General features: G+C 41.3%; 1 protein-coding gene and 1 pseudogene across 1 annotated transcript; one reads left to right on the forward strand and one right to left on the reverse strand.

Moving 5' to 3' along the window:
• Positions 1-7076: 7076 nt before the first annotated feature.
• On the reverse strand, positions 7077-11106 carry SLC25A4 (solute carrier family 25 member 4). Its single transcript, XM_032413647.1, has 4 exons — positions 10832-11106; positions 9034-9520; positions 8394-8534; positions 7077-7519 (listed from the first exon to the last, which is right to left on the reverse strand). The coding sequence occupies exons 1-4, from the start codon at positions 10940-10942 to the stop codon at positions 7362-7364; spliced, it is 897 nt and encodes a 298-aa protein (XP_032269538.1). The 5' UTR covers positions 10943-11106; the 3' UTR covers positions 7077-7361.
• Positions 11107-43379: 32273 nt separating this feature from the next.
• LOC116637949 lies at positions 43380-44034 on the forward strand (annotated as a pseudogene).
• Positions 44035-72089: the final 28055 nt, after the last annotated feature.

Below are 72089 nucleotides of genomic sequence, written 5' to 3' on the forward strand. Positions count from 1 at the left end.
AGAAAAACAACCAGAATCCATGAAAATAGAATCAGAGAAATAAGTGACACCATGAAGCGTTCCAATGTCAGAATAATTGGAATCCCGGAGGGAGTGGAGAGAGAGAGAGAGAGGACTAGAAGATGTATTTGAGCAAATCATAGCTGAGAACTTCCCTAATCTGGGGAATGAAACAAACATTCGAGTCCTAGAGGCAGAGAGGGCCCCTCCTAAGATCAAGGAAAACAGGCCAACACCCTGGCATGTAGTAGTAAAACTTGCAAATCTTAGAACCAAGGAAACCATCTTTTTTTTTTTAAAGATTTTATTTATTTTTTTGACAGAGAGAGACATAGCGAGAGCAGGAACACAAGCAGGGGGAGTGGGAGAGGGAGAAGCAGGCTTCTGCAGAGCAGGGAGCCCGATGCGGGACTCGATCCCAGGACCCTGGGATCATGACCCGAGCCGAAGGCAGACGCTTAACGACTAAGCCACCCAGGCGCCCCCAAGGAAACCATCTTAAGGGCAGTTAGGGGGAAGAGATTCCTTACATACAGAGGGAGGAACATCAGAATAACGTCAGAACTATCCACAGAGACCTGGCAAGCCAGGAAGGCCTGGCAAGACATATTCAGGGTACTAAATGAGAACATGCAGCCAAGAATACTTTATCTGGCAAGGCTTTCATTTAGAATGGATGGAGAGATGCAGAGCTTCCACGACCGGCAGAAACTGAAAGAATATGTGACCACTAAGCCGGCCCTGCAAGAAATATTAAGGGGAGTTCTATAAAAGGAGAAAGACCCCAAGAGTGATATACAACAGAAATTTACAGGGACAATCTATAAAAACAATGTCTTCACAGGCAACATGATGACAATTCATATCTTTCAATAATCACTCTCAATGTGAATGGCCTAAACGCTCCCATAAAACGGCACAGGGTTGCAGATTGGATAAAAAGACAGGACCCATCCATATGCTGTCTACAAGAGACTCATTTTGAACCTAAAGGTACATCCAGAGTGAAAGTGAAGGGATGGAGATCCATTTTCCATGCCAGCGGACCTCAAAAGAAAGCTGGGGTAGCAATTCTTATATCAGACAAATTAGATTTTAAACTGAAGTCTGTAATAAGAGACACAGAAGGACACTATATCATTCTTAAAGGGTCTATCCAACAAGAAGATCTAACAATTGTAAATATCTATGCCCCCAACATGGGAGCAGCCATCTACATAAGCCAACTGTTAACCAAAATAAAGAGTCATATTGATAACAGTACCTTAATTGTAGGAGACCTCAATACTCCACTCTCAGCAATGGACAGATCATCTAAGCAAAAAATCAACAAGGAAACAAGAGCTTTGAGTGATACATTGGACCAGATGGACCTCATAGATATTGACAGAACATTCCACCCTAAAACAACAGAATACTCATTCTTCTCGAGCGCACATGGAACTTTCTCCAGAATAGACCATATACTGGGTCACAAATCAGGTCTCAACCGATACCAAAAGATTGAGATTATTCCTTGCATATTCTCAGACCACAGTGCTCTAAAACTGGAACTCAATCACAAGAAAAAATTTGGCAGAAATTCAAACACGTGGAAGCTAAAGACCACTCTGCTCAAGAATGTTTGGGTCAACCAAGAAATCAAAGAAGAACTTAAACAATTCATGGAAATCAATGAGAATGAAAACACATCGGTCCAAAACCTATGGGATACTGCAAAGGCGGTCCTAAGGGGGAAATACATAGCCATCCAAGCCTCACTCAAAAAAATAGAAAAATCCCGAGTTCACCAACTAACTCTACACCTTAAAGAACTAGAGAAAAAGCAACAAACGATGCCTAAGCCACGCATTAGAAGAGAAATAATTAAAATTAGAGCAGAAATCAATGAATTAGAAACCAGAAACACAGTAGATCAGATCAATGAAACTAGAAGTTGGTTCTTTGAAAGAATTAATAAGATTGATAAACCACTGGCCAGACTTATCCAAAAGAAAAGAGAAAGGACCCAAATTAATAAAATTATGAATGAAAGGTGAGAGATCACGACTAACACCAAGGAAATAGAAACAATTATTAGAAATTATTATCAACAACTATATGCCAATAAACTGAGCAATCTGGATGAAATGGAGGCCTTCCTGGAAACCTATAAGCTGCCAAGACTGAAACAGGAAGAAATTGACAACCTGAATAGGCCAATAACCAGTAACGAGATTGAAGCAGTGATCAAAAACCTCCCCCAAAACAAGAGTCCAGGGCCTGACGGATTCCCTGGGGAATTCTACCAAACATTCAAAGAAGAAATAATACCTATTCTACTGAAGCTGTTTCAAAAAATAGAAACAGAAGGAAAACTTCCAAACTCATTCTATGAGGCCAGCATTACCTTAATCCCCAAACCAGGCAAAGACCCCATCAAAAAGGAGAATTTCAGACCGATATCCCTGATGAATATGGATTCCAAAATCCTCAACAAAATCCTAGCTAATAGGATCCAACAATACATTAAAAGGATCATCCACCATGACCAAGTGGGATTTATCCCCGGGATGCAAGGTGGTTCAACATTCGCAAATCAATCAATGTGATAGAACACATTAATAAGAGGAGGGAGAAGAACCATATGGTCCTCTCAATTGATGCAGAAAAAGCATTTGACAAAATACAACATCCTTTCCTGATTAAAACTCTCCAGAGTATAGGGATAGAGGGAACATTCCTCAAGTTCATAAAATCCATCTATGAAAAACCCACAGCGAATATCATCCTCAATGGGGAAAAGCTGAGAGCCTTTCCCTTAAGATCAGGAACCCGTCAAGGATGCCCACTCTCGCCACTATTGTTCAACATAGTACTAGAAGTCCTAGCAACAGCAATCAGACAACAGAAAGAAAAGGTATTCAAATTGGCAAAGAAGAAGTCAAACTCTCTTTTCGCAGACGACATGATACTTTATGTGGAAAACCCAAAAGACTCCACCCCCAAATTACTAGAACTCATACAGCAATTCAGTAATGTGGCAGGATACAAAATCAATGCACAGAAATCAGTTTGCTTTCTTATACACTAACAATGCAACTGTAGAAAGAGAAATTAGAGAATCGATTCCATTTACAATAGCACCAAAAACCATAAGATACCTCGGAATAAACCTAACCAAAGAGGTGAAGGATCTATACTCTAGGAACTACAAAACACTCATGAAAGAAATTGAAGAAGACACAAAAAGATGGAAAAATATTCCATGCTCATGGATCGGAAGAATAAACATTGTTAAAATGTCTATGCTACCCAGAGCAATCTATACCTTCAATGCCATCCCGATCAAAATTCCAATGACATTTTTCAAAGTGCTGGAACAAACAATCCTAAAATTTATATGGAATCAGAAAAGACCCCGAATCACCAAGAAAATGTTGAAAAAGAAAAACAAAGCTGGGGGCATCACGTTGCCTGATTTCAAGCTATATTACAAAGCTGTGGTCACCAAGACAGCATGGTCCTGGCACAAAAACAGACATATAGACCAATGGAATAGAATAGAGAACCCAGATATGGACCCTCAACTCTATGGTCAAATAATCTTTGACAAAGCAGGAAAAAACATGCAATGGAAAAAAGACAGTCTCTTCAATAAATGGTGCTGGGAAAATTGGTCAGCCACATGCAGAAGAATGAAACTCGACCATTCTCTAACACCATTCACAAAGATAAACTCAAAGTGGATGAAAGACCTCAATGTGAGACAGGAATCCATCAAAATCCTAGAGGAGAACATAGGCAGTAACCTCTTTGACATCGGCCACAGCAACTTCTTTCAAGATACATCTCCAAAAGCTAGTGAAACAAAAGCAAAAATGAACTTTTGGGACTTCATCAAGATAAAAAGCTTCTGCACAGCAAAGGAAACAGTCAAAACAAAGAGGCAACCCACAGAATGGGAGAAGATATTTGCAAATGACACTACAGATAAAGGGCTGGTATCCAAAATCTATAAAGAACTTCTCAAACTCAACACCCAAAAAACAAATAATCAAGTCAAAAAGTGGACAGAAGATACAAAAAGACACTTCTCTGAAGAAGACATACAAATGGCTAACAGACACATGAAAAAATGTTCATCATCATTAGCCATCAGGGAAATCCAAATCAAAACCACACTGAGATACCACCTTACACCAGTTAGAATGACAAAAATGGACAGGGAAAGAAACAACAAATGTTGGAGAGGTTGTGGAGAAAGGGGAACCCTCTTACACTGTTGGTGGGAATGCAAGTTGGTACAGCCACTTTGGAAAACAGTGTGGAGGTTCCTCAAAAATTTAAAAATAGAGCTACCCTATGACCCAGCAATTGCACTGCTGGGTATTTACCCCAAAGACACAGATGTAGTGAAAAGAAGGGCCATATGCCCCCCACTGTTCATAGCAGCAATGTCCGCAATAGCCAAACTGTGGAAAGAGCCGAGATGCCCTTCAACAGATGAATAGATAAAGAAGATGTGGTCCATATATACAATGGAATATTACTCAGCCTTCAGAAAAGATGAATACCCAACTTTTACGTCAACACGGATGGGACTGGCGGAGATTATGCTAAGTGAAATAAGTCAAGCAGAGAAAGTGAATTATCATATGGTTTCACTTATTTGTGGAACATAAGGAATAACATGGAGGACATTAGGAGAAGGAAGGGAAAAAGGGGGGGGGGAATTGGAGGGAGAGATGAACCATGAGAGACTATGGATTCTGAGAAACAAACAGGGTTTTTGGGGGGGGGGAATTGGTTAGCCTGGTGATGGGTATTAAGGAGGGCACGTACTGCATGGAGCACTGGGTGTTATATGAAAACAATGGATCGTGGATCACCATATCAAAAACTAATGATGTATTGTATGGTGACTAACATAACATAATAAAATTAAAAAAAAAAAAAAAGTAAGAACCACTGCCCTTGCAGAGAGTTTCCATTCCCTCACAGCCTTGCACGTTGTAGATGTTTGTCAATTTTGTCTCCACACAAGCTATGCTGTATGTATTTTACACAAAGTAAAATAGAAAGGAAATAGTTGAGATTTAAACAGTTGAGGCAAGTTGTAATGTTCAGTTACCATTATGGGCAAACCTCTTATCCTTCATGGTTTTCCTCATAGATTCAAAATATAAAATAAGGTAGCTAAAAAGATGCCTCTAGGTAAGGCTTGAAGGGAGAAAATACATAAAAAATGAAAAGGACTTTCTTGGGGGGGTGGTGCGTGGTAAAAGCAGGGCTGCATTTAGGGAGAGAGCTTTGTAGGAAAGGGGACTAATCTGAGGGCAGAAGGCTCAAGTCTGAGTTGTTAGTTTAAACCCTTTGCATCTTCCCAGAACTTCCAAGTGTGACAGCTTGGCAGAGTGATGGTCCTGTGAGGGGATTTGTAAAGGTAGGATGTCCCTGGCCAGACGACAGCATCCTGACAGAGGCTTCGTTCTAGGAGTCTTTAGGCAAATTTGCACTCCCCAAGTACAATCCAGGTAACCCCAGCAGAGCGGGGAGGCTGACCTCCGGATCACACGCACAAGGCAGATAAATGTGTACTTTGTAATAAATGTAACTTCTCTCCGTTTCCTGTTCTCCGTTTCCTGTTCCGTGCCAGGGAGGACCCAGTTAAAAGACTAGAAAACAATTTTGGTTCTTGGTTGGGCTGGGAGAACCTACTGTTTCATTCATTGCTTTCCGTTCCCAGTTGCTTTTCATAGCTCCTCCCTCACCTAACTCTTAGGTTTCAAAATACTGAAAGAGCTGCTGGCCTTACTTTAAGATAAGCTCCACAAAAGTATCTGCCCTACTAGCCTGCCCTGCTTTTCTTTCCTCTTCATCAGCAACAGAATTTGGACCATTCATCCCATCCACGGGATGAAAAGCACCATGAGGATATAATGTACCCAGAAGGTTTATGACCTGGCCTTGAGACAGGATTGAGAAACTTTTTCGTGCCTTCGCCTGTTCCATCGGCATAGACATGCACTACAGTAGGACAGATGTAACCTTGGATATTGTGGTAAAACAAAGCAGCTGATTTTTTTCTGGGGAGGTAGGAGTGAGTAGGTGGAAGAGCTTGGGAAGGAGGGTGAAGAACAGGAGGTCCAGAGTCACTGCACCCCTCAAACCATCCATCAGGGAAAACATAAAACACATGGGCCTGCCTTTCAAGCTTTGCCTAGGGTATAGGAACTGGTTTCCAGCAAATCACTAACAGGCTCATGCTCTATGAACTGTTTGTGGTCTTCTGGACCAGAAGTAATTTCCAACTAGAAACTGTAATTTTTTTCTCTTGCTCACTAGTTTTTGAGAATCAAATCCAAAACTGACTTTGCCTCTAGATCTTGATAAATTGTTACCGTAAAGAAGTGCTGGCAGATACTTTCTATACTCGAGTATCTAACTCTGCTATTTTCTTTCAGGTCCACCTCCTGTCACTCCCCACATTTCATGTTCCCCCTTCTAGTCCTACTCAGCCAAGATTATATTAGACATTGCATTATATAATGACGGCCATTTCATTCCTCTCTCCTAACCCCATGGAAGTTTCTTCCAGAGTGGGTTCCTGTCTTTTTGTATCTTCCACAGAGCCTAACAGGTACTAAATACTAGCCTGCTAGCTGATTGTCAATGAATACTGCCCACCTGTCATAAAATTCTGGGTATCACAGTTCTCTTCTCTACAGGCCCTAAAACAGGACATTTCCTAATCTCACAGAATTCCTGAAACTGTTTAGTGTAATCTCAGAGTTCCTGAAGATTGCATGAAAGTGCATAAAATCAGGTGGGATTATGAAAGCCAGGATCCATGCCACCACCTTGGAGCCCCCAGCACCACAGCATGAGGTAAGATAAAAAGAAAGTGGGTAAAAGCTGCCAAAGTTTGAAAACCAGAACTTTTAAGCATTGTAGGTACTCATATGATACATAGTAGAACATCTGACATTCAGAAGCCGGGCCACTGAGTTACATAAGTGAGTCATGCTAGAGAACATGCATTTATGGTCTTATGTTTAAATCCACGTAGCAGTTAATAAGAAGTCAAAAAAACATGGGGCATTAAGTGGTCTTTATTGAGATTTCACATTTGGTTATCTTCATTATCAGTTCTTCAGTTAATTGTACAAGTATGATAAGTTATTTTCTATCTGACGGAATTTAAATGTAAAATAAATACAAAATACATTTGTGGTTTAATGAACACTCAGTGAGGCTTTTTTTTCTGAGGTATTCCTTTCAGTCTGGTTTTATCCCAGATCTTTCTTTTACTTCCCATAGGAAAAGTCTATTAAACCACACAATGGATCTGGAACCAATGACCTTGAGTTTTAACTATATTAGACGTATTTTTTGATCTCATCATACAACACCAATACAAAAGCTCCGCCCATGCCTCTCAACACATTGGACCAGGCACCTTTGAAGAAAGCCTTGGCTCCTTCATCTTTTGCAATCTTCCTCCAGCAGTCCACCGTCCCACTGTACATAATATCCGCTGTGGAAACAAATGTTGGTAAGGGCTCTGTAATTCTGGAGGAAAGAGGCTTTTCCTTTGAAAGACATCTACACACAGTGTTAGAAAAGTCAGTCACTTGAGCTCTAAGCCCCAACTCTATGCGGTGTCCAGCCAGACACCCCCTTCCTTGCGTAACCGTCAGGCAGCATTTCTTGTCAATCCTACTCCTTCCACCCAAAATCAGGTAAAGAACTAGGGCAATTAACTAGCTACTCAAACATGGTCAAACTGTAAAATGGGAGGGGCTGGGGTGGAGTGGAAGTATTAAGCTGGGTGGTCCCCCTTTTTAGGGATGAGAAAAGAAAATTTTATGGGCAGAGTCTCAGATTATATTGCCCAAGGTGGCACAGTTAAAAGAGATACAACTGTTCGGTTGAAGCAAATGGAACTAATATTTGACTTTTCGACGCTAAAATTGGCAGTTTCATGTTTCAACCTCTGGAAGCCAAAACGGCTTCAGGCCATGTCACCCAGCAAAAGCACCCTCTCCCACTAAAACTTGTAACAGCTAGATAACAAAAGCAAGAATTATTTTTAAATAAACTAATTAATTAGTTTCCTTTATTTCTGTACCCAGGCTCTAAGGGAAAAGGGCCTACAGCCTCTATAATATTAGATACTTAGTTAAGTTCACCTCTAAATATCTCATTTTTAATGTTCTTATTTCTTTGATAGGAAGACATTCTTTTCTCTAAAGGAACAGTTGACAGTGTTAAGGGGGACTGACTATAAAGCTTCTTTCCTAAGTTCTTACCACGTAATTTTAACAACCAGAATAGTGAAGACTGGAAAGAGCACTGGACTGCCCCTTGGGCAGAGAAATAAGAGTTAGACCAGTAGGTGTCAGGCTTACCCCCTTTCCGGCCAGACTGCATCATCATCCTACGGCGGACAGTGTCAAAGGGGTAGGACACCAGCCCTGCGACCGCTGTCACACTCTGGGCAATCATCCAGCTCACAATAATGTGCACATTCTTGGGGTCAGGCAACATCCCTGTGAGCAGAGGCAAGAAGCCAAATGGCTGTGAAGTGATTTCTCTCAGCAGCTCAGCCAAAAGCAAGTCGGGATGGAGAAGAGGCTACCATACCTCCAACTCCATGCCCTACCCTTCTGGAAGAACCTGCCCATTACGGGTGCCTTACAACCAGGCAGCCAACCAAAGCCGGGGACTGCCCTCTGGATCCAGGGAAGCCAGAGTTGTGCCCAGTGTACAGGGCAAGTTCAACTTGGTCACTGACAGAGCTGTGGCAAGGGGGAAGCAGGCTCCCCTTCTTCCTCTCTGAATAATTCAAGGCCAGAGTTTATTTCAGAAGGGGACAAGGAGAGTCCTTTAGCTATTCATCCACACCATACCACCTCCTCATTCAGAAGCATCGTTTAGCCCAGGGACTAGAACAAAACCAAGATTAATAAATATCCGGTCCTTCATGAGTTACAGACCCCTGGGGACCTTCTTCCTCCCCACTCGCACCCCCTGAGGCCCCTCTCTCACCCTTGGCAGTATCATAGACTCCAAAGTAGGCCGCTCTGTAGATAATGATGCCCTGGACAGAGACGTTGAAACCCTGGTAGAGACCCCTCAGGCCATCGGACTTGAAGATCTTGGTGAGACAGTCACCCAGACCACTGAACTCGCGCTGGGCAGCACCCTTGCCCACATCGGCAGCCAACCTGGTCCTAGCAAAGTCCAGCGGGTAGACAAAGCAGAGGGAGGTGGCCCCAGCTGCCCCACCGGAAGCCAGGTTACCGGCAAAGTAGCGCCAGAATTGCTTATGCCGGTCCACACCCCCCAGGAAGATCTGCTTGTACTTGTCCTTGAAAGCGAAGTTGAGAGCTTGGGTGGGGAAGTAACGGATCACGTTGGCCAGGTTACCCCTCCAGAAGGAGAGAAAGCCCTGCTCCTTGGGGATTCTCACCACACAATCAATGATCCCTTTGTACTGCTTCTCGGCACTGATCTGTTGGCTGGCATGCTGGACCTGTGGGGGGAGGAGAGGGAGGGGAGGAATTGGGTAAGGATGGCCAGAGCAGAGGGAGAAGGAAAGTGGACAGGAGCAAATGAACGTGTACAACTCTTTGATTTTCTTTCTTAAAAAATATATGGGGAAATCAAGCAGATATTAACTAAATCTAAGTAAGTACGTTGGCTACTTGGATAACAAGCCAAAAAAATCCACTTTGCCTCAATTATCAGGGCACTTGAGAGAAAAGGTTCTTCCCCAAATAAACCGAAAAGATTCCATTGTAGAGTCATTTATGCACTGCCAGAACTACACTAGGGGCTTATCGGGAGATTGAAATGATTAAGGATCCCTGCCCTAAAGGGTACCTGCTCTGATATAACAAACATGATGGACAGGCAGGAGATAATGATTCCTCAGTCTCACTGAATCTCCCTGGAGACCAGGATCTCTGAGGAGTAGATGCTCTCACAGAAGTAGAATAATTCCACTAGGTATTACAGCCTGAAAATTTTCAAGCAGATTATCCAAGTAATTGATTATTGAGGGGTTTGTTGCTGTGAGTGAGCAGTTGGGTTTTTTCTTTATGATAATTTTGACTCCCAAATTGAGGAGGCTGAGTTTCTCATTGAGGGGCCCTTGCCTTTTGGGCAAGTAGAGACAAACACGATAGACAGGATGAGAATGAGGATGAGAAGACTGATAAACCAGAGACCAGACTGCAGAGGAAAAGATTTGGGGACGGGGTAAGTAAGACAATATGAGTCTCCTCTGAAAACTGTTTCTTAATCTCTCAAAACCTCTTTCTTCAGCTGTAAAATAGGGGGAATAGTATCTATCTAACAGAGGTTATACAAAGATAAACGAAATATATGTCAGCCTACAGCATGGTGCATGGGACACACTACGCGAGTTTTTGAGTAATAATTATTCTGAGGTTTGTATTGTAGAAGGTGGATGCAGGAAAAAGGGTGCAAGGGACACTGAAAATCTAAAGGTGAGGCCGACCTAGGAGGCCTAAGTGGAGGGTCAGTGCTGTCCCAGGAGCAGGATCTGGCTGGCTGTAACCTACCCCGGGTGGGTTTCCATATATAGACACCCGAACGCTGGGCGCCACCCGACACCAGGAATCTGCTACTGACGCTGGACCTGTCTACGCAGAGGGCACCTTCCCCTTCGCGTAGGCCGGGCGCCGGGGCCTGTGGCCTAGCACAGATTGGCTGCGGCTGGCCCGCCCCGCTGCCCCTCGCCGCTGCAGCTCGCCCGCGTCCCGCGCGCCCTGCCCGGCCCGCACCCGGCTCGCTGCGCCCGCGCCCGCGCCGTCCCCACCTGCAGCAGCAGTTTGACCCTCTCGATGGGGGCGACCGCGGTCTTGGACACGGCAGCGGCGACGCCGCCGGCCAGGAAATCCTTCAGGAAGCTCAACGCGTGATCACTCATGGTGACAGCCGGGCGCACACAGCCTCCGGGAGCCGCGCTCGCGCTCGCGCTCTCGCCTCCGCCCGGCCAGGCACGGCCACCCGCTCTCCGTCCCTGCGCGACGCGAAGGGGCCGCTCGCCTCGCCCCGCAGCCCTCCTTATATCCCCCGCGCAGTCTCTCGCGAGAGGAGGAGGCACCCCGGGGCCGCGCGCGCACTGCGCATTGGCTGGGCAGGTGCCTGGACACCCCCTCGCCGTGCCCCTCCTCGGCAGAGGGCAACCGGGGCGAAGGCGCTTCCGGGAGGCAGGGGTGGGCCGGGGGCTGAGCCTTCAGCTTGGGACGTTTAAAGGGCAAATTCATGTTATCTGTCCCGGCGAGCAGAGGGAACACCGTGTCTCTGCAGCATGTGGGCCGCTGTATTTATAGCACAAGAAGGCTTAGGCTGGGGCCGACCCGGGGACAGACACGGGACCGATGCCTCAAGCGGGGCTTTCTTTAACCTCGGGCCTGCACGGGACCCGCTGCTGGCCAAGGGAGTTCAGGCTGGGTTCTTTTCCTCTTCCCGTAACGGTGTCCCTCACCACGCTCACTGCTTGGATTTGGGCCTCTGAATTCAGAGCTGTGTGCTCCGCAAATTAATAAGATCGTCCAAGATAAATGCTAACGTCACTTGATGCTGTGATGACCTCATCATCTGGCAACCTGCCGAATCCCCTCTTCCCGCCATTCAATCGTTCAATCATTCATTCTACCATGAAATACTTATGGGCCTGGCATCCAGCGCCCGCAGGAAAGGGGAAAGCCCGAGTGCAGGGGGGACTGGACACTTCTGTAAATCCCGCAAGGGCTTCGTGTGCTACTCCGCTGTCAACAGAATCTCGGGACATACTCTGGGCAGAATGTTCTGGGGCAGCTGGAGGCTTCTTGAGGCCAGTGCTGTTAGCCTTCCCGTCGGAGTACCTGGGTGACTGGGACGTCAAGTAAGAAAAGGTCGAATCCCTGTCTGTATTTGCCTTTATGCTAGGCACGGAGGAGTGGGGACACTCACTCAAGTTTCTTCCCAGTTTTGTACATTTGACAAAGTTTATGCATTTTTTTCCCCACAAGCTTGCGGATGAATGCAGACTTCACGTTAGCTGTTAATTGAACTGCAGCTGTCTGACTCCCCGGGTATGGAGCCCTCAGTAGGGCAGAGGTCACCAGTTAGGTGCCAGGACCACAGAGGGTATGCATTGATCTGAGGCTGGGCAGGCTAGAGTCCAGAAATCTAGGCGAGCCGTGTGAAAGCTAGCAAATGCAAGCTTACCAAGGTCAGAGCGGGCAGAAGGTCAAGAATTCAGCATTAATAGAAAAGCCATTCAAGCATTCATTCAACATGCGCTGGAGCATTTATCCTGTACCAGGAACAAAGTTTGACCCTGCGGATTCAGTATGAGTAAGAGATGATTCAGTCTCCCAAGAAGCTTACAGTTTAGCAGTGGACATATTTGTCACTTAGCTTTATTTCTTACAGCCTCATGTATAGATTTTTATGGATCAACCTAATCCACATAATAGTGCACTATATTCCATTCTCTTAATATTAAGCAGTTGCCTAAACCATTTCACTTTGAGCATTAGAGATGTTTCTTGTTTTTACTATGAAAAATAATGCTGCTATGTACTTTGCACAAATTTCATTTTTCCCTTTATGATTTTTCCTTCTCTTTTCTCTTATGTAAAATGGAATGGGTAGATTAAATGTTTTAAAAGATTTTTAGCTCTTGCTACACACTGAGAGGTTGCTCTTCAGAAATAATGCAGCCCACCAGCAAAATGTCAAATGGTTACAGATCCTCCTCCAACACTGCCTTTAAAAAAAGCATCTTTTAGTTATTTGTGCCATTTTATGAGTTCTAATTTGCACCTCTTTAATTGCTATGAAACTGCACATATCCCATGTGATTTGCTTTAGTTTGTCAGGGTTTTGCTTTGGTATACATTTTTAATCTTCCTTGACTGCCTATGGCGTGAAAGCAGAGTATTTATATTTAAAATTCTTTATATATTTAGAGCAGTATGTTAGGCACTTTGCATTCTGTTGTTTTTCTTTTGATATTTTTTCTTACATTGTTCTAACATTGTTATTTATTTAAATATGAACAGATCCATATGATGATATACTTCATGTTCTGATGTAAATGTATCTCTTCTGTAGATATAGTAGTCTATTTGCCCTACTAGCCTATTTCCTTCTACTTCTTTTTTTTTTTAAGATTTTATTTATTTATTTGAGAGAGAGCACAAGCAGGGTGAGGAGCAGAGGGAGAGGGAGAAGCAGACTCCCTGCTGAGCAGGGAGCCCCACACAGGGCTCAATCCCAGGACCCCCAAATCATGACCTGAGCAGAAGGCAGAAGCTTAACTGACTGAGCCACCCAGGAGCCCCTCCTACTTCTTTGGTCTAATTTCATACCATATCATTCTCAGGTATCCCAACACTAATTCTTTTTTTTTTTTTTTTTTAAGATTTTATTTATTTATTTGAGAGAGAGAGCATGCACACACAGGAGCAAGTGGGGGGAGGAGCAGAATGGGAAGAGAGAGAACCTGAAACAGGCTCGGTGCTGAGCAGAGTCCAACGCAGGACTCAATCTCATGACCCCAAGTTCATGACCTGAGCCGAAACCAAGAATTGGATGCTTAACCGACTGAGCCACCCAGATGTCCCCCTGCCCCAACTCTAGTTCTTAAGTAGATATTTTCTTTTCTCCATTATTTCCCTTGGATTACTAATTCTAGTTTGTCATATATTATGTTCTTATAATAGCTTTAATTAGTGAAATCACCATACCATGACTCATTTATTTGATCATTGATCTTTAAAAAAGAGCAACTTATATGTGATTCTATAACCACTTAAAAAAAAAAAGGTTTCTCGGCTTCTATGTCTGGAATTGTTTTTTTATTAAGTTGTTCAATTAGTTAAATATCACTAGAAGATTTTTAACAGATATTAAAATTAAATTAAATATTAACATATTAATTCAGGAAGTATTATCATCTTTGTTGCACTTGACTTTACTAATCACAATTTATTATATTTTCTAAATGGAAGATATCATATTTCTTCTTGGCTTCTGTCCAATTATCCTGTCATGTAGGGCAAGCTGTAGCTGGAATCCTTGACAAGAGGTTTTCCACGAAAATCTATACACTGTCCTCTCCCTTCATGGACTTTCTCAGAAAAGAGAGACCTCAGATGCCCTCAGGAGCATGAGCTGCCTGTGATCACAAGATCCAGGTATCACTTACACAGGCAGGGGAGAGAATGGTGCTCAGCAGAACATGTGTCTACCCACCGATCCCAGCACTCAGTGGTTTTCTGCCAGCATGAGAATGGACAAGGCATCTGGGACATCAGAGAGAAAACTCTGCTTTCAAATGTGGCATGGTGTCCTAGAGGCTGGGTAGTGGGGCGGGGTGGGGGGGACAGGGCTGTATAGAAATGAGAGTAGGGTATTGAGCTAGTCTTTTTTATTTTTAGTAGAAACTTTTAAAGAGTCTTAAATATTTTACCAAACTGGGAATAGAGAATGGGATCTGCTAAAGAGTAAAAGGCACAAGAAATAAAGAAAAAACATTTAAGGATTTGTTGATAGTGCTGACAATGTGTGTAGGTATAGATCTAAAACTGTTAGTAATTAGAACATACCTTACTATTTGTTCACATGGTAAATTTCAGCATTAAGCAGAGAGGAATGAATTCTGAAAATTTATTTTTTTTGATCATGTAAGACCACACATGAATTTCTGAATTTCATTCAAAAGTATTTAATAGACACATTCACATTGATGCATTGCTTTCAAAAAGGCAAAACAAAACAATGCAATATTTCTCTGCAATTCTTGCTCAGGGTAGCTAATAAGAACAATATCTTAATTGACAAGTTCTTTATAATCAGGTGCCATTAAAGTGAACATGCACACCACATACCTTCAGAAGTTATGAGGATTCCTTCAACATGCTTCAACTACCGGTTCCTATTGTAACTAATGCCAAGCAAAACTATGAATGAAACTACAAAATGTGTCTTTTTTTTTAACCCATTGTTCATTCTAGAACCTTCTTACCTTTAGTGGTCAGCTCCCTTGGGTATGCATTTTCCTCCTACTTTTCCACATCAACATAGAGATTATCTGAACCACTAACACCGAATTTATTTATTCAATCATTCACTTTTTTCTTTTTCAAAATCTTTCAACAAGCATTATTGCATCCTCACTTTAGACACTGAAAACTTTGGAGGGTCCTGGTGATAGGAAAATCAGAAAGGTAAGATTGTTGTCCTAGAGAGAGGTGCTGACGTGGCAGGAACACACATACTTCTAATGTCTACATGGCGATTCCCGTGCAGTGGCGACAGGGTCCATCTGGGGCTTTGGTTGTACTCCCGGCTGAATGACTGTCAATGGGGTACTTCAGTCAAAGTTTGTCTTATTAACATTTTATGCATGCTTATGAAACAAAAAGTTTGGTTAGAAAGATTTTAGTCAGTATTATTTAAAGGATGTGATTTCTGGTGGCAGAGGAGTCCCTGAATCATAAAAAATAAAAAGGTGTTCAGAGAGAGGGACTTCTTCTGGAAGGCCCTGATCCCTGGAGAAAGTAGCTCAGTGGTTGCTGGAGGCAGGGGAGCTGGGGCACTCTCCATCCCCAACTAACACAGGTAGACCCCCTTGCTAAAGAGAGTTCCATAACTTCTCTGCCATTCATAATCTTAGCATCTCCTCCTTACTTTATCCAAGACTCCAACAAGCATATTCAGTATTTTATTGCACAATTAAGCTTAATTTTAATAATGCCTCCGACTATAACTATCTACCTTCCACATTGACACTTCTGGTTTCTGACTTGCATTCTCTGTGAATAAAGCCATTACTTACTTGGAGTTGACGTGATTGATTTTTAAGTACCTTTTGAACTGGCTTCCCCAGTATTTAGTGTTTCATACAACTTACCAATAATTTTTTTAAAGTTTTATTTAAGTAACCTCTACACCCAACGTGGGGCTTGAACTCACGACCCAAGATCAAGAGTCGCCTGCTCTTCCAACTGAGCCAGCCAGGTGCCCCCTGCCCATCATTTTTTTTTTTTTAAGATTTTATTTATTTATTTGACAGAGAAAGAGAGCACAAGTAGGCAGAGCGGTAGACAGAGGGAGAAGCAGACTCCCCACTGGGCAAGGAGCCCAACGCGGGGCTCAATCCCAGGACCCCTGGATCATGACCTGAGCCGAAGGCAGACGCTCAACTGACTGAGCCACCCAGGCACCCCCCCACCCATCATTTTTAAAAGCATTTCAATGAATTCTGTAAGTCTGTCTCTGTCCTGCATACTAAAACACCACACCACCTTTTTTATGATTCAGGGGCACCTCTGCTTTCACTTCATCAACAGGATAATCCCTGTTACCATTAAAATCAATGTTTAATAAATGTTATCAGTGAGACCGTTTTTGCTCCTCTGTACTGTTGAATAACAATATTTTGCTATTTTAACGCATGAGGGTTTTTTTCCTATATGCTTGTTTGTATCCCATGACCCTTTTCTCATACAGATAGATAGACATTCTGTGTCATGGCCTCAGGGGAAAAGAAAAACATTCAGAAAGCAGAGAAAATGAAAACTATTCTTAGCATTAGAATTAGAATTTCCAAAAGAAGAGAAGGATTTCAAGAATAAAAAGTAGATTTGGTAGAATACCTGAAGAAAAGCAAATTTTCCTGCCCACCCCATCCTTCCAAAGATTACATCAAGTTTCCCCAAACCTGGGGAGAAAGGAAGCGTATTAGGGAGAAAGCAAGGAGTGAGATGTCAGTGTGGGTCCTTGAGAAATAGGGGTGCGGTACTCTCCTCCAGCTCAGAGAGGCAGCAAGAAGCCAGGAGATAAATGACTGGGTGATGTGTTAGTACACAGATCAGAGACAGCCTTACAGAGCTCCTCGAGGATAATAAGGGAGCAGGAGAACACATTCCAGTACCTGAAGGGTAGCCTGCTGGTTCAAAGGACCTTTGAGAGCCCCCATTAGTTTCTCCCGCCACAGTGTGGCCTGGGAGAAGCAGAACAGCATTTTGTATCCAAGGACAACCAAGTTAGCTGAAAACAAGCCAGACCTGGAGAGTGTCATGATTGGAAATGAGGCAAATTGTCAAGAATGACCTTGATCGAGTGGTGACCGAAGCCCAGAAGGGGATAAGGACCTGGCAGCTGATGCCCGCATGGATAGGTGAAGATCCAGACCATATGCCCCTCCCTTCCCGTCTTTAGTACTATAGAAATCCCTGGGATTTATATGTAAATCATTGCCAAAGGGGAAGAGAAAAAGGGACCCAAATTGTTTTCACCACGTGACAGAATGGAGTCTCTTAATAGAAATTAGGTTGCCTTGCACAGTTGAGTTTCTGAGCCAATATTTGTACTTGCTATAGTATTTTCTTAGTTTTAAAAGAAAATATACCAAAGACATATCATAATTTTCGAAATTCTTTACTGTTGCTTGTTCCATCAAGCACATTTATTTATTTAAGAAGGAGACACAGACTTAATTGACAGAGAGAGAGAGATGGGGGAGGGAGGAACTTCAGGGCTATAACTATAGTTAGAGAAAGCTATAGTTTTCCCTACAATGCTCTATGAAACTCCAGCTTATGCATTTTTTTTTTTTTTTTTTTTTAGAGAGCGAGGGAGAAAAAAAAAAAACGGGGGTGGGGGGGGGGGGCACTGGGAAGAGGCAGACCAAAGGGAAACAGAGAATCCTAAGGAGGTTCCACCATCAGCACAGAGCTCCATCTCCCTGAGATCATGACCCGAGCCACAATCAAGAGTCAAACGCTTAACCGACTGAGCCACCCAGACCCCCCCAGCTAACACATTTTTAAATGGCTAAACAAAATAAGTACAACAGCTTACTCTTTTAGCATATAGAAGATACCATGATACCTTAAACATAATAGTTGTTCAATCAATAGGAAATAATGTGCTTCAATTTCTAGTGCAACAGTTCTCAACTTTTTCCATAGTTTTTGTGGAGCAGTATGAAATATAGGTATACAGAATTTCATCATATAAAGTAGTAGTAATTATACTAGCAGAAATATGATTGTAACGATTGTCTGCCATATAAAATCATCGCCACGTTAATGGTTGGCTTATCAATCGCTCCTTGTAGCTCTGTCAAATTTTCCTTTACATATTTTAGGGTTTTAATTTTAAAGGAATACAAGATTTGAATTGTTATTCCTTCCTAGTAAATTTAACTTTTAATCCTTAAGTTGTGATCCTCTTTATCTGCATTAATGCTTTCACCTTAAAGTCTTTTCCCCCTAAAGGAACAAAGCAATACCTGGTGTCATTTGGTCTGTATTCTCTTAGTTAATCTTTTTCTAGCCCTTTACTTTTCTCCATTCTGTATGTTTTATGTACGTTCTCTGTAAACGTCCATATTTTATTTTTTTCCTTTTTTTTAAGAAAAATGTTGATTCTTTTGGCTAGAGAGTTTGGATCCATGTCCATTTATCATGACCACTGATATGTTAAATTTTGTTGAAATAATTATAGATTCAAAGGAAGCTGCAAAGGAATGACTACACATATTTAAAATGTTTATTTCTGTCACTTTATTTTAGGCTTTCTATTTGTCTTCTGAATGTTTTTGAAAGTCATCATTTTCATTCCTTATTTTCCATGACTATCCTACGTCAACCATTATATATTTTCTGAATTACTTATTAAGGTATTAATAACACCATAATGGTTAATTATTTTGGGTGGCTACTATACTGTCAGGTTTCAAGATTGCCGAGTTTCCCTTCTTGGACTATTTAAACACTGGGCATCTCTTGGGACCATGAGGGGTTTATTCACTGCTGTGGGAAACACTAAAGTCATATTAATAAGAGGTTGACACAACTGTTTAATAGGCATAGCTTGCTAAGGAGAGGTTGTGCTCTGAAACAACGGTTTGAATTTCATAACATTATTCAATGTGGCCACTAGAGGGAGATCGTATGTAGGCATTCCAGGTCTCTGATTTTTACTAAAAACTTGTCAATAGTACATGAAACTACGGGGGGAAAAAAACCTCCCTACTTTTAAAAAGACATACAAATGAAGCCTCAAAATAGTAAACAAAAATAATAAAGTCAAAGCAGTGACTGTCATATGGGAAAAGAAAGCAAGACCCAAGTACCTGCCTGCCACAAGAAATGCACTTTAAACGTAAGACACAAATAGGCTAAAAGTAAAAAGGTAGAAAAAGCTGTAACAGAAAGGATGTCATCAGGGGTGAAGAAGGTCATTTCATAAGGAGAAAGGTGTTGGTTTCTCAAGAGGACACAACAATCCTATATGTTTATTCATCTAAAAACAGAGCTTTAAGATACATGAAACAAAAATTGATGTAATTACAAGGAGAAATAGACAAATCCACAATTACAGTTGAGGATTGCAATATCTTTGTATTCATTTCCTAGGGCTGCTGTAACAAATTTCCACAAATTGGGTGCTTCAACACAGCAAAACTTTATTTTCTCACAGTTCTGGGAGCTAGAAATCCAGTATCAAGATTTAGTAGAATAAGAGATCAATGTACAAAAATCAATTGTATTTCTATATACTAGCATTAAACACTTGGAAATTCAATTAAGAAGTAACTTTTACAGGGCACCTGGGTGGCTCAGTGGTTAAGCCACCGCCTCTTGATTCCGCTCAGGTCAGGATGTCCTGGGCCTGAGATCCAGCCCCAGGTCGGGCTCCCTGCTCAGCGGGGAGCCTATTTGGGATTCTTTCCCTCTCCCTTTGCCCTTCCCCCTGCTCGCTCGCTCGCGCGCGCTCTCTCTCTAAATTAAATAAATAAAATATTTTTTAAAATAACATTTACAATAGCATAAAAAATATGAAATATTTAGGAATAAATTTGACAAAACAGATCCAATGCAACCCTGATCAAAATCCCTGCAAGCTCTTTTGGGGGTAGAAGTTGACAAACTGATTCTAAAATTGACGTGGAAATGCAAAGAACATGGAATGCTAATAGAACGTCCTGGTAAGGAGAAGATCTGTTTAATTATTCTAACCTTCCCGGAGAAGCTGTGTAGAGAGGTACACAGCTAGTAGTAGTTGTTTTGAGAAAACAGAGAGCTAGGGAGGCGGTAGAAAGGGTTTCTGAAGTAGGACCTGCTGCCTAACTCGGTAAATCTTGGCTGTTTTCTGATTTATCCAGAGGTGAGCGGGATGCTTTGCTTAATATAGAAAGAACAAAGAATGGAGCTATTTTCAGATTAACCCCTTTCTTGCAGTTACCTTCTCGTGCCCGGCCCATGCCTGGGGTTCAGAGGACCCCAACACCCGTGCCCCCACCCGGGCCACCGACCTCGCGGCGCGACCAGATCCCTGCGCCGGGAGGGCCAGGCAGGCGCCCGCACTCCGCCCCCGGGCGCCTCCGGGGGGCAGCTCGGGCCCGGGGGCGGCAGACACCCCCCGGGGTGCGGCTGGGGTCGGGTCCGCGCTCTAGGCTCTTCCCTCGGCTTCCGGAGAAGCGCCGTGCGGAAGGCGTGCTGCGCTCTGGGGCCGCGGCCGGTGCCAACCTCCAGCCGGCCCTGCGCCTCGCGCCTCCTCCGGGACAGAAACCGGGGACTCCGGGGACGGCCGCCGAGGCTGCGCGACGAGGGGCGTGATCTCAGGGCGGCGGCGGCCGTGGAGGGGAGGCCGGAAGGGAGCTGGCGCGCATCGGAGCACTCTGCATTCTTGGTGCCCCCTTCTCAGCCCGCGGCTCCCCAAACCGCCGCAGCAGAAACCCCGAAAGCAGGGCGCGGCCTTCCGCGCGCCCCTCCCGACCCCCCGCGGCGGCCGGAGCGCCTACGAGCGCGCGGCGCGGTCCCGGGGCGGCGGACACCCGGGCTCCGGCCCCGCGCCGCGCCCGTCGGGGGAGACGGTGCCGCGGGGGAGCCCCGCAGGGCTCGGGCCCGGCCCAAGCGGAGCCCGCAGGAGCCGGCCCGCAGGTGAGTGGGCGCGCGGGGGGGGGGGGGCCCGCCCCGGCCCCGGGGGGGGGGGGGGGGGGGGGCTTGTCCTGCTCGCGTGCGACGCGGGAACACGAGCCTCCCCTCCTCGCTAAGCCCAGCGTCCTCCGGGCCTTCACCGGCCCCAGAGCTTCCTTCACTGTGCCTACCACCCTGCAGGACACTGATCTCCCCCAAACTTAATTCAGTGACCGCTTTGTGCGGCTCCCTGGACTAAGCCCTTCACGTCCGTGGTCACGGTTAGTTCTTCCTGCGGAACTGAGGTAGGCGCTACGACCTCTATTTTGAGAGCAACTTTCTCCAGGTTGGTGGGAGGCTCTTGCCCGACCTCTCCAAGCTGGGGCTGGACCCTGAGACACTCGCCCTGTGGGGCCCGGGCTCAGCCTGCACCCCAGTGCATTCATACCTCTGCCTGAATTTGATTCATTCAGCAAATGTTCTTCCTCTCTCCCTCCCTCCTTCCTGTCTCTTTCTTTCTTTTTTTTTTTTTTTTTAAAGATTTTATTTATTTGACAGAGAGAGAGAGATAGCGAGAGCAGGAACACAAGCAGGAGGAGTGGGAGAGGGAGAAGCAGGCTTCCCGCCGAGCAGGGAGCCCGATGTGGGACTCGATCCCGGGACTCCGGGATCATGACCTGAGCCGAAGGCAGACGCTTAACGACTGAGCCACCCAGGCGCCCTGTCTCTTTCTTTTTTAATCACCAGGCATTGTGCTTGACAGCAAGGAAACAAACGTGACTAAGACCCTGACCCTGCCTTCAAGGAACTTACGGTTCAGGTCAAGTTGTCTCCTCTGAGGGATGTCTGCCTTTCAGGGCTCCTGCGTCACTGGGAAGCGAAAGGTTCCTTAATCTCCCCACCTACCCTCAAATGAGAGACCTGACCTCCATCTTGGTTTGCGTTACGTGCCTGCTTGGAGGCCTTTAGGATGTCTCCCTGCTTCCTACAGAATAAAGTCCTAATGCCTCAGTTCCTCGCTGGCCTTCAAAGCCCTCTCAGCACCACCACCCCCCAATCTCCAGGCATATTCCCCCTTTAGCTGGCAGGTGAGCGGCCACCTAGCCTCCTGGTTTCTTGTATCAAACAATCCATCTACTTGAATTCCTTCCCTTCCTAGCCACCCACTTTGACTTAATTCCTCCTTCTCAACAAAGCTTCCTGATAAACGGTTTCTGCTAGAATTGCTCTCTCCCTCCTCCCTTTCCCTACAGCTTTTTTAGTCTTCTCTGCTGGCTACCACAGCCTGGTTATGTCACCTGTCTGGCCCCCAGGCTCAGGTGGGAGGCCCTGGAGGGCAGTGGCCAGGTCTTTGTCTTGGCGCCGGGCACAAGCAGATCTTCTAAGAATGCTCGCTGACTACTTGCTGAGGTGACGTTGCCTGAATGCACTGAATATGCAAATAGGTAAAATCTAGGAAGCCAGGTGGTCTTCAACCGTCTCTCCACACAACTGGAATCATAAAATGGGCACTTCGTAATTGCCCAGTCGATCTGATCCCCTTGTGAAGCCTATTTACATCCGTTAAGCCCACAGAGTAATCTTATAGGGCCCCGACAGATGGGTCTGTCTACACTGAACACATTCACTGGTCAACAAGAGCACAGACACGTTGTCTTTGGTGTTGCGTTGGGATCAAGCGAAGCCTGTCTTTGTAGATGGCTCTCTCCTTACCCTGCAAGAGGTAACTGAAAACAATCAAAGCTTCTTTCAAACCAGAGATATAATGCTCAGTGATCCACAGCATTGCTCTTTATTAACATACAATAACCAGCTCTTGTAATTTTATAACAACTTCATAATTATAAAGGTCTCCCACTTTATAACGTTTCATGTCATACTCACAAATTACTCCACGAGGCAAGTTATTATCTTTATTTTATATAGATGTAAACTGAAGTCCAGAAAGGTGAGTGGCTTTGCTCAAGCTTTGCACACAACTAGTGGGCAGCAGAGCTTCTAGTCCCTTATTTAATACCCCCTCCCATAGCTGGAGTAATGTAGATATTCCTATACAGTATTATGCATTTAGCCACCAAATTATATGCAAAGCTACTCTACCTATTCTATGTGTGATTTTTCAGGTGAAGAAATGAAAGAAGCACGGGACTTGGAAGACAGATTCAGTTGTAATTAAGTTATTTTTCTTTTACGTGGTTTGAAATATCTGTCAAAATATTTCCGAGTTCCATTTTAAAAGTGATGAATAGAACTTAAAGGCAATAGCTCACCAAAACCCTAACTACCAAGCGGCACTTTTGAAGTCAGTTCCCAGAAACAACTCTCTCTAGACTTAGGGAACAATGTCACATATATAGGTGGAAACATGAAAATGATGATATTTGACTGATTTGGGCCTACAAAACTGCAATTTCATGTAGTTTTACCTGATAGAAATATTTGTTTTTTAGTTTACACTCTTGGCCAATTTTTTGCCTGCATCTTTATTCCTTTTGGGGGTAGCATGGGGGTATCACTCTGACTGGTCCTAAGAATATTTCTGTGAAAGGAGCTCTCAGGAATAGAAGAAGCCTTTTCCTTCTGTGCCTCTCCTTTCTGAACTGTCTTCCAATTTATATATTTTATAATGTGAAAACAAATGAAACTAAGGGATCGTGAAATCGCTTTCACTCTTCCTTCTCCTCACCACACACACATCAGTTTCCCCTAGTGTCACTGATGTACTGTAGTTATCAATGCGGCTTCCTTTAAAGGGGTCCTTTGAGCGGAACTAAGAAAATAAATTTCCCAGATGAATTTACCTTGTGCTTTTCTCTCTAAGCAATAACGTGCAAGTTAGTAAAACAATGAATTGTTCAACTCCACGATAGTGTTAGTAATGACTAAGCCAATATAACAGAAGCGTGCCCTTCTGCATTTCAGGATACGGTTTAGTGTTGTGTCTTGGCAACTTGAGAAAGTTGCTTAACCTTGCTGGATTTCAGTTTCCCTGTCTGTTAAATCTGAGTACCTGTGAAGCACCTCTCATGATTGTGTGTGTGTGTGTGTGTGTGTTTGTGTGTGTGATTAATATTCATAAAATACAAACTTTGGATAAAGGTTAGTTTCTTCTTTCCTCTTCCTTTTGTGTCTCTCTGACTTGTGTGGCTAATCCTATCTGTATCTCGTTCAGTGTGTGGGTCGTTGGTCTGTGAGTAAAAAGCTCCATAGTTAGCAAGAAATGCTCATTCCACAAAAAGGACAGGTATTATCCTTATTTTTTCTGATGGGGAAGCTGAGACCAGAGCTGGTAAATAATTTGCATAAGGATAAAATAGAAAAATATATAAAACACTAGCTCTGTTCAGAAATGCAGTAACAGTAACAAATGTACCAAGTATTTATTAGCAATTCAATTACGTAGTATCAAGAAGGTTCTATAAGCCAAATACAAACAGTGTGCCCTTATTATCGAGAAGGTTCTATAAGCCAAATACAAACAGTGTGCCCTTATTGTGCAGTTATCTACTTCACATGCCTTGTGGTTAAGATGTTGCAACCATGATCTAAATGCCTGACTAATAGGAAATGGAACAAACCTGAAGGTCATTTCATTTTTACCCAACAATGGAAAAAGGAATAGCAGAAGGGAAGAAGGAACCAATATTTAGGTTGAACACTTACTGCGCACCAGACCTTGTGCCCAATTACATGCTACATCTTTTAAATTTCATGATTCTGTGAGGTAGGCATCTCCGTTTTACAGATAACGAAGCTTAGACTCAGAGAGGTTAAACAACTTGCCCCAAATAATTCAGTCAATAAGCAATGGAATTAGCTTCGGGGCACCTGGGTGGCTCAGTCAGTTAAGCATCTGCCTTTGGCTCAGGTCATGATCTCAGGCTCCTGGGATCAAGCCCCACATCAGGCTCCTTGCTCAGTGGGGAGCCTGCTTCTCCCTCTCCCTCTGTTCCTCCCCCTGCTTGGGCTCTCTCTCTCTCTCTCTCTCTCTCTGTCAAATAAATAAATAAAATCTTAAAAAAAAAAGAAGTAGAATTGGCTTCAAACTCATATCTTCACGCTTTTATCCATTGATGGAGAGAGTACCCATTTGTAGACTTGATGGAGGTAATTGTATTAAGAAGGTTAAATATTTATTTTCTTTGACTCAGTTATTCTAATGGAAAGTTACTTCAAGAAAATCATTGAAAATGCAGAGCAAAGCTGGTTGCATAAAAATCTTCATTAGAGAGTTATTTATAATAGAACTTGGAATGAATCTAATAACCACCATTAGGGAAATGGCTAAGTAAACATCACACACACGATGGAATATCACACAGCCAGTAAAATAACCCTTCCCCAAAAGTTTGTAATAACATGAGTAATGTTCATATAATAAGGTGAGGTGAAAAGAACAAGGTATTAGGATCTATCTGTCTGTATAAAACTATATAATAATAATCTCATCTATGTTAATAATACACACAGAAAAAGAACACGAATGTCGAACAGCAAAATGTTAGGAGCGATTGTCTTTGGGCAGCGTAATGATATTAATTACTTTTTTCTTTTAATTAAATTGGTTTTTATTTTTTAAATGTTACCATTTTTCCATAAGGATTACCTATGGTGTCTGGGCCTGGCTAGGAGAAATCACTTCCAAAATCATATATAGCATAAAGGGCTGGGGCCTATCTCTGTAGTGTCCCAGGAAGTACTCAGCATTAAAGACTCAGAGTAGGTCCTCCTGGCTCTTAGGCCAGGAAAGATGACTAGCCTCCTGAGGTGAGTAGAGGGGCTGGAGTGGAAACCTGGAGAGGATTTAATGTTGATCATTTAAAAAAAAATTAAAAAAACAAACCAACAAAAACAGGAGTTGAAGTCACACTCAAGAATTTAGGGTACATTGCCCCACTCTGTTTGCAGAGTGTATTTCTCAGACTCTAAAAGGGCCAGGGTTCCTTGACTGCGCTGGAGGTAGCTGGGCTCCATGAAGGAGGGTGGAGAGAAATTCTTAAATATGTTTACTTAGCCCTGCTTACGCCCATCCCCTCCTTTCTACACTACCACTCGTCAGGCTGTCACCTGGGTTCCATCAGTAACTCTCAACTCTTTACCCTGCCTCTGGTCTGGCCCTTTGCTAGGCCAGTGACTTCATTGCGGCCAAAGCAATCATTCCATAACATCCATCTGATTTTTCTCCTCCTCTGCTTACTGTCCTCCCATGGTACTCTACAGCTTTCGGGGTAGAAAGCAGTTCCTTACCTGTTCCTGTTCCTGCCGCTGCTACTTGAGGTCTCTTGCAACCTGACCCCACATACCTCTCTGGCCTCCTCTCTTTCCAGTCTCTCTCCACGCCTCCACACCTCTGCGCATCTGCCACCCCAGCCCTATGATCCACCTGCAATACTCCGCACACATCTAGCTTTCTCTCACCTTCTTCTTCAGCTGTTTCCTTATATGGCTTCTGTCCAATTCCTCACCCCCTGCTCACTCTCATTCACACACACACACACACACACACACACTTTTTGCCCACTCAGTGGTTGCTCATCCTTCAAAATTCACCCCAAGCCTTGTCTTTTCTAGGTAACCTTCCCTGATACACATTCTTCATCCTGTGTCTCAGCCTTCATTCTGCTTCAAGTGGCTGTATTAGGGTCCTTCTAGCTTCTGTACTCTGCACTAATCATGATATACTTGGCTGTCCCCAACTAGACCAGCATTTGTGGTAGCAGAGACCATGTCTTCATGACCTTTGGATCCCAGTGTTTGGTTAAGTGTTCAGTTCTCAATAACTTTTTATTGAATTTGTGAATTAATTAAACAGGATCCGGAAGGAGAAGAGGGAGGAAAGATGACCAAGGTTGAAGGTCATACCATTTCTAGGATAGAAACAACCCCTAGTACCATCAATGACCAATAGGGCCAACCTTTCTTCTTTTCTTATCACTGTATCTTGTTTTTGTTCCTGTGGATCCTTGAATTCTCATAGAGATGGGCTTCTCATGGTGTTGTCTAAATTTCTGAGAAGATATATCAGTCCCAAGCAGCATCAACAACCCCTGCACAGGTATGTCACCTGGCACGGGGCCTTTCGACTAGCGTAAGTCACTCAGTCCACACGAAGTAGGAGCACAGGAAGGGCGGACTGAGGGCTGAGGGCTGTGGAGTTGGGGGGTGGTTCAGCCGGCAGGTCAGGCATCAGAGGAATTAAGAATGTTTCCCTGCTGTCAGTCTTTCCTTCTGTCTTCTACAATCCGACTTCTACCACAGTACAACACAAAACCCAACCCTGCCGTATAGGCAAGCAGGATTACAATCGGTCCTCTCTCTCTCTCTCTCTCTGTCTTCTTTTCCTCCCTCGCACACACACATATACACACAACGTATATTTATGAAGACTTGCTTTATGACTGGTAACCCTTGTTTCAAAGTCTGCTGTCTTCCTTTTAATTTAGATTACTAATTCTGTTCCACATCCCCTTGAATAAACTTGTAAAATTCAAGACAGCATCTTTTTTTTTTTTTTTAAGATTTTATTTATTTATTTGACAGAGAGAGAGACAGTGAGAGAGGGAACACAAGCAGGGGGAGTGGGAGAGGGAGAAGCAGGCTTCCCGCGGGGCAGGGAGCCCGATGCGGGGCTCGATCCCAGGACCTCGGGATCATGACCTGAGCCGAAGGCAGACGCTTAACGACTGAGCCACCCAGGCGCCCCTCAATTGATTTTTAAAACCATCCAGACTGGGGGCGCCTGGGTGGCTCAGTCGTTAAGCGTCTGCCTTCGGCTCAGGTCATGATCCCAGGGTCCTGGGATCGAGCCCCACATCGGGCTCCCTGCTCAGCGGGGAGCCTGCTTCTCCCTCTCCCACTCCCCCTGCTTGTGTTCTCTCTCTCGCTGTGTCTCTCTCTGTCAAATAAATAAAATCTTTAAAAAATAATAATAATAATAATAATAAAACCATCCAGACTGATAAACCCAAGTGTTGGTAAGTATCAGAGGCCGAATTGTGTCCCCCCAAAATTCATATATTGATGTCCTAACCCCCAGGACCTCAGAATGGGACCGTATTTGAAAACAGGACCTTTAAAAAGGTAATGAAGGTAAAAAGAGGTCATATGGGTGGGCCCTAATCCGGTAGGACTGGTGTCCTTATGAGAAGAGGCGATCAGGACACAGACACAGAGGGAAGACCACGTGAGGACACAGGGAGGAAACAGCCATCTATCAGCCGGGGAGAGAGACCTCAGACGAAACCAACCTACCAACACTTTGATCTTGAACTTCTTATCTTCAGAACTATGAGAAAATAAATTTCTGTTGTTTAGGCCGCCCCGTCTGTTACTCAGTAAAGGCAGCCCTCGCAAGCTCACACAGCAAAGATAAAGGCACAGTGGAAATTGTTCTACATTGCTGGCAAAGAGACTGCCACAACTGTGGAGAGGCGTGAGCCCTGGGAGCCAACACTTTCATCTGCGGTGTCTACGCTAGAGAAAGTCTCGCAAATGTGCCCAAGAAAACATATAGAAGGCTGTTCGGTGTAGCGTGACCTTTAACTGTGAAGAAGGTGAAACCAAATAACCCTTTTTAGTAGGAAAAGAAACTGGTTTATTTCATTCATGCAACGGAATACTACAGAGTAGTTAAAATGCCTGAATTTACGTGTGTGCATATATCAACATGGAGAAATCTCCAAGCTGGTGTTCAGTGAAAAAAAGAATATTGCAAAAATATTTGTAGGCATAACATCAGTTGTGTGTAATTTTAAAACAGTGTCTTATATATTGTTTAGGGATATATACATATGCTTAAAGTACAAATACATAACATGGGCATGAGAGGCGTATAAGATAAGATTGTGGTTAAGAGCATGGTCTGTGGAGCTCCCTTGCTTACCAGTTATATAACCTTTTATAACTTCAATCTCTCTGTGCCTCAGTTTCCTCATCTGTAAAATGAGGTTAATAATAGCACCTGCCTTACTGAATTGTTGGGAAGACTACATGAGAAAATGCTTAGCTCGGTGTCTGGCTCATAGTAAATGCTCAATACATATTAGCTTACTGGATAAAATATTAACTTAGTAAATAAACACATGTTTAACTATACAAGTAATATAAATGTAAACACAGCAAAATAAAATTGAGTGGTTATTTTTGGCCAAGCTTTATCTTAAAATGAAAATACTATGAAAGGCAATATACTGTGATAGGGCAGTCTCTAGATCTTGGTGTGTATGCCCTTGAATGACGCCCTCCCCTTGAGTGTGGCCTGGACCTAGTAACTTGCTCTAACAAACAGAATATGGCAACATGATGGGACATTACTTTCAAAATGTAGTTATAGGGGCACATGGGTGGCTCAGTCGGTTAAGCATCTGACTCTTGATCTCATATCATGTCTTGATTTCGGGGTTGTGAGTTCAAGCCCTGCACTGAGCTCCATGTTGGGCATGGAGCCTAAACTTTTAAAGAAAATGAGGTTATAAAAAGACTGAGGCTTCCTTCTTGGGCACTTTCTTTCTCTTGCTTACTTGCTCTGAGGGAAGCCGGCTGCTTGCTGTGTTGTGAACTGCCCTATAAAGTGGCCCACGTGACAAGGAACAAATGTGTCTGGCCACCAGCCAGTGAGTGAACTTGGAAGTGGATCCTCCCCAAGTTGAGCCTTGATTCATCAGTCCTGGCCAACAGCTGAACTGCAATCTCATAAGAGCCCCTGAGCCAGGAACACCCAGCTCAGATCCCTGATCAACAGAAACTGTGAGAAAATAAATGCTTATTGTTTTCAGCTGACAAATTTTAAGGGCCACTTTGTTAGCCCGCAATAGATAACTAATACACCCAATGTAGGTCAGAGTGAAAACTAATGCTGTGTACATATACAGTGTTAGTAAGAATGTGAATTGGTATAAATTTCTTGAAAGCAATATCCTTGAAGATATTTAAAAAAATTTTTTTGCCCTAGGAAAATAAGTGCACAAAAATTGAGATATGTTCCTTAAAGTATTAAATGTAACAAATATCATAGGGAATAACTGGTAACAACTTACATGCCCAACACTGATTGGGGAATTGTGATATTGTGATATAATAAGAAATATATATTTTAGTCTTTAACCCTGGCTCCTGACCAGAGCTCCTAAAACTTTAGAATTTCCTAAGTGATAAAGGTTCTAGGAGAATCTTCTGTTCTAATATTGGGTCTTTGACTCCAGTTCCTGACATAGAGCTCCAAAATCCCTTAAAGTTTTCTGGGTGATACAGTGTCTCCTCTTCTAATGAGGCAAATCTTGGTGGGCTCCTGGACAGCTTCAGGATGGGGGGCTGGTCACCAGAGAGACCAAGCCATGGTTAGAAGCTTGGAATGTTCAGCCCCCCTTCCCATCTTGGGCTAGGGCCTGGAGATTGAGTTAATCTATCATGCCCATATGATGAAGCCTCCATAAAAATTCCTAAAGTATGGGTTTTGGAGAGCCTCTGAGTGGGTAGACCTGTGGAGGTGCTGGGAGGGTGGCATGCCCAGACAAAGCATGGAAGCTCTGCATCCTTTCTCCCCATCCCTTGTCTTATGCATTTCTTCCATCTGCCTGTTCCTACATTGTATCCTTTTATAATAAACCAGCAATCTGGTAAGTAAACTGTTTTCCCGAGGTCTGTGAGCCATTCTAGCAAATTACTGAACCCAAGGAGGGGTCACGAAAACCTATGAGTTATAGTTGGTTGATCAGAAAGAAGAGGTGATAACCTGTGGTTGGCGTCTGGAGTTGGGGGGGTGAGTCTTGTGGGACTGACGCCTTAACCTGTGAGACCCCGATGTTAACTCCAGGCAGGAAAATTGAATTAAATGGTAGGACACCCAGTTGGTGGTGCCTACAGAGAACTGGAGAATTGCTTGGTGTGGGAAAAACCCATATGTGTTTGGTGACAGGAAGTGAAGTATGGAGTGGAGAATGTTGAGAGTAAAGTCGAAAAAATGAAATTTTTCCTTTTGGGAGTGGTTAAATTATGGTATATTTTTTGATAAAATCTTAAGCAGACATCAAAATTCATGTTAAAGTTCTAATGATTTGTTGGAACATTCACGATATAATTACAGTTATGTACACAAAATAAAAATAATTGAGGATGACCCCAATTTTTTATTTAATTTTTAAAAGACTAGATAGAAATATATCAACATGATCATAGTGATGATCTCCAAGTGATTATTCAGTGATTTACATTTTCTTGGGTATATTTTTCTGTAGATCCTAATTTTTATATAATGAATATGTATTATTTTTTATTTTGAAAAATCTTTAAGTGTAAAATAATTAAATGAGGGCCTAGTATGATTCTTTTTTTGAGAGAGAGAGTAGGTGCATGCAAGGGGTGGCGAGGGGCAGAGGGAGAGGGAGAGAATCCCAAGCAGACTCTGCACTGAGCTCAACGTGGAGCTTAATCCCACCACTCTGAGTGAGATCACAACCTGAGCCAAAATCAAGAGTCGGATGCTTAACCAACTGAGCTACCCAGGTGCCTTGGGCCTGGTATGATTCTTAAAATACACTTACCTTGCCTATTTTTTCTGGATCATATTTTTCAAATTCTCTCATGTTACTGAATCCCCCTCTGAACCTGCCTTTCAGCTACTTCTCTGCATCAAGTAAATCTTCTTGTTCTTCCTCTATTCTTTATATTTTTCTGACACGGCTTCCAGATATTACTGAAAAGGAAAAACACCAAAGTAAATCTTGATTACAGTTGTAAGATACAAAATTAATGTACAGAAATGCAATTCTATACACTAACAACAAAGTAGCAGAAAGAGAAATTAACAAAATAATCCCATTTATAATTGCACCAAAAAGAATGAAATACTTGGGAATGAGTTTAAACAAGGAGACAAAAGACCTGTACCTTGAAAACTATAAAACACTGATGAAAGAAATGATGACGACACGAACAAATAGAAAGATATACCATGCTTGTGGATTGCAAAAATTCATATTGTTAAAATGTCCATACTACCCAAATCAATCTACAGATTCAATGCAATCCCTATCAAAATATCAGTAGTATTTTTCATGGAACTAGAACAAACAATCCTAAAATGTATATGGAACCACAAAAGACCCCAGATAGCCAAGAAACCTTGAGAAAGAAAACAAAGATGGAGGTACCACAATTCCAGATTTCAAGATATGCTATAAAGCTATTGTAAGCAAAACAGTATGGTATTGGCACAAAAATAGACACATAGGTCAAGAGAACAGAATAGAGAGCCCAGAAATGAACCCATGTATATGTGGTCAATTAATCTATGGCAAAGAAGGCAAGAATATACAACAGGAAAAAGACAATCTTTTCAATAAATGGTGCTGGGAAAACTGGACAGCTACATGCAAAAAAACCTTTTCTCACCATATACAAAAATAAACACTAAATGGAGTAAAGACCTAACTGTGAGACCTGAAACCATGAAACTCTTGTGCATTGGCCTAAGCAACTTATTTATGGATTTGTCTCCTCAGGCAAGGGAAACAAAGGCAAAAATAAACTATTGGGACTACACCAAAATAAAAAGCTTTAGCACAGTGAAGGAAACCCTGAACAAAATGAAAAGGCAACCTAGTGAATGGGAGAAGATAATTTGCAAATATTGGATATATCCAATAAGGGGTTAATATTAAAAATATATAAAGAACTTTACAACACCAAAAAAATAATAATTTTATTAAAAATGGGCAGAGGACCAGAATAGACATTTTTCCGATGAAGACATACAGACGGCCAACAGACACATGAGAAGACGGTCAACATCACTAATCATTAGGAAAACGCAAATCAAAACCACAATAAGATATAATCACACCCCAGTCAGAATGGCTAGTATCAATAAGACAAAAAGTAACAAGTGTTGGCAAGAATGTGGAGAAAAGGGAAACCTTGTGTGCTACTGGTGGAAATGAAATTGGTGCAACCACTGTGGAAACAGTATGAAGGTCCTCAAAAAATTAAAAATAGAGATATTATACGATCCAGTAATTCCACTACTGGGTTTTTACCCAAGGAAATTGAAAACACTGATTAAAAAAGATATATGCACCCCTATGTTTATTGCAGCATTATGTACAATGGCCAAGATAAGGAAGCAACCCAAGTGTCCATTCATAGATGAATGGATAAAGAAGAGGTAGTGTGTGTGTATTGCATATATGCATATATACACAATGGAATATTACTCAGCCATAAAAAAGAATGAAATCTTGCCATTTGCAACAACATGGATCGACCTAGAAAGTATTAAACTAAGACAGAGACAGAGAAAGACAAATATCATATGATTTCACTTATATGTGGAATCTAAAAAACAAAACAGGAGAATAAACAAACAGACTCTTAAATACAGAGAATGAACTGGTGGTTGCCAGAAAGGAAGGGAGTGGGGGGGATGGGCAAAATAGGTGAAAGGAATTAAGAGGTACGAACTTCCAGTCATGAAATAAATAAGTCATTAAGATAAAAAGTACAGCATAAGGAATATAGTCAATAACATTGTAATAATGTTGTATGGTGACTGATGGTAACTACACTTATCATGGTGAGCAATAAGGTATAGAATTGTTCAATCACTACGTTGTACACTTGAAACTAATTTACTATTGTATGTCAACTATACTTCAAGAGTAAATGTTTTCAATTACATAAAATCTCCAAAAGGTAATTAGGCTTGACTCTTGGCATAAAGTATCATTTTACTTCAGGAAATAAAGATTTAAATAAGCTTACATAAAAAATCCAAAATGTATTCATTTGGGTCAGAATTTTTTAACCCAGGGTCCATGAACATCTGGGACTCACAAATGTATTTCAAGTTTCAATTCATGAAATTGTATGCAAAATATCAAGTGCGTGTGGATCTTCCTGGAAAGAGAGTTCACAGTTAAATTAGGTTCTCATTCGGGTCTGTAACTAGGGTGAAAACCATCCTGGCTTACCCAGAACCGTTGCTTTTAGCACAGGAAGCCCTGAGTCCTAGGAACTCCTCAGTCTTGGACAAAAAACTGGGATAGGTGGTCACCCTTTCTTCAACCCAAGAAAGATCAATGAAAAATCATTCAAAGATTCCATTTAAATTCAATGCAAGGTATAAGTAAAAATTAGAAGATTACTTCTTGAGTCAGAGAATGTTGCTATTCCTTCTTATTTTACCTACGTCCTGAGAATTATTTTATATATAAATCAAAGCTACTGGTATCTTTCCTAGTTTCTAGGCTACCTGCAATTTGTAAATGATCCCCTGGTCACAACGAACCCTTACCTGCTGTCATGTGTATTTGGTGGCTGTTGCATTACTAGGTTGAGATGTGATTACCCTGGCAAGGCCACTCCCCGTATCAATCCAGAAGGGAAAACGCATGTCATCGTGGAAGAATCCTGGTTTGTGGCACGTCAGGAAACGCAGGTGCTCTCAGTTGGTTTAGCTGTCAGCGAAGACACCTCCAAACAGTGTAGATGAAGCTAATCTTCGCCCTCATCGGAGGCAGGCTAGAAGTCAGAACAGTGGCAGGAGAGGCTTCTCCATTTTCCCAACACTCCATGTGGAGACGAATGGGGCCTGTGCCCTCCTGGGAGAAGCCCTATCTGCTAAGGCATACGCAAATAATGGCATCTCTTTTAATTTCCAGTTTTAATCCACTGGCCTTTGGGGAGGTCTCCCTGGACAGCCTCTTTGGTCTTGGTGGTGCCACAATCATAGGAGGACCATGAGGCCACCACTGCGGGAGCAGTCCTTCTGCTGGTGTGGTGGTGGCAGCAAGAATTAATGAGGTTCCAGGGCAAAAGTGCATCTCAGGGGAACAGAGGGGGGATTTTCTAGTCTAGCTGACTCTGACTCAACCAGAAGATTCTCTTTCCAGTATTCACCCTGGACGCTCTGGTTTTGTTCTAGGAAGAAAGGTGACTATTGTTATATGCACATACTTTACAATGTCAAAGTATAAACATAGGTGGCTTTCTTCATCTGTGGAGTTCTTACCTGAAACTTTTGTGGTTTTTGATGACCCATTGTGATCCTCAATCCCCAAGTTTTTAAGAGTCACATATCGTTTGAGAACACCTGTTCCATTCTCATCATACCTGCATTAGTAGAAGTGATTCATGCAATTTCATATATAAGTTTTATGAAACTGTAAGTACGTTATCTCAAGATGGCAAATGTGAGAGACTTGGGCCACCCATTTCCCCCGTGGGTCTAAACCAAACAACACTATTAATCACAGTGTTCTTTTTGTTAAGCCTAGACTCAGCTTCAAAAATTTTCTCAACTTCTACCAGACATCTGGCAATGGCAAATTTTTTTATTTATATAAAAAATATATTTATTTATATATATGTGTGTGTACATATACACATACATAATAGATATGTCCATTCTTTTCATTTTTAAAATGAACAGTTCTCTAAAAATTCTATACCAGCCCACGTGTCCTGATTTTGAGTTAAAAAAAAATATTATCACTCTATGCACACCACGTATACCCCTACACATGTAATTATGGAGAAATGCATCATCTAATGGCCGATGCTTTGCCCTCAGAGAATGACCATGGACCTTTGGCTTATTAACCGGTTCCTTCTGCCCTTCCTGATATCCAATAGATATGCTTCATTTGCAACTTGAGGTGAAGATCGGACATGAAGAACACAGTGAAGCAGCACAAATATGACGGCTCAACAGCACAGGCTCTGGAGTTCAGCACCGAGTACGCTCCAAATCTATATCCTAACTCTGCAATTTGTAAGTTCTTCTAATTTTCTCTCTGAGTCTCAGATTCTTATAAAATGGAGAACGTAATACCTCCCTCACAGGGTTGTTAAGAAGTAAATGAGGGACACCTGGGTGGCTCAGTTGGTTAGGCGTCCAACTCTTGGTTTCGGCTCAGGTCATGATCTCAGGGTCATGGGATCAAGCCCCACATGGGGCTCTGCACTCAGCGTGGAGTCTGCTTGAGTTCTCTCTCTCCCTCTCCCACGGCCCCTCCTCTCCTCTTCCTCTCTCTAAAGAAGAAAAAAAGAGAAAGTAAATGTTATTTTGGATAAAGAGCCTAGTACACTGTGCAGCAATTAATAGGCCCCCAACAAATGGCCTTCATGATGGCCAAGTTGGACCTATTCCATAGCTGACCATAATTCAAAGCCGAGTCTAACACAGGGGCTGGGGCATGGCTGACAGAGGCAAAAGCTGAGGGAAAATTACAAAGTAGGGCTAGGACTCTTCTGTTCAACACACATTTACTGAAAAAAAAAAAGGATTAAAATATAAAATTTTTAAAAATAATTTTTTTTAAGAAACGAGCATTAATAAATGAGTGTCCATCATATGCCAGGTCCCATGCTGGGCACTGGAGTCCAAAATGAGAAGGGAACAAGGGATGAGAGCAGAGGGTGGGAAGCCCCCTACCCCTAGACCCTCCCTATCACTACCCATCTGGCTTGAAATTCAAAGCCCAGCAAATTCAAGATACAGAGATGTGTTTTCATGGATAATAATATCACACCTTTTCTTTGCAGTTCCAAGAGGTATGGATCAGTATTTGTTCTGTGGTAAGTGAAATTTACTTGAGATGAAAGTTACCATTGCCAAAGTTTTCAAACCCCATTTCCTTCACATGAAAACCTAATTTGTTAAGAATTTCCTTAAATTCTGGCCAGAGTATTGTTCTTTCATCTTCTGTGTTTTTCCATGGTGTGAGATCCAGGAACCTGTTTTTAATAAAAAGAACAATAGATTGGCTAAAATGTGACTTATATTCCACTACAGATATCTATGAATAGATTCCCACTGACTTGATCCCTTGAATTGTATTATTTGGGTTATTAATGTGAAAGGAGAATATAACCTATAAAACCATGCATGTCCAAGACAAACGCCTCCTGTAAAACAATTAACCCTATAAATTCCAATATTAGCTCTTGGGCATTCTGAGTTTGCGTGCACATACTAATTAAACGCATGCACCGATTTGTTCATTAGGTCAGCGGGAGGCCTGCTTCTCCCTCTCCCACTCCCCCTGCTTGTGTTCCCTCTCTCGCTGTCTCTCTCTCTGTCAAATAAATAAATAAAATCTTTAAAAAAACATCAATTGAATGTTTGTAAATGATATTGTCTCATTTGACCTGTATCGGCATGTCTATTTTCCCTACTGGACACTAGTTCTTGAAGTTAGGGCCTTTGTTTTACTAATCTGTGTAATCCCCACTGGGAAACGCTAGTTGGCGTTTAGTAAATACTTAACATTTGAATTGCATTTTTTAAAACCAACTTGAAGACAAAGGCCGGTAGGTTCTATGGGCTTTGCTTGGTTAGGGCTCTTATTTTTAAAGTTGTTTTTATTAATTTCAAGATTCATCAGCTACCATAGTTGTCACTCATGTAAATGATTCCCTGACTCAATTATCCAGTTTGCAGTTTATCAAAACTTTCTGCTTTTCTGCTTCTTTTGCTATGAGTCTCTGCAGAGCATTTCCTGGATTCTTAGAAATTCCAGTGTATCTAGGCAAGGTGGGGACACAGTGTAAGCAAAATACTAAATCAACCTAATTCGCTTTGGTTTTTAGTTCAAAGGGATGAATAAGCTGAGTTAAATGAAGACTGAGAATGAACCTATAGATTAAGTTATCTAATTAGAAAAGATACTTGATCTAAGTGTGAAGCATTTGTTTTTATATATTCTTTTATCATTTTATGAATGATATAATTTTATAAAATTTTATTTTTATTATTTTTTTAGATTATTTATTTATTTGAGAGAGAGAGAGAACGAGCACAATGATGGAGTGGGAGAGGGAGAAGCAGGCTCCCCACTGAGCAGGGAGCCGGATGTGGGCTCAATCCCAGGACCCTGAGATCAGGACCTGAGACAAAGGCAGACGCTTAACCAACTGAGCCACGCAAGCGCCCCTGGAGGAGGAATCTTTTGATGATTTCCTGAAGAGATGCAATCTTATAAGCAGTCCAATCAGCAGTAATTATTTGAATCTCCTGAGAAATTTCCAGGATTGCAGTGATGAAGGGTCCGTGCACAAAATCCTCTCCACATCCATGCTGTACAGACCCTCCACATTGCTATGCTATTCTAATCCACTAGCCACTGATCAACTTGCAGGGAGACTCAGATTCCTCACCTTTGTTGTGCTCTGCCTCTCTGGAGACCTGTGTTAATGGACATGGGGCAGCTTGATCCGTAGATGGTCCATGAGAACTTGGCTTTGGGAACAAAAGTGCTACAGGAACGAAACCACTCTGCGGTTGTTAATAAAATTATTAGAATTATTATTAACACGACTTTCAAAAAATAAATAAAAAGAAAATAAAATTACTTTCATGTAAGAATCAGTCTACCTTCCCTGGCTGAGTAGGTTACACAGTGTCTTGGGAGGATACCGAAGTGCTAATTTAGTGTGACTCACTTCCCCCTTAATGTTCCAAACAACTCCTTAATGTTCCCAGTGCCACACTTTATTTTTAGCTTTGGCCTTCTGCAGCACTTGACCTTTTGCCCGGATAGAGCAATGTACTGTGGAGCTCAAACCCACAGCCTCCCCTGTCTTGTGCAACACAGGGAATGTTAGATTATACCTTCTCTGGAAGATCTGGAATCCAGAATGGTCTTTTTAAGATAAAGTAAAACTGTGTATATGCCCACGCGCACACACACGTGCACGCACACACAAACACACAGACACACACACACACACACACATACACACCCTTTTTGTAACATTGCCTTGCATGCCTGGATTATAGTCATTTCTTTTACATCTTTTCTGCCATCTGCTGCAAGAGATTAGTATCATCTTAACATTAATGAAGATTTTTTTTAAAGATCTATTTATTTATTTGAGAGAGAGAGAGCACACGTGCGTGCATGCGCACACACATGCACACAAGTAAGGGGTGGGGCAGAGGGAGAGAGAGAAGCAGGCTCCCCGATGAGCAGGGAGCCCGATGCGGGGCTCGATCCCAGGACCCTGAGATCATGACCTGAGCCAAAATCGAGAGCCAGATGCTCAACTGACTGAGCCACCCAGGCACCCCTTGATGAAAATATTTTAAAAATGTAGATAAGGATCTTGTACCAAAATAATCATCCCACTTGCTTTAGAATAACGAAAGCTTGGAAACAGCTATTCAAATATAGAAGAGTAGTTAGACCAATCATGGAATTTCCATGCCGCCATCAGAAAGGATTACCACAGATTTTTTTATTGAAATGGGAAAATGCTAATTATGGGATATTAAGTGAGAAAACTTGAGTCCCAAACTACAAATGCAGCATGACCTTTGTCACCATGCTTGCTCAACAGCCCCCTAATGGGCTCCGGCCACCAGGCATAACCCTTACAACCCATTCTCTGCATCAGAGCCAGAGAGGTCTTTCAAAATTCAAATCTAATCTTGTCCGTTCCACACTTGACACTCTCCAACGAGTGGAACCTTTAGGAAATGTCCGGGCTCATGAACACGGGGTCCAGAGCCCTTGGTAACCCCGCCCCTGGTGCCTTCCGCACCTCCTCTCTGGGACCTCTCTTCCCCCCCGTCTCCAGCACTGTTCTTGACATTGATGAGACTTCGACATCTGTGCCCGCTGACTAGAAGGTTGTTGCCTTCTTTTTTCCCTTGATATCTTCTCATCCTTTACATCTCAGCTGGGAAGCTTTTCCTCATCCCTACCCTGGCTTGCTTGCTCCTTCTCTACGCTTCCATTACTCTCTGTGTGTCCCCTTCTGTAGAACTTACTTCCCTTTGATGTAATTGCTACTTCCCTTCCCCGGGAGAGCTGGGTCTCTGTCATGTCCATTATTTTGTCCCCAGCAGACAGCACCACAGGGTGGGCACTCACTAACTGTTGAAAAATAAATAGTAAACATATCTGGTAGACAAGCTGGTTGAGAGAAATTTTCGTTGAATTTGGGGTGGCTTTAAATTTCCTCTTTCTTGTCAAACTAAGACAAAATTATATTTTATTGTGGTAAAAAACAAAATCCATAACATTACATTTGCCATCTTAACCAGTTTTAAGTGTACAATTCAGTAATATTAAGTATATGTGCATTGCTGTGCAACTGATCTCTAGAACATTCTCATCTTGCAAAACTGAAACTCTGTATCCACTAAGCACTAATTCTCCTCCCTTTTTCCACCAGCCTTGGTAATCACTTTTCTACTTTTTGTTTCTATGATTTTAGATGCTTCATATGAGAGGAATCATACAGTTATTTGTCCTTTGGTGACAGGCTTGTGCTTAGTATAATGTCCTCGAGGTTCACCCATGTTAAAACAAATTTGTGATATGAACTCTGTGACCTCTGTAACTAGAAAAGTAGTATCATTTAGAATCATAGGAGCTTGAGGTGACTCTAGAATTTATGCGGACCGATTTCCCCCACCTCAAACTTCACTTAGTTCTAGATGAGAAAGCCAAAAATAGAAAATTAACTTGTCCAAGGTTAAAGGTTTAATAATGACGAAATTGAGCTCCACAAAGATAAAAATAAGTAATAAAGGTGTTTAGTTCTTTACACAGTCTACAGCACGTTCTATGCTTTTATTTTCTGCTCAACGTTAGCTGTTTAAATATAACTTTATTTTCTATTATTCCATTTCCTATCTGAAATGAAAATCACCTGCATAGGTTATTTCTTTGTTCAGAAGGTACACTGAAGTTCTCTGTTAGGAATTGTACTTCTGCAATTTTTTTTCTGTAAAATGCATTCCCCAGGTGGTTCAGATTTTGCATTCTGGGCATGGGGATCCTGTAGACATGAAGAATAAAAGGATTCTTCAGGTTTCTGAAAGATTTTGATTTTTGAGCCATGCAAATGTAACAGGGCTGGAGTCACGGGACAGGAACCAGAAATATTTTTAGTCCAGCTGCTTGCTACTGTGTAGCATTCTCTCTTCCTACTCAAAGGAGATCTCATAAACTACAATTTCTCAAATAATTGCTAAAGATCTTCTTGTTCTCAGTGGCCAAACTAGTTCATTAGTTCACATGTATTTTTGAGTCTGCTCTGTGCCTTGTTATGTAGAGACACGTTTAAGACATGTATTTCCTGATGGAAAAAAAAAGAAAGAGTCAGTGACTTTCCAAGTTAAGGGGAAGGGTTCTTAGCAATCCTGTGGTCAAATCCCTTCATTTTATATGTGAGAGACTGAAGCTCAGAGAGCGACCCAGAGTCAAACAGCTAGTGTGTAGCACACTAGATTTTGGGATGCCCGCCTCTGACCTCCAGGCCAAGGAGGACATCACAACCTCCTGGCCACAGAGACTCTCACTCAGCTTGCTCTTTATTAACATTTTCTTTTTTCCTAATTTACTTGTCAACATGATTTTCAGCCTTGTCTTAATATCTGCACTGGTTTTTGAATCATGAGGAGAAAACCCGAGAGATTTCTAGCCCACAGTGATTTAGAATAGCTTGACGGTGTGTTCCAACACTGAAGGGGTTATTTTTCTTCCCTCCAATAGATAGAACCAAGAAAGGAAATTCCAAACCCCAGCTGAGACTGGGCCCTGTGATATATAATGTATGTGTGTTGCTTTATGGGAAAGAATGACTAAAACCTGCTTTGGGAGGGATCATTTGCTCGGTGCTTTCCGTTTTGTTTATGACTGGAAGATAGAAGTTCATTTATGTCTAAGTGTGGGGTTGCAGTCTGTTTTGGCAGTCTTTCTAACAGAAACACCACATTTTATGTTAGGATTTGAGGGGAAAGAGACTCCCAAATGTTTCACTGTTGATTCGCCCTTAGAGTACTCTAAAACACTGTGAAAATAACTTTAGGAATTTTTATTAAATGATAGAATGCTTAGCACTTTGTACTACTTTATGACTTCATAAGTTTATACTCCTGATGTGAAACTTAGTGAATATATGTGTAAGTAAATAATTGCATTTCTTTGAAATGTAGGAAAAAATTATATCATTATGATACCTTGTTCTGTAGTGTTCCGGGAGACCAAATAATACTATTCTTTGAACAAAAAAATTACCCCAAGCTATAGCTATAATGCAGAATAGGCATAGTAATGTAGAATATGTTTATGTAAATTAATTTAAGGAAATGCATACTGTAACATTTGCTAGATGTTGTCTTGTGACTAGAACTATAGATTTAGGTACTTAAAGTAATGCCAGCCATAGACAGGGCTTGGTGCTGCTTCGTCCCTGTCATCTTCCACAATCCCACAACAGACTTAGGTTCAGGATCACCTAAAATGTTCTTCTCCACTGGGCAGAGATTTTCTCTGTGTTGCTTCCTGAAACATAGATGATCAGAAGTCCTGTGTTTCTCAGTCTTGCTGTCATCAGATTGATTTCATACCACATCAAGTACACATCAGGTGCCTGTTTGCTGGACTGTCCTCTCTCCAGAGATATAAGCTGACATGGACTTCTCACTTACAACACGGAGAGTAGGAAACCCACTCAGGCACCCTTGGTGAAAAATCAACCAACCAAGTTCCAGTGGATGAGCAAGAGGTCTGGAGGTGAATGACGGAGGCTCTTTTCGTAAGGGTCCCCGGAAGACGAATGAGTCGTCCAATATTTCTGATTGATGACCTCAAAGGAGTGAGGGCCTTGACCGGCATTGACTTTCAGCCTCTCAATTTTAAGTCAGAAGTCAATTTCAACATAATTTACTTCTGTGATTGCACCATGTTGTGTTTGCTTATGTGCCGGAGTTCTGGGTAAACATCGCAAAAACCTCTCCTGCAAACTTGTATTCTTTTCTGGCATCTTTCTACCTTCTGCTTTCCTGGCAAACCCTTTCTGAAGTGTACTTTGCTTTTCCCACTCTCTCGTGCACACCGCAGTCCCCGGCTTTGGCTCTCCTTCCCTTTGAAGTTACTCTTGCTGAGGCCTCTTGGGACCTCCACGTTGCCAAAAAAAATGTATGTTCTCCAGTCCTTGGTTTATATGACTTCTCTGGAACATTTAGACCTACTGAACACCCACTGCTTCCTAAATCTGTATTTATGCTTGGCTTTATTATATGACGTCACATTCTTTTGGTTTTCCACTCTTCTCTCTGGCTGTTCCTTTATGGGTTCCTTGGTGGGTTCCAGCTTCTCACTCCTTAGGTGCAACGCTGCCCAGATGCTATTCTCATTTATATGTTCTTAGAGTCACTTTCATACACATGCATAGCTTACACATCAATTCCGTGGTGATGACTCTCATACCTACATGTCCAGCTCATACCTCTTTTGCTTGAGCGTCAGATGCATCCGTGTATAAGCTCCACCTCAGACTTACCACGTTCAACGCCTGCCCCACCTCCCAGGTCTCCTGTCTCTCAGCCTCTGTCCAGATCAGATAACTAAAAAGCGTCTGAGGACTGTAGCTCTCGCTTTCCAGCCAATACAGAGGTGCCTGAAGGCTGGTTAGGGTGGTGAGGCCCGAGGCAGCTTCTGGAATTTCTAATCAACCCTGGTCAGTACAAGATGGACCCCGTAGTCTTGAGTTATATGGACAGTCTACTGCGGCAATCAGATGTCTCACTGTTGGATCCTCCAAGCTGGCTCAATGACCATATCATTGGATTTGCCTTTGAGTACTTTGCCAACAGTCAGTTTCATGACTGTTCTGACCATGTCTGCTTCATCAGCCCCGAAGTTAGTCAGTTCATCAAGTGCACTAGCAACTGAGCAGAGATTGCCATGTTCCTTGAACCCCTGGACCTCCCCAACAAGAGAGTTGTATTTTTAGCCATCAGTGATAATTCCAACGAGGCAGCTGGGGGAACCCATTGGAGTTTGTTGATTTCACTATGATTCCCATAGCAGAAGCAACTCAGTCCGTGCAAAGCAGGTAGCGGAGAAACTGGAAGCTTTCTCAGGCAGAAAAGGAGACAAACTGGCCTTTGTGGAAGAGAAAGCCCCTGCTCAACAAAACAGCTATGACTGTCGGATGTATGTGATTTGTAACCCTGAGGCCTTGTGTCAGAACTTCTTTAGGCAACAGCCAGAATCACTATTGCAGCTACTCACTCCTACATACATCACAAAGAAAAGAGGAGAATGGAAAGCTCTCATTGCCAGACTTGCCAAAAATTAGCTATCAAAGTGTATCTGTGACTTTTGAAGTCTCTTCTTTCTGCCCATCCCCGTTTATTGGATGGCTGCAGTCTCAGTGCCTGAAGGAAGATGCCTAGTAGAGGGAAGCTTAATGTTCTCATTTTTCCCTGGAAGAATGTCATCCTCTGCATTATCCAAATGGAATGTTTCACTCTAACCCTAACTTGAGAGCAGTGTGCTCTGTGAAAATTTCTTCAAGTTATGTATCAAAACCTTAAAACCATGCTATCTTAACATTTATTAATTCCCTTTTTGTCTCCCTTATCCACATTGGCTTATTCCAGAGGAAAAGCAGTGATCTTTAAAGAAATCAAGTGTATGTGAAATCTAGAGGAATGCACGAAGAACGTTATAGAAGAATCAAAAACATATTGCACAGAGATCAACTGGCTAGAAGCAGGTCAAGATCTAACCTAATTCAAGATCTAAATATTAGGAGAATCAAATACTCGTTTCTGTGCTATCTCTTCCATTCACCACGCAGAGGCTTTCCTGGCTATCTTTGTAACCTTTGCAGATATTTGATAAAGATGATGTTAGCCCATCTTCCCCCATCTGATTCCTGGACTGCTTTAAGAAAGGGGGAATCTTGAGTAACTTCATTAAAATATATGGCTGTTAGACCTTTTAGTTCACTCAGGGAATGGGTCGACTTGCCACTCTGCATTGCTAGCGGCTTTTCTTCACTTTGTCTGTCCGCCACGCATGCACGCCTTCCTTATATCCGAAGTTCTGTGGTTTTAAAACTCGTAGCTGATAACTTCCCAAAGTTACCTGTTATTTCTAATATTGCTGCTTTCTGATAGTCCTAGTTTTTCCTTTCCTCTCTATCTGTAATCTGGCAGAATTGTTTTCAGTTATGTCATGGTGATATCAGGGCTATTATTGTATCTAAAACTTGCAGACTAAAAGTTGGTTTGTTTTTGCGATTATAAGGCAGAAAAAGTGACCTTTCTGAACCCTTCCACTTAATTCAAAACGCAGACAATGTTATTTTTTAAATATGGAACCAAGAATAAAAAGAAATGCTATCCATCCTAAAAAAAAAAAAAAAAGCATCCAAGACTCCCATTCTTTCTCGTCTCACACTTAAAGAGTGTAGAGGAGGCTACTTCCTGACTGTCTCTCCCATCTTCTCCGCCCTCTCTGCCTGGGATGGGGGGCTGTTTCCCTTCGCCCAGACTGCAGCGGGTCCTCCGAGCTGGTCTACCTCCTCCAGGCTGCCCACCCCTTCCCGACCCACACACGCTGCTGCAGGGATGACCCTTCTTCTTCTTCTTCTTCTTCTTTTTTTTTTTTTTTAAGATTTTATTTATGTATTTGACAGAGAGAGACAGTGAGAGAGGGAACACAAGCAGGGGGAGTGGGAGAGGGAGAAGCAGGCTTCCCGCTGAACGGGGAGCCCAATGTGGGGCTCGATCCCAGGACCCTGGGATCATGACCTGAGCCGAAAGCAAGCACTTAACGGACTGAGCCACCCAGGTGCCCCCAGGGATGACCCTTCTAAACTGCAAATGTCATGATGTCACTCTCCTGGGTACAATCTGTCATTCCCCCCTGACTTAAGAGTAAAGTTAAGTCCTTGTGGTTTTGCATGCCAGGTCTTTTTTCCTTTCTCCACAGAGCCAGTTTGCAACGGCCTCTGGTGAACTTCCTTGCCGGGGTTCTTAGTTACTTCTGGGACCTGTCAACACGTGAGCCCCAGCACATGTAGCTTACGAAAGCTAAACCTTAGGGTAAACCTTCCACCTGACCACGATGCACAGTCGATCCTGCCCCTATTGGGGGGGCCCCCCATGAGGGTGCACCCTCCCAGAACCCAGACAGAGCAGTTGTGGAGGGGGTCCACTTTTTCCTCTGTCCTCGGTTACCTGCTCCCCCACCAGATGTCACATATCGAAAGACAAACACAACACGGCTGTCACCGACAGAGCTGCCATCTTCTTTACTCAGTGAGGGAACCCAGTGAGCGTGGGTTCTCTGGGCTTGGATGCTGATATACTCAAGGGGCAGACAAGACTTTGAATATTCTTTTCTGTGTAACACTGCTCTTATATATTAGTTATCAGATATTACCTCAGACCTCCTTCAGACGTTCTTTCTGTAATGTAGAAGCTACAATGCTCCCAGGGCCCCAGACCCTTGTGCTCCGCCATGTGCAGGAAGACTCGTCATCTTCCGTCTCATGACCTCAAGGTCACGGCTGCTCTGGGCATCAAAGTTCAAAGTTCAAAGGCTGACCCTGAAGGGGAGCTTTCAGGGGTGGAGAGACATCTCCTCACGTCTCTGTCCTTTTTATCAGGGTGAGAAATCTCTTCAGGAGCCATCCCAACAGATTACTCTGGTTTTCATGTTATCCATACCCATGTCACATGGGTCAGGAAGGAAGACCAGGAAGGAAGGTGTCAGGCGTTTCCCCAGCATCTTTTGTGGGAATATCTGTTTTATGTGGAAGAAGGAGGAATTAAGGGTTATTGACTGAGTAAGCAATAGCATCTACCACATGAAACACACTCCAGTCTTTCTCCTTTGGCGGATAGATGCCTTAAGTGCTCAAGGCTTGTACTCAGAAACATAAAAGAGAAAAGTCCACCCATAATTTTAAAATATTATCCCCTGTATATAGCAACACATACACAAATGGTCAGTGCTAATACATTTTATTGCATTTTGCTTTTTTTTTTTTTTTAAGATTATTTATTTGGCGGGGGGAGAGAGTGCAAGCAGGGGGAAGGGCTGAGGGAGAGGAGAGAGAGAATCTCCTGCAGACTCCCTGCTGAGCACGGAGTGCCACATGGGGCTCGATCCCAGGACCCCGAGATCACGACCTGAGCCAAAACCAAGAGTCAGCTGCTTAACCAACTGAGCACCCAGGCGCCCCTGCACTTTGTTTTTTTCACTCAACAATGCCAACTGTATCATAGTCTAAACTCCACAGGTACTGCACTCTATTTCTGGAGTTGCTGAGATGGCTAGTCACGTGCAGTATGACACTTTTAATTACTGTAATTTTATGTTTCACTATGGGGTAGGGCAGTCATCGTCACTACCCTTCAAAACCTGCTTAATTGTTTTTGCAATTGTATTTGTGTAATGTGAGCTGCATTTCGAGCTGAGCTATGCCTTGAAATAAATCTTGTTTATATTCATATTTACACATTCATCTAGAATTATGGGCTTGGCACGTTGACAGAGCTCCGTTTATGAGCTATCTCAGGGGGTCACAAATTCAAATGCCCATATGCGCCAGGCAAGTCCTGTAAATGAAGAGGCTATGGTTCAAAGATTAAACAGGCCGGGATATTCTTAATTTTCTCAAAGAAATAATCTTTCACCCATTTTTTTTTTCTTGAACTCTGTGGTCCTTTTAATCACTTTTGATAGAAAAATGGCAGCAGGGAAATATTTCTCTGCTACTACGTGGATGGTAAGTGGCCCCTGAAAACTGGCCTCCGTTTTAGGGAAAGAATAGTGGGGATTGTGGCCGATATGCTTCTTCTCGAGAGAGCAGGGGCGACGCACCCATAGCCAATTGTTGTTACTAAGGATATACGGATATTGACACATCTTCTGACTTCTACAGAAGAGCCAGGAAGCCAGATTTTATATGAAATTTTCTTATTATTAATGGAAGGTTTTGAGGAGGGTTTGGTTTTGCTTTTTGTTGAGGGGAAGAGCCCTTTAGGATTCTCTCCTCACTTGTCATCATTCTATTTCAGTCCCTTTATCTGTAAAATTAAGTTCTTGGTCAAAGCCATACCCAATTTGTGACTAACTGAAGATATCAGTCCAATTTTGCTGCCATCCAAAACTTGCCTATTATACTTAAGAAAAGAGTTCATTAGGGACGCCTGGGTGGCTCAGTCCATTAAGCATCTGCCTTTGGCTCAGGTCATGATCCCAGGGTCCTGGGATCGAGTCCTGCCTCAGGCCCCTTGCTCAGTGGGGAGTCTGCTTCTCCCTCTGCCTGCTGATCCCCCTGTTGATGTGCTCTCTCTCTCTCTCTGAAAAGAAATAAATAAAGTCTTTAAAAAAAATTTTTAAAAGTACCTGCAACTGTTCATTAAAAAAAAGTTAATATTAAACACATCTGCAGGCCAGACGTCACCCATAGGCTACTAGTTTGTGGACTCTGAATTAACCATTAAAAATTATTATATTTAAATTACTTTGTATGTTTTTACTATAAACTATCATTTTCAGTTGACTAAACCAAATGATAAGCAAAATAGATAGCTATAAGGCAAGACAGCTCAGAAGAAGCTCTATCTAAAATTTTGTTGGATAATGTGAACATTAACCAAGAGCAACCAAAATGAAATATAATTGCTTCTTCAGCTAGTTTGGGCATAATCTTATTTATTCATTTTATTAGGTAGATTTGTTTTTTGAGTACCTACTAAATTCAAGGTGTGGCAGCAGGCTTAGTAAGAATAGCAAACCAAAAAAGACATGATACTTTCCTTGGGTAGACTGTCTTATAGCTGATGTTAATATAAAGTGGCTAATAGCAACATTAGCCCTGCTTTGGATGCAGGTTGTTATACCCCCCACCCCCCATATACACGTACATTAATGTCATTTTATTAACATAATATATGTAAATAAATTGGACCTTTTCTTTTAAGGATCATCCATAATGCAAGCCAAAAACAAAACCAACCAATCAAACAAAATAACCCCTCCAACTTCTAGAAGAGAATTCTTGTTTTCATTAAGAAATCCAAACAGTGGGAAAATTAATCAAAGTAAAACAAGGAACCACACAAAGGAGGGAAGGAAGGAAGGAAGGAAAAGAAAGAAAGAGAGAGAGAGAGAAAGAAAGAGAAAGAAGAAAGAAAGAAAGAGAAAGAAGAAAGAAAGAAAGAAAAAGAGAAGAAAAAGAAAGAAAGAAAGAAAAGAAAGAAAGAAAAAGAAAGAAAGAAAGAAAGAAGAAAGAAAGAAAGAAAGAAAGAAAGAAGAAAGAAAGAAAGAAAGAAAGAAAGAAAGAAAGAAAGAAAGAAAGAAAGAAAGAAAAAGAAAAGAAAGGGAAAGGCAAAGTTTTAAATTAGGGTAACAGAGAAAAAAGCTGACTGACACTGGATTCCTGACACCATATCCTCCTTTCAACCTAAGACATTATGATAATTTTTATGTTACATTTTTTTTCATAGATTTGTGACTAGAGAAGAATCAGCTCCGCTTTAATTGGAATTGAAGTCAAATTGGCAAATTTGTTTCAATTTGATTTTCTTACTCTTGACCACTTTCAAGTAAGATTTTAATCAAGGTGGATGTTCCCCTTTTGTTTTTATCTTTGTTTCTCAATTGGTTACTTTCTCCTCTTAAGGGAATTACAAAGCCAGCCATTATTTACGGCACCTATTACACTGAAAATGTTTTTGGACAGGGATATGAGAGAAATACACTTCGATTGGCACCTCTACGAAAGGGACTGAGAGTTCCGAAATCAGCAGCAGTATGATTTGTTATCAATAACTCTGAAGATTGTGAAACTGCATCCTGAAAATATATTTTCTCTTCTGTCTTTTCCAAGTTATCTAGAGAATGTGGTAGAAGAAGACACATATAATTTCAAATCACACATCCTAGAAACGGGACTGTCTTTAAGTTTTATTACGTTATAAGTTTGAGGAGTTGCTGAATGATTTTCAGAAAGTTAGAAATATAGCTCCTGGCTTTACTATGACAAGGTCCACATTTTCTTATTTTTTGCTTATTTTTTGACAGAAAGATTGACAAATTAAAAGAAAACATCATTAGTCCACAGGAATTTCAGACAGTTATTGAAAGCAGGTAATAAGGATTTACATACGAGCTTTTTCAATAAAGTACTATGCATGATGGAATCTTTGGTGATTTCACTTTTACACAGTGCGTATAGTCCATCAAAATTTTTTTTCTTTTTTTCCACAATAAAATGACAAGTAAAAGTTGCTTTTAAATTCAGAAAAAAAAAACTACATGACTAGCATTTTAAGAGTTTCTGAAATTAGTTGACTTAGGTGAGAAATTTTAGATTTTTTCCTACCCAGTAAAAAACTACCAAAGATAATTTCCTGGATTTGCAATGATAATATTCAGAATTAACCATTTTATTTCTTCCTCTGTATCCATAAGCCTTGTAATCAAATAATTCACATCCCTGATTCTATATATCATGAATTAGTTTATCACCACACCTGATTTGAGAAGAGGTTTTTATTTCTGTTTAGTGACCGTGAAAATTTCTAAGCCACCAGGTGGCAGAGTGTCCTTGGCTTAGACCGAATTTTAGATTTTTCCACCGATTGCCAAATGTAGTTTACAGCGAATGTGAGTGGCCTTCAAACCTTTTACTCATGTACCCCTAAAATAATTCTGAAACAATACACATGAGCCACAAACTTTTAGGTTTTTGTATAAAATTATTCAACAAAAGTTAAAGTAACTGAAGAGATGTAACTTCTGGCATACTATAAATAGTGAAATTGTAAAATAAAATTATTATCTCACTCGTTTAAGTGAATCTAATTGAATGCAAAATACCATAGGGATTTGATAGCAACCATCAGCTATTTTTAAAAATTCCCAAACCAGCTCATCTTCTACATTGGATACTTTAATCACTCCTTTTTCTCTGTGACATCTTATTTTCCATTTTATTTCCTCTACAGAATTTTACACTAATATAAAATGTTTTATGCTTAAACACTTTGATCACATTATTCTTCTTCTCTGCAACAAGAGTCTGTGTATAAATGAAATTAGATGTTTTGTATTTCCAGTGACCATAGGTTCTAAGTGTCAAATTTTCATATTTCTGAATTTCTTATATGTATTACTATGTGTTTATAAATTTGCCCAATATACATTTATTTTTTCATTAATTTGAAAAATCTCGAAAAATAGTAAGAGACAAAAATGACCCTTAATTGTACCACTTGAATAATATGTATAGAGAAAAATAAATAACAACCCCTGTTTGCTTATCTCTTCCCACTTTGCCCAGATAACTTCTGTGAGTTGAGGTTCATTCTTTCATATTTTTTCTAAGTTTATAAAGATCTAGCTATGCCTTTAAAATTTGGAGCACAAAATATTAAGGCACTTTCAAAATTTTTAAGAGATTCTTTCTTTCCTAGCATTTAAAGCAGTGCTTCATTGGGGATGTATGTTTATATACACATAAACATAGGTACATACATACGTTAAAAAATTGTATTTATTGAGATGTGATATTGCTAAAGTTTAGAGCTAAGTCCCAAGGAGTTTAGGAAACTGCGAAGTTAATGGGAAAACTGTTCTCCATAAGCCCACCCTCGCTTCTGACACCAATTGCAGGTTTGATAATTTGCTAGCAGACTCACAGAACATACTGAATGCTGTTATACTCATAGTTATGCTCTATTATGGGAAAGGATACAGATTACAGTCAGCCAAGGGAAGAACAGCACAGAGCAGAATCCAGGAAAAGAACTAAATGGGGAACTTCCATTGTCCTCTCCCCACGGAGTCTTGGATGTGTTATTTTCCTCATATCTGTGTCTAATACATGGAATATTGACAACTAGGGAAGTTCACCTTCACCTGCACCTTCAGGTTCAGAGTTTCATTGAGGTTCCACTTTGTCGGCATGAGTGGTTGCCTGTGTGCTAGTTTCATTCTCTAGGCTCCAGCCCCTTTGGTTAAGGTGATACTGTGTGACCCAAAGCCCCCACCCTACTTCAAAACGTTGGTCTCTCTGGTGTGATCAGCTGCCACCCTAAATGCTATCTGATGTGGCCAGCTCCAACCCTATATCACACTGTTAGAGTATGAACATAATCCAAGGCCCCCATGTAAACAAAACACTCCTATCATACATGACATTCCAAGGGCTTAGAGGTTACCTCCCAGAAGCTGAAAGAAAAGGCCAGACCCCTTTTTTGGTGAAGTTAAATTCTTTACTACACAGATACACATATATACAATAAAATGCACCCATTTGAAGTATATAGCTCAATGAATTTTTTTTTAACTTTTTTCTTTTTTTTTTTTTAAAGATTTTATTTATTTATTTGACAGAGACAGAGATAGCGAGAGCAGGAACACAAGCAGGGGGAATGGGCAAGGGAGAAGCAGGCTTCCCGCTGAGCAGGGAGCCCAATGTGGGACCCGATCCCAGGACGCTGGGATCATGACCTGAGCCGAAGGCAGACGCTTAACGACTGAGCCACCCAGGCGCCCCTATAGCTCAATGAATTTTGACAAATGTGTACATCAGTATAACTACCACCACAGTCGAGATACAGGGCATTTCCATCTCTCTAGAAAGTTCCCTCATGTTCCCTTGCAGTCAATTCCCTCTATTCCCCCAGCTGATTTCCTGTTTTTAGCATTTCATACATATATATGGAAACATACAGTATGTTTTATTTGGTGTCTGTCTTCTTTCACTCAGCATGTTTTTGAGATTTACCCATATCGTGTCAGTAGTTTGTTGGTGCTGAGTAGTATTTCACTCTATGCATATGTCATAATTTGTCTACCCATTCACCTGCTGACGAACACTTGGGTTGTCTTCAGTTTGGGGCTATGTGGACAAAGCTGCTGGTCTTTGTGTATATAGGCCTCTTTGTAGACATTTTTTTCCTATCTTTTGGGTAAATACCTAGGAGAGGAATTGTTGGGTTGGATGAGACTTTATAAGAAACTGCCAAGCTGTTTTCCAGAATGGTTGTAATATTTTGTATTCCTACCAGCAGTGGATGAGAATCCAATTGCTTCACGGCCTCTCCAACAGTTGTTATTGTCAGTCTTTCTAATTTTAGCCATTTTAATTGTTGTGTAGAGTTGTTACTCACTGTGTTTTTAATTTGCATTTTCCTGATGATTTAGGAAGTTGAATATCTTCTCACAAGTTTATTGGCCATTTGTATGTCTTCTTTTGTGAATTTGATCAAATCTTTTGCCCATTTTTATTTGGATTGTCCTTATTGAGGTATAAGACTTCTTTACGTATTTTTAATATAAGTCCTTTTGCAAACATGTATGTTTGTGGTTTGCTTTTTCATTTCTTAAGATACCTTTCGAAAAGTAGAAGTTTTAATTTTCATGAATCTGAGAAGAACACATTTTAAACTGCGCTGTGAACTCCAACAGTTTATGGCTATTTTGCTGCCATCTCCAAATTCTACAAATGTTATCCAACTGGCAACCAATGAATTTTGGGGCAGTCTCCACTCACAAAGCCTTTTTCTAAAATGAAGTAAGGTGGTTTTAATAGTAATATTATGCAGTATCTCATATGTCATCATCAACAAAGTCCTTCTTTGGTGGGAAGGGTGGTTATTTTCTGAGAATTAGGTATTAATTGTACCTTCTATTTTGTTTTTTCTTGACATAGCAGACAGAGAGACTATTCAGGAAACTTAACAGTAATATTACTGGTACTTTCTTCTGGGTGCTATATTCAGACCCTGGGCTAAAAATATTTAATCCTCACGGTGACGCTGTGAAGTAGATATTTTCATTCATTATTCAGATATTCATTATTCAAGTATTTAGATGAAGAAAGTGAGGTTCAGAGAAATTAAATATCTTGACCAAGATCCCATAGCTAGTAAGTGGCTGAGCTGGGCTTCTAAGCTAGGTTTGTCTAACTCCAAAACTCATGCTCTTCAGTAATTCTCTGTCCATGTTCTGGACTCATCTGATTTTAGATATATTCAATATAGATTTTGGCAGGTTGTGGAGAGAGCAGGGGCTGGGGGAAGGGCATGGGGGAAAGAGATTAGGTCTGGGACTTCTTTTGGCACTGGTTGTTCATGCTTTTGGTTCCTAATCCCCTATACAAACTGGGTAACTTTATAGAGGGTCCAGGGTAACCAAGCTGAAATGGACCAACATAAATACAAGTTGGATAATCTAACCAGTTAGCAGGCCATTTGGCTTACCCCATGCTTCTGCCAGCATTTTATAAGATCCTCCTTTTGTTAAAAAAATTTTAGAATGACTTCCTCAAACCTCAATTATGTGAAGGCTTGATCTATAATTTTACATGTAATCAATACTTTTGTTGGTACTACTTATGTCAGATCTCCTCATTAAAGCCATGTAGTTATTTGAAACTTTATCCCGGTGATTAATACTGTTTACACTCAACTCCCTTCTGAAATCTTTAACACACTTATTTTCCAACTTGGCAGGTGTGAAGTGCCTTTAGTTAACTTAGGCTGTAAGCTTGGGACATTGGCAGTCTCCCATTACTAGTCACACATTCTGAGGTCTTTCCTTCCACTTGATGGCCTGAATCTCTGTCCTTTGTACAGCAAAGAGGAAATACTCAGTGAGATCATTACATTATAATCACTTCAATCAGGGTTTTGTTGCCCACTGTTGTATAATTCTACTGAATTCTGAGTCTTCAGGCTTTCTTTTATTACAGTTAAGTGTTGTATTTGAAAATCAAAATGATGCTGAATATTCAGGCTGACATGAGTTATGAGATTGTATATAATCTACTAGAAGTTATGCACTTATTAATAAAAAGAGAAATTTGCATTTCTTTCCCTTCTTTAAGAACCAAGGGCCAAAACAATAATTTAGTTTTGGAATTCATTGGTACGGTATTAAAATGCATTTGGGAAGGAAGAACTAAATTGGAGAGGAAGGGATAGTAAGATGTGCTTAGATATGGGCCATTTTCAACAAAGAGAAAAAGAACTTTTATACATAGGTGAAGGCTGTTTTTATAATTGAAAAAAATATTTTCACGGCCATTTAAAATAGAATTTCTTAGGCTTTTCTTTTGCCATAAACTATGACGGGAGATGAGATTTGCAATTTTCTGAAATTTTGTCCAATTTAAGCTCCTAAAATATTTCTTAGTTTTAAACCGAAAAATCTCTAAAACACCTTTCTCCTGAGGAGTTCAGTGTCATGCTTAGATTTGTTTTAATCAACCCATAATCTGCTATCTAATTATTAGAAGATAATTGGCATTTGGCATCAAAGTCCCACTGATATTAAAACTGGAAGATTCAAATACAGATAGATTAAGACATTGGTCAGAGTCAAACACTGAGTTGGTTTAGGGATTTGATTTGGTTTTCCTGACCAATTTATCTATGGCTTGGAAGAAATCATCCTAACTTTCTAAGCACTTAAAATCAGACAGGAATTTAGTCTCCCTTTAAAGTTTTTCTGCTTATTTGAATGTTGCCACTTAGAATGAAGGCCTTAATAATCATAAAAACATTCCAGAGAATGTTTCAGGTACAAAAGAAATTTGAGTGACATAAAAAAAAATTAGGATTAAAAAAATGACAATAGTCATGTCTTTCTTCCTCTCTGAACCCACCCCACCCCCTCAAAACAAAACAAAACAAAACAACAGCAACAAAAAAAACCAACTCTGCTGAAAGAAGGTCTCACTGAAGACAAATATATATTGTATGTGCTCCATAAATAAGAACTAAGTCCTGGGAAGGGGTAGGTAGGTATGGCAGACAAAACCAGAAAAAGGAAGAAAAGGGAAGTCATTGAAATATACGCACCAAAAAAGGGAGAAGAGACATGTAAAACAGTAAACTCTGTTTCTTTGGAATCTGACATTCTTTTTCTTTTTTTTTTTTTGTGAAGATGCAGACAGGTCCTCTTTTTTTTTAGTGCAGAATCTGACTTTCAAAGCATTTTATAAAATTTCATTTTTATAGTATTCCATGAGTCAAGTGGACAGTTAATATTCTTGGTATTTGGTAATTAAGATCGCAAAGAGGTAAACTACACTAACTTTCTCCACGGCCTCTGAGCCTGCAGCTGAAGCAGTCAGAGAACCTATGTCCTGAGACTCGGCCTCGCACTTTGTCCATGCTCTACTCCCCGCCTGTGGCACTCTGCCTAGGGGATGGAGAGAGCCATCCCACCCTATAGGGGTTAGCTGGGCCAACTGAGAAGGGGCCATGACAAAGAATAGCGTAGGCATCACTCCACGTCAGGCATAGAAAGAGAACAACTAATGGGTAAGAAGAGTCAAGTGATATTGATCGGTGGCTCCCCAGGGTTGAATTCAGAACATGTTCTGCTGTCTCCTGGGTGCCAAGATTTGACAGAAAGGGCAAAGGACAACGTGAACAATGTGGGGTGGGCGGGTGAAATCTCCATTCATTGTTGTTCACGTGGGAATGGAGTGCTCCGAATGAGGGAGATCTTGACAAGACTCCCTGCCAGTAGCAGTCTCTGTATCTTATCAGAAACGTTAACACTCACTGCCTCTTTCTCTTCACCGTGGGGGGGTTGGAAAGAGTGTGAGGAGCTCACACTTGTACCAGAGAGGAGAGATTTTGTGTAAGAAGACCTTTGTCCTTAATGTGAAAAAAATAAGAGAATGAAAAGAGAACATTCAAAAGGAAAAGACAAGACTTAAAAGTCAGAAAAACATTTCGGAAAACAGGCTAAATGAAAAAAGAGTAAAGTGGCCCTGGGTCACTAGAAAACACCAAATTGCTGGTGGTGGGAGTGGTAGAGAGGCAATGAAAAGTAAAAAAAAGAAAAAAACAGTTCAAGAAGCAAACCTGTAAGGAGAAATTAGACAAACCAATATATACATTGGTAAGGGGTTGGTGATATAAATGATGGGACATCCACACGGTGGAATACCATATCGCTTTTTAAAAAGAATTAAGTACACAAATATTAGCACAGCATATCTAAGGTCAACTTGTGAAAAAACAAAATGACAGAATAATTGTTCAAATATACTTTTATTGTAAAATAATAATATATGTTAGTATATGTGCGTATGAAAAAAATCGAAAGGATGAAGCATCAAGCAGCCAAAGGTAGTTATTTTGGGGGGATGGAGGGGGCAGTTATTGTGGAAGGGGGTTATGTTTTATATTACATATTTTTATGCTATTCAAAACATTTCTGTAAAACTCATATAATGTCCATTGTGTTTTAAGGGGAAAAAGTCAATAACAAGTATAGAAATAAGTTCTATTGTCAAGAAGAAACAATACACAAAAAGTTGAAAAAAGAAAAATTTATTTGCATTGAAACCTACTTCATACAGAACTGAGTCTATGTCTGTACCTAAATCTGTACGTCTACCTATACCTCTGACTTTATGAAGCTGTGATCCCAAAGTAAAAGTTTTAATTTCATTTAAAAACGTTAGTTTAAAATGACACAAGCGACAGACTTAACAGGTGATGATTATGGTCATAAATGTGTTCTGTATTATAGTGTATTTGTTCTAAAATAGAATATTAAACATGATCCATAATAGCATTATGTACCTATTATTAATTAAAAAATTAATATTTTTTCAACAACTATTTTCTTTTGATTAACTAGAATTATTCCCTTCAGCTCTTCTATTTTGTAAATCTCATAAGGCAACTCTAATTGCTTTTGATTTACAGATGGTCCTTCCCACAAGAGAATCACAAAGCACTAACAGGAAGGGGAGAAGGAGAAAATTTCAAATATACTAAAGTACGCTTAACAGAATATTTAAAATCAGACTTTTAGAAAATAGCAGGATTTGGAAGCTGATAGTCTGGAAGTAATAGTTTGCACAGATGGACCCAACTGCCCTAAATTTTGAACTGGCTAGATTAGGTTACATATGAAAAACAGAGTAATGATAATAATTTCACCTGGGAGTTGGGATATTCTGCCACTTATCATTTGGGAAAACCTCCAGTGTGAAATCAGACCAACAATCTATCTAGGGCATCGTCAAATCTCAGCCCGTCATACCAAAAAGAGTATGAGAGAGAGAGACGGAAGAAAAAGCGTAAATTCTTTGCTGTGTTCAAAATGACACAGAAGCTATATTGCGATTTGTGTGTTGCGGGCAGGTCAGAGTTCTATTTAATAGGACTTCATCGGTAATCCACTCACCTAGGGCTGGGGCTGCGTCCCAAATTAACGCAGGCATCAAATGAATTTCTCTAAGGTGAAAAAACCGTTAACACTGGGATTTGAAATATGATTTTGGAAACTTTTTAAGGGCCTGTGTTATTTGCACCAGGTGGAAGAAAATCTTCAGAGGCCTTTCTCCCTGCAGTGCTGTAAAAAGTTAGAGCCCAGACAGAGACGACTTAAAGGCCAGGATGAGGAAGTCAGTACAGGTGGGGATCGTTAACACTGGGGAACGTGGGAAGAGGCCCCAGGAAACCGTCCCCTTCAGACCATCTGGACCAAGCTGAGGTACTTCGGGCAACCCAATGGGGGAAACACATCTTTGACTAGAGAAGAGATGCTGGTTGTAAACAATCCAAGCTGTCTTGTCTTACAAGAACAGCTCTAAAATGGACACTACCAGGGCAATTTCACTTCTGAGATAACTGAACACATGTATCTGGGGCCATCTCTCTCCTCTGAAGGCCCCAGGGCCCCACGTTCCCTCCTTCCGTGCTGACTTCCCGGCATGCCCCTCCCCATCCCGGCATGCCCCTCCCCATCCCGGCATGCCCCTCCCCATCCCGGCATGCCCCTCCCCATCCCGGCATGCCCCTCCCCATCCCGGCATGCTCCGCTGCCACATCCGCAGCGGGCTCTCCCAGAGGCCTGTGCGGTTCACAATCCCCGGGCAGCTGAGGCACCCGCCGGTGTCTCTTACCCCGAGATAGGGAGGGGGCTTGTGTGCAGTAACAAGAATTTTTCAAGGTAAGATCTCCACCTTAATGCTTGGAAAATCCCCCTACCCTCCTCCGAAGGGATCTCATGGGTCCTTCCAAATCTCGAAAAACCAATGGCCCTACGGCTCACCCACCTGGGAACAAGCCGTAGTTTCCAAAGTCAATCAACCTCATGCTAGGCAATCTAGGGATAACATCTGCTCAGCATCGAACCTGTCCTCCTCATTCTTTTGCTCAAATCTTCAGCTGTATCCTGTCTGGGCTGTTATTCATTATCTAATTTCTTTGTTTCCCACTAACTGAAATTAAATCATATTCTACAAAAACTGAGTTTCCCATGTCTGGAGGAGCAAAGAATGCGAAGGGAGTGGGAGGAAGCTAGCCACCCACTTTTTTTCCAGTGGATGCAAACTTTACCCAATAGTGTTGTTAGTATTACTAGGGTCTGACATCAAGAGGCTGCCTTAGAATTTATATGTAGTAGTTTATATGGTAATTAAGCAACTCGATCCTAGAAATAATCCTGTAGTTTTGTAGGTTAAGTGTGATTATCTGTTTGGTTTTATAGATGAAGAAACAATCTGTGAGAAATTAAGAGACTTGCCAAAGTCTTATATCTAGTAAGTGGCAGAAGTGAGGGCTCAAACCCAGGACTTCCCACTTTATTACCCATGCTAAGAGAGTCTTAAAAAAAAAAAAAAAAAGCCGTTATTCAAAGCCCTTTGCTTGTGTTCCTTTTGGTTAACATAAGAAAAGGACTACCCTATAATATCAAATATCCTTCTCTTTTTAAGGGTAACTAATTAAAAAATAACAAAAAAGATGCCCTATATGTATATACACATACACATATATGTGTATGCATGTGTGTGCTTCTATATCCTTACCTCTATATATAAATATAAATAATATAAATATATATATATTTATCTCAAGGTGATGTAGTCCTAGAGGCAGCTGGGAGGTCCTCTGGGAGTGACCCTGGACTACTTTGTGGTTCATCATACCAGGTTACACTAGCAATTCTCTCTTCTCAGGCTTGGTTCCACCTGGGCCAATTTGATCAAACAGGTTTGATGCTGAGCAGATGTTCTCCCTAGATTGCCTAGCATGAGGTTGATTGACTTTGGGAACTACGGCTTGTTCCAAGGGTAATTTCTGCCTGACTTTGGCCCACAGGAGAGAGAAAAGACAAGATATATTACTCAGGACAGGTAGCAGGTTTGTCATATGCGAAGAAATCTGGCATATGTGATCTGGGCTAGTGGGTTTTCCATCACCCTGGATTTGATCAGTGTTTTTTGATATTGTGCTTTTCTTTTAACATCTAACAATGTTAGAAAAGCATAGTCCTAAAACATTAGCTTAAGTTATTTCTCCATTTTGAAATAAAGGTGGAAGATACTTTTTTCAGAGCCTGAGAATTTATTTTATAATAGTACCCAGATGTTTTCTGAGAGAGCATAGTAGTAAAGATTTCTACAATAATGAAGGGAACAGAGGTGATGGAAAATAGTGTTTTTCCTGCACTGTATATCCTTGTCTATATTTTAAAAATAAAGTGGTCTAGTTGGAAAAAAGCTTAATATAAGAAATTAAAGTCCTAAAACAAGCCCCAAGTACTTCTTTAGAGGAAAGAGATCATCTTTAAATACTTTTTGAATGTTAAATATGATTTAATAACACACTAAAATAATGGAAGTATCAAGTTAAACATAGATTGATCAGGAAAATATATGGTCCTATCTCCAGGGATTTGGCTGAAGAATCAACGCTAAAATACAATGAAACAAACCCAAATTTATAATAGCAGACATAGTATTATTTCTATTATGAAATGTATTTAGCTAATATACATTGTGGTTTTTTTTTTTTTTTTGCTTCTGAAGAATACCATTTATGAAGTCCTTAGTGAAGAGCTCAAAAATAATCGATATATAAACACTTCAACCTTAAGCCTTCTCATTGTTGTTACATGTTGGAGTAAATAAAAGACCTTCATTTAATGTGAGGTCTTATACCACATCTTTTTTATTTAAGTCTTTTAGGTTTTTTTTTTAAATATCACCCATTAAAAGCAAAATCTGATTGCTAAACCGATATTAAAATAGAATCCGACTATGTCTTGTTTCTTTGCTGTGTTTTTATTTTTTATTACTTCTTGCACTCTATATACAAATACTGTGCTTTGATATTTTAAAACCATTAAGTAACAGAAAAGGGGAATTTCTATAATGGGATTTCTGCTTACTTTATATGTGTGAAAGCCACTTTCCTTGTTTATTATATACAGAAAAATGTATGGAGCTAAAAAAATTCCTGAGATATTGTCTGTTATGGAATTGAAAGTAATAAACCTGATAATAACTTGTTTTTTGTCCTCAGGGAGAAATACCAGAGACTGGTTTCCACCCTGAGGACAGAATAAAGCTATTGTGTGACAGAAGATTTTTTTAAACACAGTAGATTGGTACTAAAATACTATCTTTGGGCTATATGCCTTAAGACTACTTTCTCTCTTTTTTAAATTAATTATTTTATTTGAGAGAGAGAACAGAGCAAGAGAGAGAAAGCACAAGCTGGGGGGAGGAGCAGAGGGAGAAGCAGACTCCCTGATGAGCAAGGAACCTGATGTGGGACTCAATCCCAGGACCCCAAGATCATGACCTGAGCTGAAGGCAGACGCCCACCAGACTGAGCCACCCAGGCGCCCAACACTACCTTCTTTTTAAAAAATATTTTATTTATTTATTTTAGAGTTCGTGGGTACACATGTGGGAGCAGGGGGGGGAACAGAGAGGGAGAGAGAGAAAGAGGGAGAGGGAGGTAGTCTCCAGCAGACTCCATGCTGAGCGCAGAGCCAGATGCGGGGCTCAGTCCCACAACCCTGAGATCATGACCTGAGCTGAAACCAAGAGTCGGATACTTAACTAACTGAGCCACCCAGGTGCCCCAAGACTACCTTCTAAGTAAAGGAGGTCTTTTGGGTACTTAAGAATGTAAGTTCTCTTACATAAAGTCCAAGATGAACTCTCCTTATTTCAAGATCCACTTACAGAGTATAGTGTTAAAGGTTAACTATGGATGTATTGACATCATAATCATATCATACATTAACATTTAAGTTTTTCTGGAAGGATTGTGGGGGGACCTTCTTCTGCTAGAGAAAGTGTACAATGTAGGAAAGACAATTATAGGGAGAGAAATGACAGCCCTATTCAAATAGTAAGAATACCCAAATGGCCAGCTTTAAGGCTCCAGAGGCAGTTAGCAGGGTTCAAGTTGAAGCTCTATCAGATACTAGCGATTTAAGGTTTCACTGTACAATGGAGATGATAATATTAGGATTGAAGAAATTAATACATGTAACATCTGACATGGAGTAAGTGGTCAATAAATATTGGCTACTACTACAGTCTGAGAATTTAAGCTACTTACCCATTGCCTGTAGGGACAGAATGAGTGATGAAATGAAAATAGGGATTGTAAGGGTGTCTGGCCTGCTCAGTCAGTGGAGCATGTGACTCTTGATCTCAGGGTTGTGAGTTCAAGCCCCACGTTTGGTGTAATGCTTACTTAAAATTAAAATCTTAAAGAAAAAAAATAGGGGCTTGATGGTTATGTTTAAAGGTTTCTAATAGAGTCCGAATCCATATGGCCTCACACCCATTTTCCTTGTTATACTACCCATGATGTAAACCCCTCAACTGTCTAACCTATGTACCCTCTCAGTGTTCTCCTATCCTAATGTTTATCTGGGCTTCTTCCCTCTTTCATACTTTCACTCCTCTCCTTCTGACATCCTCCCACTGTGCCTGGCAGAAGTTCCAATGCAGGAGGAATTTACTATGTTCTTGACGTCTTCAAAATGTTACAATCTAGTTTAACCAAATCTGGCTCTCCACTAAGGACATTGCTTCCCCAGAAGCCCTTTCAGGAGCTCATTGTCTGGGACGCCTGGGTGGCTCAGTCGGTTAAGCCTCTGCCCTCAGCTTAGGTCATGACCCCAGGGTCCTGGGATCGAGCCCCATGTCACGTCATGTCAGGCTCCCTGCCCAGTGGGAAGTCAGCTTCTCCCTCTGCCCCTCCCCCTGCTTGTGCTTTCTCTCTCTCTCAAATAAATAAAATCTCAAAAAAAAAAAAAAAAAAGAAGAAGAAGAGCTCATTGTCCTCACTCTTCAGTGTCATTTCCAGACCATTTCTCTCCCACCCTCTTTAGGCACCTCAGAGATCTCACTGATACTCTCAGGACAGTGTTGGTGATGATAATACTTAATTGATAGTTGTAGGGAATATATGGGGACAATGCATGTAAAATGCTCAGCACAGTGCTAAGAACATATTAAATTCTCAGTAAATATTAGTTTTTATTCTTATGTCTACCTGACTCCCAAAAGTGTGTGTCACTATCCAAAAATAACTACACCTACTTTTACCCTATTTTACACATATTGTTAGCCTATTTCTGACTAGCATCTTCTATCTGTTCTAGTCCGTTGACCATCCCCCTTCTCTGAGCTAGAGCACAGCTTAGAATCTATTCTCCCACGTTAGACATTTTCTTGTCAATATCATAAACTATCTTGCTTTGTTTCTTTTATTCACATCTGTGTGGCAGATTCCCAAACATGGATAAGTCCAACTGTCCATCTTGTCTTCACCTGTACCAGGTTACTGAGAAAAATCAGACTACTGAATAGATTTATATCACTATAAATTCATTGTCACCAACCTCAACTGGGCTCTCAACTTTCTCTGTCACTCCCTACTGTGTTCTCTCAGTCAACTCTGTATCCCCGTCTCCACTCTGCATATTTCACACCTGTTTCAGTTTCTTCAAAACACATGCCCTCTCACTTACCTTCCTCCTCTTCCCCACTCTCAGTAAAATAGGCTTTCATCTTCGTAGTAAAATCAGAAAAGGGGAGTTCCTGATATTTCAAATCCTATAAACCCATTGTTTCCTTATTTCCCCGTTTCAGTGGAAGGTATTCTTTCTCCCATCTAAGTATGCTCTTTTTTTTTTTTTTTAAGATTTATTTATTTTAGAGAGAGAGAGCACGAGTGGGAGGGGCAGAGGGAGAGAGAGGGAGAATCTGAAACAGACTCCATGCTGAGTGTAGAGCCCAATGCAGGGCTCGATCTCACGGCCCTGAGATCATGACCCGAGCCAGAACCAAGAGTCGGATGCCCAGCTGACTGTGCCACCCAGGTGCCCCTTGATCCTTCTTTCATAGGATCGATTAGTAATTCCCTCTCTTTTTCTGTTATCAACCTCTGCCTTGATACTGCCCCCGTCAGTATTTAACAGGGCTCATATTATTCATCTTTAAATAGAGATATTAAAGATATCTCTATAATATATATAATAAAATATAATAAAGTAGCCATATAATTATATAAATATAATATTTATATATTTGTAATGTAAAAAATGTAAAAATGTAAAAAATGTAAAAAAAAATTTATATATTTGTAATATAATGATAAGGAAAATGATAATAAAAATAGCATGATATAGTAACTAGGTCACTGAGGTGGGAGTGAAGTAAAGTGGTTAGAGAAAGCCTCATTTTACCCATCAATAAAAGGAAGGTGGTTTAACTGTTAAGAAAATACATTCCCCCCCCCACAAATACATTTCCCATTAAAGAGAGTATCTGCATATTATAGGTATTAACTTTTTAAGTTTTCTGAGTAGCCTTTCTTTTTATGGACACAGAAACTGAGGCTCTGGGAATAAAGTAAATTGCCTAAGGCCACATATAGCTAAATGGCAGAGCCGGGGTTCAAATGTTGGTCCAGTTAATCTGAAGCCCACGCTTTCTCCACGATGTCATATTCCCCTCAGGAAGAAGGCCTCTGGAGAGAAAGGGCTACTTGTGCCAGTGTTAGGTTTAAGCAATAAATTCTAGTATTTTTTTGAAGATTTTTTTAGAGATTTATTTACTTGGAGAGAGAGAGAACATGAGCAGGAGGCGCAGAGGGAAAGGGAGAGAGAACCTCAGGCAGACTCCCTGCTGAGAGCAGAGCCCCATGTGGGACTGGATCTCACAACCTGAGCCGAAACCAAGATGCTTGGTCGGATGCTTAACCGGCTGCGCCACCCAGGAGCCCCTTTTTGAATATTATTGAAGCTGTACTCTATATCAATAATAACAATAATACACAGTACACAGTATTTTTTTCACAATACACAATATTTTTATGATATTCTCCTGTTTTTCAAGGCACTTTTATTTTCATTCTCTCATAATTCTATAACTACTAAGTAAGATACAGAGAACTTAGAGACCACTTGAGAATTGAGAAAACTGAAATCTGACCATCAAATGATTTTACCATGATTACTTTGCTGTATAGTGGTAGATACAAACTGGATTCGGTTCACTTGGCTTTCGGTCTGGTATTTTTTCCTGTATGCCTGGGAAAAACCTGTTTATTTTCTTTTTTAAGTACTGAGTTTAAGAATTTAAGTGCAAATAAAACCTGAGAATTAGTTTTAACTTCTCAGGAAAATGCCAAAGATTTATTCATTAGTACCGGTAACTTCATTGCTAGGAAATGTAAAAGAAAAGAGAATAACAGGGAATAAGAGGAAAAGTGTTATGTGTCTCATTAAATAATTGATTCTATCCTTTTTTTCCCCTAATTTTATGCAAGTGAAAAAAGGACATCCAACTGCAAAGCCTCACTATTCACATTCAAGTACTTATGAAACACATATGTGATAACTTAATTCTTTATAGCCTCTGAAAAGCCATTTTTGTTTGTTGTGTTATTCTTGGTGGTGTTAATGTTTTGTTTTATAATTATCAAGGAAGTATTAATGAAAATGGGGGTGAAAAAACCCTTTCTCATGTTATTCTTTCATTGCACTGCCAAAAGAAAATCTATCCCCCCTCTTTTCCAAAAGTCAGCTGGGTCTTACCAGCTTTGCAAAATGATGAATGAATGCCTTGTTCATTATTATTGCTTAAGTCATTCTTATTTATGCCAGTAACTCAAGGATTATGTTTTGATTGTTCTTGAGAGATGAAAACACTTTCTTGCTGATGAATAAACACTGCCACTTTTTAAATATTTGTATGCAAAATGTCTTTAAAGCCATTATGAAATGCTTTGCCAGAGCATTAGGAAGCTGGTTTTCGAAAGGCACTTTTTTCTCTACCTTTTCTTTCATGCTAAGCAGTCCAATTGAAAGGCCTTTCAGAGTTAACTTGTTTAAGCAATACCAGTGTTTTAGTGTAATGAATAACTTTTTATAGAGGACAATCACACACAATTCAACATGCCGGTATTTCTATTTCTGTGCACCACCAATGCAGGGATTCTGTGGTAGAATCCCTTTCTTTGAGAAAGCTGAAGCGATCAACACCCTGATTAACCTCTGATATTCACGTGGTGCTCTTGATCTTGAGGACTGCAGCAGTAACAAAGCGGTAATGGCAGCCATATGCTTCGGGTATTGTGGGTACGGGTGACCCAGATGTGAACTTGGGGGGTGACTGATGCTAACTGCTATTTGTTTCAGGTTTGGTGTGGAGATTACTGGTGAGGAGTTTGAGTTGCTACTTGACAGAATCCCCCTTGATGAAGATGGAAATGTCAGATACCTCCAATTCATGGCCATGTTGGATTCTCGGTACTCCTTTTCCACATTTTCTCACTGTGCAGTATTCTGTTCTTGTTGTTTTTAATACAGAGAATGCACCCCTAGAAGAATTAGGATTATTTGAAATTTCTCTTTACTGATTTGTAGCTCATTTATTAATGTTTTATAAGTGAGAGAGATTTTCAAAATAGCAGTGTTGACCAAAAAATGTGGCATGTTTTAACATTGATCCATGGCAGTTCATTTTAAAATGTTTAATATCTCAACATCTGGAAAATAGCCACGAGAGGGGGTAATGTGACTGCAATGACAAAAGAGATAGTGTAAATCGTGTTGCAGAGTCAGGAAGAGAACGGCTATAAGTGGCAGAAGTCAGGCCCTGGAGATGAACTATCCCAACTTGTGCTAAACACGCTCCCGCACCCACTGACCTTTTATCCCCTCACTCACCTCCCAAGTACTGTCCATTCACAAGGCTTCTTATCACTTCCTTCCAGTGGGGTCCAGCCTGGACAGTAGAGTGAGTACATGGCTGTTGCCAATGGTTGTATTAAAATCAGAGCAAGACTGCTTTCCAGAATATTCCCAATCTGTATTTCTCTATCATGGAACCCCTTTTTATGGAGTTTACAGAGTAGTTCAAGGCTTAAGTATTTCAAATTCTGATCAATATTGACCATTTTATTCCTGAAATATCTTAAGGGATATTGCAGTCCTAGGCATCTGATGTTTTGGGCTGAGACCACTGAAAAATGGGCTCCTTCTTCCTAAAGAGAGTTATTTTCTCCAGAGCAGTTTTAGGAAATAACTGTCTTCATCCCATACACCTCCTGCACTGTCCTCCAGTCTCAGGACTATACTCTTGAGCCAAGAAACTCATCCATAAGTTCCTGTTAGTTCTTGACAGCAGAGTAGACAGACACTTACCAGCCTGATTTGCTTTAAAAGACTTGACAAGACACACCCTTCCCAAATTATTTTCCATCACATTTACTGTAGAGCCTGAACTCCTCATTCAAAGGGACCCAGTTCTTTGAGTCAGAAAGTACTGATTTGCAGAAGCTATTAAGACAATGATATCTCTGAGAGGGATAATGCTTTAGTTTGTGGGTCATTAATGCTTCATTCAGCATTTCCCAAAGTACATTTCAAAGAGAAACACTAGTTTCATAGGATCAAAACTCTTATCTTTAAAAAGGTTCCCATGGCCAGGGGCACCTGGGTGGCTCAGTCAGTTAAGCGGCTGCCTCCGGCTCAGCTCATGATCCTGGGGTCCTGGGATGGAGCCCCGCATCGGGCTCCCTGCTCAGCACAGAGTCTGCTTCTCCCTCTCCCTCTGCCTCTCCCCCCTGGCTTGTGCTCTCTCTCACTCACTCACTCTCTCAAATAAATAAATAAAATTTAAAAAAGAGAAAAGGTTCCCATGGCCAAATAAGTCTGGGAAACTCATTAAATCAAGTTTCTGATTAAATAAAGTTAAATGAATCCCTTTCCCGAAGGATTTCACATGGCCTTTAATATTGCTAGTGTGTGCCATAAATTTCAAGGAAAGAAAAACAGATCCTAAAACAAGTAGTTTCTTTCAAAGATGGTCCCATGAAGTACCCGTGAGGTATCAGGGACATGAGACCCAGAAGGGGAGAAAGCCAACACAGATAGGAGGCATTAATGAGCGAGTCATTGGTCTGGGCATCTGGGGCGCTCTCCCACCAAGGACCTCTGGAAAACTGCTCAGAACCCATCTCAGGGCTGTGCCAGTTGAGGACAAGGAAGCTGGAGGAGATGTACCCATCAGCTCCCACCTGCCATGGGTCGAGGGCTACCCTTGGCAGCGCAAACACCCTGGCTGTGCACAGAGGCCGGTGGAGCGAGCCCCCGGTCAGAATGTCCTGTGGCTGAGGCGCGTGCACGAGAAAGCCCTCCGTGTAAAAGCAGGAGTGCTGAGGAGATGCTGGTGGGCCTTATCCAAAAGTGGGCATTGGCGGGAGCGGGATTTCTATAGCATTTCTCAAACTTACTTGACCTTCTTTCTTGGGGCACCTTAGAGGCTGGTGTTCCACAGAAAATGATTTGGGAATACTACCTTAGTTAGAAAAGTTAATCTTGCTAAGTATTCTTTACCTTATAAAGTTAAGATCAGCTGTTTGAGAGAACCAAGTGAAGGAAGGGAGAGTTTTTAAAAACAGGGGAGCCTGTAGAGAAATAGAGACACAAACAGGGTGCGGCGGGGGGGTTTCCTGAACACCCAGAAGGCAGCAGTGTAAGGGCACTTAGGCTGACTCGGCAAAGCCAGAGGGACGGGGTGAGGTGGCGAAAAGAGAGAGTTGATGTGAGCCTGGCCTACTCCCTTCCATTGTAGGTGGATATGTAATGACAGGAGACAGCTCTTGTAATTCTTCATATTCTTGATTCAGGATACCAGATAATAGACTGTCACTTCATTATTTTTTTTTAAAGATTTTTTATTTATTTATTTGACAGAGAGAGACACAGTGAGGGAGGGAACACAAGCAGGGGGAGCGGGAGAGGGAGAAGCAGGCTTCCCGCCGAGCAGGGAGCCCGATGCGGGGCTCGATCCCAGGACTCTGGGATCATGACCTGAGCTGAAGGCAGACGCTTAACGACTGAGCCACCCAGGCGCCCCTGTCACTTCATTGTTAATATTAACAAATACCTCTGTGTATCTGATATCTGACATGCCTTATCTCTTTATTATTTCCATTTCACTTGTGAGAAAACAGATGTGGAGAATAAGTGACTTGCCCAGATTACGTAAGCCTGTGAGTGAGCCCTGCCAGTGGAACCCAGGTCCGTCTGATTTGAAAGTCCACAGGCTTTCCACCACTCCGAATTGCAGCTCTGAATTATACAAAGCAAGGGTAGTTCCATCTAACAGTGTTGGAAATGGACCCACATCATGCTAAGAGCTTTACATGCATTATTTCATTTCATGGTAAAGACTGGTGTTCTAAATTCTGCTTAAATTCACTGATTTCGTTGCTAACTGTCCACCTCATCTGTGTCGGACAGGATGATGGTATTTCTTGCTTGGTTCCATTGCTAGAGAACCAGCGGAGTTGTCTCTCTAGGCTTGTGACTTAGCTCAGTCATTTCACAGGCAGCTGTCCTACCGGGATACCATCTCCAAGGGCAGGATTCTCCTTCCGAAGTATATGTGTGGAGTTAAGGACCAACCTAAGAGCCCTTGAGAGATGGGACCGTCCAGACTTTATAAAAGCCTCCATTGACTCTGGGAGACTTTGTGATTGCCAGGTTGTCAGTCCTCCAACCCTTGGCTGTTTGTAAGACAGAGCGCTTCCTTTGGGGTGAAGAACCTATATTAGTTTCCCGGGGCTGCCATAACAAAGTACCTCAAACTGGGTGACTTAAAACAACAAAAATTTGTTCTCTCATAGTTCTGAAAGCTGGAAGTTCAGCATCGTGGTATCAGTAGGGACACGCTTTCTCGGAGACTCTGGGTAGAATCCTGCCTTGCTTCTTCGTAGCTTCTGAGGGTGACTGGCAGTCCTTGACTTTCCTTGTCTTACAGCTGCATCACCCCAGTCTTGGCTCTCTGGTCACCTGTTGTTCTCCCTGTATGTCTCTGTTTCCAGATTTTCTTCCTCTTGTAAGGATACAAGTCCTAATGGATTAAGGACCAACATATAAAAAGCCAGTATGACCTCGTTTTAGCTATTTATGTCTCCAACTACCCTATTTCCAAATAAGGTCCTATTCTGAGCTATGGGAGGATAAGGACTTCAGTATATCTTATGGGGGGATGCAGTTCAACACATAACAAACCCTGTCATAGATTTAATGTGTTCGGTTTCTTCTAAGTTTCACTGGGGGGAGGATACAAATAAGAGTTTGTTCCTGTGTGTTGTCTGACAACGGCAATAACGATAGTTAACACTTAGTGCCTAGTACTTGTCACGCACTAAATGTTAGCTCATTTCATTCTTACACCAACTCTATTAAAGGTTTGACGTGTAAGAAACGTACGGCACAGAAAGTGAGTTGCCCACTGTCACTCAGTTAGTGGTGGAACCACAGCCCAGGGCACAAACCCACACTGGCTGATCCCAGAGCCCATATATCTAATACTACCCTCCTCTGCACAGAAAGTAAGAGCAGTTCTATCTGTGCTAATCAGTCGGGTGTCATGTGGCTGCTGAAGCACATGAAATAGAAGAATCAGAGATTCCAAGGAGGTCATGTTGTCTGGCTATTCTTACTATTATGTAGGCTTGAATCAAAGTTATGTAAGTGTGAAACACCAGATTTATAAGACTTAGTATTTAAGAAAAAAGTTAAAGAATCTCATTAATGATTTTTATATTTGATTACATGTTGAAATAATATTTGGCATGTATCAGGGTACATAAAACATTAAAATTAATTTTACCTTTTTATTAAATCTTTTAAAGGTACTAGAAAATTTTAAATTACTCTTTCTGCACATACTTTGCAATTACTTCTGTGGTATTCCTCTTGGACAGTGCTGAATTAGACAGCAAATCTTTCTAATTCGAGTAGGCAGCACAATGGAAAGAAGGAATTATTTGAGTCATTGGCTGACCACAGGTAAGTCAGTTCTTAAAGACTGTGCTTAGTTTCTCTATTTGTAAATGTGATAGAAAACCTAAACTTTCCTCACAAATATAATTTCATTAACAAATTGAGCAAAAGTAATTAAACATCGGGTCATTTTACCCGATGTTTACGCAAGACTAGATAATTATCCAGCAAAGCAGGAATAATATAAATAAATAGCTAATCTAGATTCAATGTGAGTCTGAAGTATTTACTTATTGTCTTTTAGCAAATTGATGTGCTAACTTTGAACTCCAGATACACAAAATATTTGTGTGGTGTGGAGGTTCGCTGTCATTTCCGGCTGTACGGATGTATTTTAACAATGACCATTTCCTTTAGTGTAGGTCTGTGAGCTGGCAAGGGCAGGTGGTGTTCTCTCCCTTTTACAGATTTAAAAACGGACTCAGAGGGCGCCTGGGTGGCTCAGTTGGTTAAGCGACTGCCTTCGGCTCAGGTCATGATCCTGGAGTCCCGGGATCGAGTCCCGCATCGGGCTCCCTGCTCGGCAGGGAGTCTGCTTCTCCCTCTGACCCTCCTCCCTCTCATGCTCTCTGTCTCTCATTCTCTCTCTCAAATAAATAAATAAAATCTTTAAAAAAAATAAAAAATAAAAAAAAAAATAAAAACGGACTCAGAGAGGTTAAGATGCATATCTGGCATTCTTGGCTTTAAGGTCAATATTTTTCTCATTATACTTCCCAGGTAATGAAAATTACACTTAATTTTTAGATGTGGCAGTGTTTAGCTGTGATTCCCCTCAGGGGTGGAAGAGGGAAGTAGGTAAACAAGAAGAGGTTAAAACCTCTGTGCTTTTCTTTGATGTGATGTATGAATGTGTGTAGCCAATTTTGACGTACACCAGAATTTTGGAGCCTTGCGTCTGCAGTTTGCAGAGATTATGAAGGCACCTTCATGTGAGTAAGTTCACAAAATATAGCTACTTAAAGAAGATAAGAGGTTCAGACATTGTAAGAAATCCATGTTTTGGGACCACTTATTATTATTTTTTTAAGTTAGAAAAAGGCTATAGAAGCGCGTACAAAGTCAAAAGAAGAGATGGTGGTGCCCTTACAATCTTCCCCCCAATCCAGCTCCAAAAATAACCAGTTGATTATTAATTTTAACATGGAAGAAGTCAGCACTCACATTAATTTCATGGTTCTAAATTTTTCATAAATTGGCATAGTGTTCAATATGAACCTTTATATTG

The sequence above is a fragment of the Phoca vitulina genome, unplaced genomic scaffold (genome assembly GCF_004348235.1).
Source record: "Phoca vitulina isolate PV1807 unplaced genomic scaffold, GSC_HSeal_1.0 scaffold15, whole genome shotgun sequence".
Classification (NCBI taxonomy): Eukaryota; Metazoa; Chordata; class Mammalia; order Carnivora; family Phocidae; genus Phoca; species Phoca vitulina.

Bases quoted from the DNA above. Each gene is read 5' to 3' on its own strand.
- SLC25A4 (XM_032413647.1), bottom strand. From the start codon at position 10,942: ATGAGTGATCACGCGTTGAGCTTCCTGAAGGATTTCCTGGCCGGCGGC. The intron at 9,521-10,831 runs GTGGGGACGGCG...CTCCCCCCACAG, and splicing joins GGGTCAAACTGCTGCTGCAG to GTCCAGCATGCCAGCCAACA. The intron at 8,535-9,033 runs GTGAGAGAGGGG...CTCTGCTCACAG, and splicing joins AGTCTATGATACTGCCAAGG to GGATGTTGCCTGACCCCAAG.